The 72,089-nt window shown below is 36.9% G+C and overlaps 7 protein-coding genes across 8 annotated transcripts; 1 reads left to right on the plus strand and 6 right to left on the minus strand.

Annotated features, from left to right (window-relative positions):
- Positions 1 to 8,313: 8,313 nt before the first annotated feature.
- LOC114500353 (olfactory receptor 5M10-like) lies at positions 8,314 to 9,471 on the minus strand. The gene has a single exon (XM_028517025.2). It carries the CDS (start codon positions 9,357 to 9,359, stop codon positions 8,412 to 8,414), a length of 948 nt encoding a protein of 315 aa, XP_028372826.1. The 5' UTR covers positions 9,360 to 9,471; the 3' UTR covers positions 8,314 to 8,411.
- Positions 9,472 to 17,879: 8,408 nt separating this feature from the next.
- Positions 17,880 to 19,095, minus strand: LOC114500323 (olfactory receptor 5M11). The gene has a single exon (XM_028516990.2). It carries the CDS (start codon positions 18,944 to 18,946, stop codon positions 17,978 to 17,980), a length of 969 nt encoding a protein of 322 aa, XP_028372791.1. The 5' UTR covers positions 18,947 to 19,095; the 3' UTR covers positions 17,880 to 17,977.
- An 8,707-nt stretch (positions 19,096 to 27,802) lies between these two features.
- LOC114500365 (olfactory receptor 1030-like) lies at positions 27,803 to 29,177 on the minus strand. The gene has a single exon (XM_028517040.2). It carries the CDS (start codon positions 29,169 to 29,171, stop codon positions 28,233 to 28,235), a length of 939 nt encoding a protein of 312 aa, XP_028372841.1. The 5' UTR covers positions 29,172 to 29,177; the 3' UTR covers positions 27,803 to 28,232.
- Positions 29,178 to 34,501: 5,324 nt separating this feature from the next.
- LOC114499084 (olfactory receptor 1020-like) lies at positions 34,502 to 39,141 on the minus strand. Its single transcript, XM_036029441.1, has 2 exons — positions 38,899 to 39,141; positions 34,502 to 37,029 (listed from the first exon to the last, which is right to left on the minus strand). Exon 2 carries the CDS (start codon positions 36,997 to 36,999, stop codon positions 36,061 to 36,063), a length of 939 nt encoding a protein of 312 aa, XP_035885334.1. The 5' UTR covers positions 37,000 to 37,029; positions 38,899 to 39,141; the 3' UTR covers positions 34,502 to 36,060.
- Positions 39,142 to 46,853: 7,712 nt separating this feature from the next.
- Positions 46,854 to 49,233, minus strand: LOC114499085 (olfactory receptor 1020). The gene has a single exon (XM_028515040.2). It carries the CDS (start codon positions 48,726 to 48,728, stop codon positions 47,646 to 47,648), a length of 1,083 nt encoding a protein of 360 aa, XP_028370841.2. The 5' UTR covers positions 48,729 to 49,233; the 3' UTR covers positions 46,854 to 47,645.
- Positions 49,234 to 54,326: 5,093 nt separating this feature from the next.
- Positions 54,327 to 58,225, plus strand: LOC114500718 (olfactory receptor 1019). 2 transcript variants are annotated; one of them, XM_028517484.2, is made up of 2 exons: positions 54,327 to 55,236; positions 56,800 to 58,225. In XM_028517484.2, exon 2 carries the CDS (start codon positions 57,104 to 57,106, stop codon positions 58,037 to 58,039), a length of 936 nt encoding a protein of 311 aa, XP_028373285.1. In that variant the 5' UTR covers positions 54,327 to 55,236; positions 56,800 to 57,103; the 3' UTR covers positions 58,040 to 58,225. The 2 variants fall into 2 exon arrangements, with proteins under 2 accessions (XP_028373285.1, XP_035885335.1); XM_036029442.1 differs by having other exon boundaries at positions 54,327 to 55,213.
- Positions 58,226 to 65,953: 7,728 nt separating this feature from the next.
- Positions 65,954 to 69,665, minus strand: LOC114499086 (putative olfactory receptor 2B8). The gene has a single exon (XM_036029443.1). It carries the CDS (start codon positions 67,537 to 67,539, stop codon positions 66,604 to 66,606), a length of 936 nt encoding a protein of 311 aa, XP_035885336.1. The 5' UTR covers positions 67,540 to 69,665; the 3' UTR covers positions 65,954 to 66,603.
- Between the last annotated feature and the right edge of the window lie 2,424 nt (positions 69,666 to 72,089).

Here is a 72,089-nt window from a genome sequence, read left to right on the forward strand (position 1 = left end):
CACATAGCAAAATACACATAAAAAGATTTGTGTAAATAAGTAATAATTTCTGAAGTGATAAATGACATGGATAAAAGTAGATCATGGTTCATGATTCTAGAACCATTGGGAATAAAATCTAACTTAGAAAGATGGCCAGGCAGTGCCTTTCACAGGAGGTGTTATTGGTAGAGGGATCTAACTGAAGTGATGAAATGCATCACTCAGAAACATGGAGGAAGAACACTCTAAGCAGACTAAGCAGTATGCTCAAAGGTCCTGATGTGGGAATGACTCTGCATGTTTAAGAAACAGCTAGAAAGTCATTGTGGCAGGAAAAGAAACATTGGAGATGAAGTGGTTAAAGAGTTTGTGGAAAGGGATAGGAAGATATGACATAAGTTCTTATATGTTCTGTCAACAAGTTTAGATTTTGGCCCAAGTGTGATAGAAAATCCTGGACCATTTTACCAAGTCAGTTGCATGATGCCATTTGTGTTTACAAAAGACCACTGGCTTGTGTTGGAAGACAGAGGATTTCAGTTGTAGAAGATGGAAGTTTATCATGATGGCTTAGGCAAGAGATCATTTTGGCTTAGATCTGACTTAGACTTGACTGGTAGTCGAGGGTTTGAAATCAATATAATTCAAAAGTATTACTTGTTGATTTGGAGCAAAGAAATGGCATAAACAGAGCACCAAAGGACAAGAAGTTCATATCTGTGGAAGGGTAAGTACAAAATGAGGAAGAAACTGAACTGAGTGAATACATAACAGGCTTCCCAGAGGGATTTGTGCTACTCTAATCACAGAAGCTTTGCCTTCACTGACAATGGTAGAACCAATCTACATAGAGTCATGTATTCTCCCCATTCCCTGATCAAGCATTTTCGTCAGTAGCCATTTTAAACATCAAAGGTTCCGATTCCAGAGCCTAATTAGGGACACCCATCAGCTAGGTCCAATTCCATATGTACCAGCCCATTTATTGGGTGGGAGTTGCAAGGCAGCCAGCACAGTGTGCCCACGAACTTGAAATATGTTTCTCAACTATATTGTCCACTTGAATCAGCACCACCAATCAGCTGCAGGCTTCTGTTAAAATTCTTCCATCTCTGAGAGAAATAACCTATTTAAAACTCTCTTTCCAAAACCAATTTGTACTACTGCCCATTTTTTTCAGTCTCTTCTTGGTTTGCATACAATGTATTTCTTTTTTATATCTGAAAAAGTATTCTTCTCTTACTAGAGAATATGAAAATGAAGACACATTTCCAACACAATGGCACTGAGGCAACTGAGTTTATTCTGCTGGGATTGGCCAGCCAACTAGAACTGCAGCCCATGCTTTTTGTGAATTTTCTCCTGATTTATGTCATCACCGTGATTGGGAACATTGGACGGATTTTATCAATGAGATTCTCTCCTGGGCTGCAATCCACCATGTACTTTTTCCCTGCCCATTTAATATTGTGGATATTTTTATTCCCCCAATATCTCTCCTCAGATGTTTGTTAATTTCTTATCTGGGAAGAAAACCATTTCCTACTGAGGGTGTCTAGCCCAGTGTTTTGTTTTTGTGACTCTGTTCCTTACTGAGTGTTATGGGCTCAGTGTCATGGCCTATGACAGACACATGACCATCTGCAGTCTCCTGCATTACAACAGCACAATAACCAGGCCACTTTCCCCTACCTCTGAGATTCTATGATGGGCATGATGCATGTAATATCAACCTCTTGCTCATCCTTTAGTGAATCCAACATCATCAACCACTTCTACTGTGCTGACCCATCTCTCTTAATGTTGACATGTTCTGGCACTTACATAAAGGAAACTGCAAAGTTTGTGTGTGCAGAGATTAACCTCACAGGTTCCCTTCTCATCATCCTCATCTCCTGCCTTTTCCTTGTCATCATCGTTATGAGGATCCATTCTAGTGAAGGACAGTGCTAAGCCTTGTCCACCTGGGTCTCCCCCCTGACAACTGTCACTAGTTCTAGGGGTCCCTGTCCTGCATGCATCTCAGACCAGAAAATGAACAGCCTGTTGAGCAAGGGAATGTTATGGCAATGTCTTGTGTTTTTGTGAATCCCATGTTCAACCCATTTATCTACAGCCTGAGGAACAAGGATGGGAAACAGGCTTTAAGAAGAGTGTTTATGAAAAACCTTGGTACAATGGAGAAAAATTTTCTTTCAACACTATCAAAATGGAAAAGATAAGCCTGAAAAAACAATCAAAAGCACCTCTTATTTGTTGTCCCTAGGTGAAATTCTCTGGAATAACAGTAATATCTGTAAGTATTCATAATTTGGGATCAAGTGAGATTCTGATGGAAACAAAGAATGAGAAAATTGTTTGGAAATGAGAGTTGATAGCAAAGACATTAGGAGAAATGTGCTATTTATCATTAAACAGACCTATGTCTCATTGAATGTATCATTTCCACTTAATTTGTTAATCAACATGTTTTTTCTCTCACTCTTTTTTTTTAAGATTTTATTTATTTATTTCTAGAGAGGGAAGGGGGGAGAGAGAGAGAGAGAGAGAATCATCAATGTGCGGTTGCTGGGGGTTATGGCCTGCAACCCAGGAATGTACCCTGGCTGGGAATCGAACCTGGGACACTTTGGTTCCCAGCCCATGCTCAATCCACTGAGCTATGCCAGCCAGGGCCTCTCTCACTCTTTAGGTCATCAATATCGAGCATCTTATACCCATCCTATCAGTAAAAGATAGGATGAGTATACACTATATTTCCTCAATGAGAAAGTGACTTACTGCTCTGTGGTATATTATATAGATTCCTTTAATGAAAGCTTATTATCTTCTCAAAAAGGTCATATCTCTATTTTCAGATATTTTCTCTTTGCTCTCATTATACTTTTGGTACATTTTTTATCTACTTTTTAAAAATGTAAAACCATATGTTGTTATTATCTCAACAAATAACCTGATATTTTATATTTTAATAATGCAATAATATGTTTTGTTATATTCCTTTAATCACAATAAATACTTTTATTAATCAGAGATACCCATTCATGATTTAGAGTTTTTATTTCTTCTATAACAGGTTTATACCATTCTATTCCTTTAATATTAATTATAATTTGCTCTATAATTTTACATATTACCTTCTATTTCTTGTCTACCTGAAAAACATTTAAAATAAAAGCTGCTCAAATATGTATTAAAACTTTGTTTACTGTTTTACAACTACATTGTAGCATAAGCTTATTCCAGATTGTTTGATACTCTTTGAAACTTGTCTTTATTTGAGAGTACAATATAATTTAATATTGACATGGCACATTATAGTAGTATAAATTTCCTCTTAGCATTTAGGGAGTTTTTATTTTTATCTCTTTAGGAAAATCATTGACCGTATAAATTGTTATTTCTGATCTTTATTAGATTAAGAAAGGATTTCAGTTTTATTTTTATTTTTTTATTTTTTTATGTAGCGATGTGTGAAATCACCACTAGTAAAAGAGTATCCAAGTTTCCCTACACCCTCAAAAATACTGTGAACATTCATCTTATTGTATGTGTGAATATAACAGATATAAATTGAGCACAAAAAACATCACACATCAGATATCACCTATTAAAACTCACCTTAATTTGCTTTACTTTTTCTCCATTTCACAACATCCTAGCTATTATGCTGCTGATGTTTAAAGTTGAGATGAAGAAAAAAGAAACATTTATTTGGAAGAACTTTTCTTAAGAAGTAAACTTCCGAATGAAAGAAAAATTTTGTTTCTAGATTAAAACATCGTAGCTAGAGTTATTGATAATCCTTTGCCTCATCTCCCCCTCCCAAGAAACAAATAAGGTTAATGTTATTTACCCCTGGAGATCTCAACTTACTCAGAAGCACAATATTTTTAGGAGGAAAATACTAGAAGTTTGAATTAGAAGGAACCTGGATGACTCTATACTGTTATAGAACAGTACTGAGTAGAACGGTACTGAGCTAAGGAAGGTCATCAAGAAGACATGACTGCTGGTTTGCACGTGGGAACTGGACCTTGGTGATGGGAGGCTCCCCATTCCCTCCTCTGGGCTTGGAGGCCCACTCCTCTCACCTTCCTAGCACTACAAGCTGCTCAAGAACACAGCCTTCAGACAGTGATGTGGAAATGAGACTATGCGAACTGGGTACATAGCTAGACCCAGTTGAGGTCCTGTGTGTGCAGGACCTGGATATAAACTTAGAAGTTTTGTGGGGTGGATGCAGAAATCTACTCTTCTTGCCACTGCCCAACAAAAGCCTCGTAAGTCAGTTCCCTGGTTTCTTCAACCTGCCCCCCACCAAACTGGAGTGGTCTGCCTTTTTCTTAGGTCTCTTGTCCTCAGCATGCTGGGGACTGGTTTCAGATTACAGCTGGGAAGTTCCCAAGGAAGTTGTCACCCAGCATAAATTCCTGCTTTTTCCTACATTCATATTGCAATTCTAACGTTAATAAAGATCCTTTAATTGTATATCCTGGAATCTGGATGATACTGGAAGACAGCTATGCTCACCACTATACCACCAATGCCCACTTGGATGATACTAAAAATACACGCTTGTTTGTTTGTTTGTTTTCTTGATCACAGCCAACACACCCTTACAAGGGATCCAGTCATATATAACCAGCCTCTGTTCCATCTGCCACCTGCCCGAGTCCAGCCAGTTATTCATTACAGGCTGTGCGCCCTCTGCGCAGTGCAATGGGAACTGAGACCCATGCAAAACAAGGACACATTTCCAGACTGCCCAACTTTCAGCTAACATGGTACCCTTACCAAGTGAGGGCTGCCTCTATTTAGTGTACCACTTCTTCCTTTTCCTCAATTACTAAACAAACATTGCCATGAAAATCTTCTACCCCATGTGTTTTTATGCTCTCAGCACATTCTTACAATTTGAATAACTGAGTAAAAGTGTTCAAACGCTTTTAAGACTCCTTAAAACATAATGTTAAACTGATTTTCATAAAAACTCTGTATCATTATTTCAACACCATCAATGTAGAAATTGCCATACTTGTTAAACTCTCTTGAAAATAGATTCACAAAACAGTACCTTAATTCATAATTTTGATTGCTGACATTTATTTATTTTAATTCTGATTAACACAGAGTCTCTTTCCATATTTAAATGACTCATAATTGAGAGGTATGTGTGAACCTCTCAGTTCTTTTGAGGAGTAATTGTTGGCAAATATTAAATTCAGTTAAGGATAAGATTCTGTATTTAGGTATCTTTGCTGAAAAAAAAATATGTTGCATTATGGACACAGGTATGGTACAAAAATAAATATTTATATAAAAGCATTCATACATAAACAGCCTTAATGTGCCAGGTTATAGGCTTTTTTCATGACTAGGCCACCAGCACCTCTCTGCCTTTCTGAAAAAACAGTTTAACTGGATTGTAACCTTTCAAATCTGAGAAGCCCGCTCCCTGGCCTCCATTTCATACATCTCCCCTTCTGATCTGGGTAGAGCAATGACATTAATACTGAATGTTTTCCCACATTTGTCCAATAATCTACAGTGAATGCACATTGTTTATATCGTCATGTTTGATTTTTATGTATATGTATGCATATACCTCATGAACTAAATCATTATTGCAGAATTTCTGTATTAAAGTTTCTGCATGGGATATCTAGAAGCATCTGATTTGAGTTCTCCAAAAATAAATTTGAAAAGAATAATAGTTAAGATAAAAATTTCTTCGCAAAAATTCAAAACATATTTTAATCTGCATTAATTACAAGAATTTGGTTTCACATACATATTATATATTGGCCAAAGAACAAATAGAAAAGAAGTTATTTAGTGTGCAATAAACATAACATAAACATTAGTGGAAAAATAAATAGTTACTTAATAAATAGGAGAGAATAAGTTAGAATGTGAAGGAAAATGTGTACAATATTCTAACATATGATAAAATCATATCTCAAACAATTCAAGGTATTCTCATAAAATATGGCCATGAAAAATAATAACATAGTATAGATGCTTGCTTATTTAAATTTAAGTTTCAGAAAAAACACAAAACAAATAAGAAACATAAAATATTTTCAAATAAAAATATACTTCATGCGAGAAATCATCAGAGATCAAATGTACAATAATCACCACACTGATAGCTATCCCTTATTCTTTAAACATATATTTCAATTCTTCTGTTCAATGAAAACAGGTCTATTTCCTAAGAATTACAGCAAAGAAGCAAATACTCTTAAATGACATTTTCTAATAACAAATGTACAGTGAAATCATTATTCTCAAACATGGTTTATCATAAGTGTCAACTTTGATGACTAAGTTTGACTCCTTCTGAAGAAAAATTTACCCAAAGAAAAAGTTAGCAGAGCCTTTAAAAATGTTGAAATTATTTAATTCAGCAATTTCACATTTAAGAATTTATCCTAAAAGAACAATCAGTAAGATATGTACATAGAGTTATGAGTCAATTACAACAAAAATAGCAGAAATATCAATATGAAAGAATAATGGTTTGCAAAACAAACTAAGTGAACAAAAATGCCAAATGCAGAGAGCAGTTCTCTTTTAATAAGTAAAATTTAGACTTGTTTCAAAGTTGAAATTGAATTTTATTACAAAATTGAAAAATATTTTAGTAGTTTTCACAATAGGTGTGTAATATTTTTGTAATTATCTTCAAGTATGATTCAAATTTGTGTATTATATTACATTAAAAATGGTCTTCACTACATATATATAGTCCATAAGAAATACAAACACAATACTATCAACTGAAATTAATGTTCAAACTTGTCTATGGGAAATATTCCAATTTTTATACCTTATTAAACTATATATGAACATACATTTATTGAGGAAAATATAACAAAACACAAACAGAGGTTGTTCATTGGTTTAGGACATAAGACTGATAAACATTACTTCCTCACATCTGTCTGTATTTTAGTTTTACATAGTGAACGTGTTTGATAGAATCAGCCTATATTCAATCAATTGAAACTTAGTAGAGCCCAAATTTCTAGAACTGTTGGCCATGTAGATATTTCCTGGGAAACAATTCAGACACAGTACAATAAATTTAGCAGTTGATTTCATATGGACATTTGGTATTGTGGACTTATTGGAAATTAAAGTCTACCTGCCTAGTGTAGTTCAGTGAATTGAATTCAGACCTGTCAACCAAAGGGTTCCTGGTTCAATTCCCAGTCAGGGCACCTGCCTGGGTTGCAGGCCAGATCCCCAAGTAGGAGGCACATAAGAGGCAACCACACATTGATGCTTCTCTCCCTCTCTTCCTCACTTCCCCTCTGTCTAAAAATAAATAAAAATAATTTTGAAAATAAATAAATAAAATAAAATATGAGTCCACTATCTCAAAATACCAAGCATTTAAGGCAATTTAAAAAAAATTTAACACAATTTTCAGTATGTAACCATGTCATTGACTAATAATGCATGGATTAATTTGAATAAATTATGTATCTCCTTATATAGCTTTTCTTAACATCAATTTTTCTCCGTAGAAATTTTGAAAACTGTTACAGACTAATCTAAAAAATAGTGAGTCACACACAGTTTTATGCACCAAAGTAAGCATTGGATGTTTGCTTCCAGAAGGATTTCTACACACCTACTCATTTGCATATGCTCTCAAGGCTTTCCTGGGTCTGCAGAAGCCAGCTGGTAGACACTAATAACTCCTAATAAGTTAGACATAAGTCAGAACTACTATGTAAAAACTACATCTACATTGACATTGCACTTTACTGATGATTGAATTAGATCCATATTTCTGAACTCTCACAAGGAGGTGTTGACAGTGTATTTTCAAAATCAAGGAATGGAAATGGTATTTTAAAATGAAAAAAATGTTTCTTAGGATGTGTATAGTATGTGTGGTTAGGGGAATGTATACAGAGTTTAAACCTCTGGGTGATCCACGTATTGAAAATTTCTACACCATGATTCCAAGCGCCAGAGCCAATGTTGTACACCACACACTGAAGAATAAACTATTCATAATTTTTCAAATACAAGTGTTAAAGTAATCACCTTATTTATAACTCACTGTGGCTTTGAAGACTATATAACTCATAGCAAATGGGTTTCCAATGTTCCCATCAGAGTGAATTAGATTAACCACCAAGTCAGTAAAGATAGTGAAGTATTGGATGGAATTATTGAATATAACCCATTTATTATCAAAACTACTCTGCTAAATAAAACATTTTCAATGTCAACATTACAGTTCTATGAGAACAATATCCTTAAAGTTATAAACTTCTAGAAGAAATTAGCAAATATCACTGAGAATTCATGGCAATAAATAAAAATGACTACAGAGCAGGAGGTTTGTCCTTTGAAGAGAGTCCCTCTCTCATCACAGACACTTACTCAGTACAATGAACAGATGCCTAACCTGCATTTTTATGGAAGAGATTTCCCCTCACTGTCTGCTGCAGGGCGTGGATCACATGCTTGTTCCTTAGACTATAGATCAATGGGTTCAGCATTGGGCTCAAAAAAGTGTAAAAGACTGCAATTATTTTGGACTCCTCTACAGACCTCTCAGATGGGGTCCTTAAGTACATGCAGAAGAGAGTCCCATAAAATATAGTGACTGTTGTCAGGTGGGAACCACAGGTAGAGAAGGCTTTGTGCCTGCCTTCAGCAGAACGGATCCTCAAGATGGCTGCAAGAATGAAAAGGTAGGACAGGAGAATGATGAAGAGAGAGCTTGAGAGAGTAAATCCAGCCACTACCAGCATTGCCATCGTTTTGACATGGGTGTCAGAGCAGGCCAGCATTATAAGAGGAGGATCTGCACAGTAGAAATGATTGATTTCCAGGGAGCCACAGAAGGACAAGTGAAAGGTCAGCAGTGCCTGAGAGAGTCCATTGAGGAAGCCAAAAACATAACATACCATGACTAGAGAGGTACAAGTGTCCTTGGACATTCTGGTACTGTAATGTAAAGGGCTGCAGATGGCTACATAGCGATCCAATGCCATTGAGGCAAGGATGTAAAGCTCAGTGATCACCAGGGCAATGAAGAGAAGACACTGTGAGAAGCATCCAGCATAGGAGATGGTCTTCTGGTCTGAGAGGAAATTGTACAGCATACTTGGGGTGATGTTGGAAGAATAGCAAATGTCTACAAAGGAGAGGTGGCTAAGGAAGAAATACATGGGCGTTTGGAGGTGGGAATTGGTCCTGATCAGCACGATCATGCACAGATTCCCTGTCAGCGTGATTAGGTAGATCACCAGAAACAGCCCAAACAGGATCTTCTCTAGTACTGGGTCATCTGTGAGTCCCAAGAGAATGAATTCTGCCACTGTAGTGTGGTTTGGGGAAGACATTTTCTTATCCTTTGAAAACTAAAAGTCACAAAGAAAAGTGAAGGATTCAGCATTTATTTTATCCACGTCATATTTACTTATTAATTTAGTCATTATTGGGAAATTTGTCTTTTCAAAACTACACAAGTGTTGCCCTGGGTTGTGTGGCTCAGTGGATTGAGTGTAGGCCTGAGGGACAAAGGGTCACTGGTTTAATTCCCAGTCTAGGTCCCATGCCTGGGTTGCAGGCCAGGTCCCCTGCAGGGGGCTGTCCAGAGGCAATCACACATTGATGTTTTCTCCCTCTCTTTTTCCCTCCCTCCCCCTTTCTAACTAAAATAAATAAATACAATCTTTAAACAATACATGAGTGTCTACATAAATATATTCACCCTATATCTCTGTGTTGTCCCTCTCTTCCTCTCAATATATCAAATAGACATATACATTCTCTCTCTTAGAAGTATGTGACTGTATATGTATATATAATTCTATTATATATTAATATGTATAATGTAAAAATATTGCATATTATATGTCTTTTTACATTTATGTCTATCTTTTTGGAGAACTCCATATACGATATTTTTTCAAATATTGTGAAAAAATAAAGCCAAAGAAATGAAAATCGGTCATGAAAAACAGCATCTTAGCATCATTCAACTGAACAAATGAGGGAACTTAGTTTCCTAGGGTTCCTCCAACTCTGGTATCTTGTAGTTTCAGACACAAAATAAAATATAAATATTCAATCTAGTATTTTCATTTGAAAATCCAGTTGTCTGACCTCATGTTATGTAGAGGACATTGAGTTAGTAAAACTTATCTCTTTGTCAATGGCTAAGAAGTTACAGAATAAAGAGTTGTTTGTTTTGTAAATTAACCCACTCATTTATTCATGTACACTGAAAAGTTTTGATGTATTTCTGCTGTAGGTTCTGGGGTGATAGCGTGAAAACTATTCCTCATCTTCACACAGCATATATTATGGGAGAATTAAACACAGACACAACGATGTATAACATAATGTCATTTAGAAGCAAGTACTATGAAGGAAATGAAAGCAGGATGTTGTCAGATGTACTTTTTTTCCCACATGAGTGAGATACTAATTTCCACCCAAAATAGCAAAGCATGTTTTAGTGAACAAATGTAGAAAATTACCTACCTGTAATAGATGACTTACAATATTTTGTAAAAACAAAGTAGGAAGATTTATAGTGTATTTCTTAAGAAGACTGTCCAGGGCATTTTTAAAATAATTTTAAACACCAATTAAAATAACCTTTGCTCCTCAAGGGAAATTTTTTAATTTTATGCTTTGGGAGCTGGATTCTCCTTTGAGGCCATTTACCCCTTCCTAACACTTACACACTGCTGATATTGTGTATGGGCTTTTTAGCACATATAAAGAATTTAACTGTCACTTTTAATACTATGGAAGACTAAATATGGGAAAATAACTTTTGCAGTTTTAGTATAGTAAAGAAAAGGGAAATGCAATCAGAAAGCTTAATGGTTCTGTATGAGGAGTAACACGAGGTCATCTAAGGAGAGAAAGAAGGAGGAAGGTACAGTAGTGGAGAAATGGGAGGAGCAGAAAAACTTGGAAAGCCACAGACTGAAAAACAGTGCCCACATTAAATAATCCTGGCAAAGTCTTGTATTCAGAATACAGGATGGTTCTGCACAATAAAGTAATCAGCCCAATTTTTAAAAGTCTAAGAAGGAACTAAACAATTTATTAAAAAGGTATATGAACAGCCACCATACATGAAGAGAATTTCAACATCCTTCCATAATTGTCAAAGAAATGCCTCTTATAACTGCAGGGGGATACCACTTCAAGCCTACATCAATGGCAGGAATTTTTTAAATAGATAATAAAAACATAACAAGGTCAAGTACTTGAAACTCTCAGAATAAATCACTTGATGGAGTATAAAATGATTCAAATGCCTTAGAAAACTGGCTATTTCTTATAAAATTTCATAAAACACTATAATTCTTTATAAAATGATGGCCCAGTAAGTATTAAGTATTTACCCAACAGAAAAGAAGACATACCCACTAAAAAACTCAAATATATATTGGAAGATACATACATTTAAATACAGGGAAATATCCCTATAATTGAATAATATAACAGCAGCAAATGTTTTTGAAATATAAATAATACAACTAAAATGAATCTCAAAAACAAAACCTTGTACCAAGAGGAAGATAACTTCCAGGAGGGCAAAGTAGTGATCCCCAAAACCTGCTTCTCCACAACAGTAATGAGAACACTGACCAAAGTTGTAAAACCAACTTTTCAGAACTCTGGATATTACCCAAAGGCTTGCAACAATCCCAAGAGTGTTTCTTCAAGTAAAAATGTCTGAATCTTGTTAGGAAGAGTGAGCATTGGGGAGTTTTCAATGTGCCTTATTCTCACCCTCTCTCCCTACCTGCGTAGCAGCCATAAAAACAAACTATGATTAGATGGCTGTATACATCTGTCAAATTGCATTAAATAGTCTACATTTTACTGTAATCAATTTACCCTTGTAAATTCTGAAGTTAAGTTTTGCTTTTCTCAGAGTCCAGCAGATCAAATTATTCAATGACTGTTTAACAATAAAGTTCTAGTCAAAAATAAACACACACGCACAGGGGCACAATAGCATCAGTCTCTTTCCAAAGTTAATTGAAACAGGTCAACAGGCAAGCCTTGAAGGCTATAACTTGTTTCAAACAGACTCTTCAAGCCCTGGCTGGCGTAGCTCAGTGGATTGAGCGCAGACTGCGAACCGAAGCATCGCAGGCTCGGTACAGTCAGGGCACATGCCTGGGTTGCAGGTCACCGCCCGCAGCAACCACACGTTGATGTTTCTCTCTCTCTCTCTTTCTCCCTCCTTTCCCTCTCTAAAAATAAATAAATAAAATAAAATAAAAGCCAGCTCTCTGTTAAAAAAAAAGATTCTTCATCTCCCAAATTTTAATCATTACATGATGGATGAAATCTAAACTATACTATAAGGTCATAGTAATCAAAACAACCTGGTACTGGCATAAAAACAGACCCAAAGATCAACAGAACAGAATAGAGAGCTCAGAAATAAACCCACTCCTTTATACTCAGTTAATATTAGATGGAGGAAGCAAACACATACAATCGGTAAAAGACAGTTATTCACTAAATGGTATTGAGAAAATTGGACAGATACAAGTAGAAAAATGAAACTAGACCACCTTCTTACACCACACACAAGAATAAATTCTTAATGGAACAAAGACTTAAATGTTAAAACCAAAACCATAAAAATCCTAGACAAAAACATAGGCACCAAAATCTTGGATATTACTCATAAAATTTTTATCAGATATATCTCCCCAGACAGGGGAAACAAAACAAAAAATAAACAAATGGGACCACATCAACCTACAAACTTTTTGCACAGCAAAGGAAATCATCAACAAAATAAAAAGACAACTCACAATGTAGGAGAACATATTCACCAATATATTTGATAAGTTGTTTATATACAAAATTTATAAAGCATTTACAAAACCCAACACCAAAAAAGCTAAGCACCCAATTAAAAAATGGACAAAGAAGGGTATAAAGAAAGGGGAACTTTTTTGCAGTGTTGATGGGATTGCAAGTTGGTGCAGCCACTATGGAAAGCAGTATGGAGATGCCTCAAAAAGTTAAAAATGGCAAGAATAGTACGGGAAATGTAGAAGCTAAAGAACTCATAAGTATGACACATGGACATGAACTAAAGGGGGGGAACGTGGGTGGGAGAGGGGGTACAGGGTGGAGGGGAGAGAAGGGGGGAAATGGGACAACTGTAATAGCATAATCAATAAAATACATTTAAAAAAATGGATCTGCCTTTTGACCCACCAGTCCCACTTCTGGAAATTCTGAAGGAACCCAAAACACTAATTCAAAAGAACATAAGCACCCCTATGTTCATTGCAGCATTATTTACAATCACCAAGATAAGGAAGCAGCCCAAGTGTCCATCAGTACATGACTGGATAAAAAAACTATGGGACATTTACACAATGGAATACTGCTAGGCCATAAAAAATAAGAAGATTTTATCCTTTGTGACAATTTGGATGAACCTGGAGTACATTATGCTAAGTGAAATAAGCCAGTCAGAGAAAGACAAATACCATATGATTTCCCTCATATGTGGAATCTAATGAACAAACTGAACTAACAAGGAAAATGGGGACAGGCTCATAAAAGGAGAGCAGGATGAAAGCTAGTGCAAGGGGTTACATCTCCTACATTTTCATTTTCATTGACATTATGAGTATCCATTCCAGGGAGAACAATGTAAAGCTTTGTCCACCTGTGGCTCCCACCTGACAGCTGTCACTAAGTTCTATGGGTCCTTGTTAGAATGTATCTCAGACTAGCAAACAAGCATTCTGTTGAGCAAGGGAAAATTGTGGCAGTGGGGGTTTTTTTTGGTCTGTTTGTGTTTGTCTGTTTATTTGTTTGTGTTTGTGAGGTCATGCTGTATCCATTCATGTACACTCTAAGGAAGAAGGTTGTGGAACATCCTTTAAGAAGAGTGTTTATGAGAAACCTTGGTGCAAGGAAGAAAAGTTCGATTCAACAGTTTCCCTATGGAAAAAAAAAGTCTCAAAAAATAAAATTGTATTCCTTGTTGGTTGTTCCTGAATGCAATTCTCTGAAATGACAGTACCATTTGTTTTGATTTTTATTGAATTTATTGAGGTGACATTGATTAATAAAATTATCTAGGTGTCAAGTGTACAGTTTTATACTTTATCTCTATATCGTATTGTGTTTTTACCACCCAAAGGCAAGTCTCTGTCCATCACCATTTGTGAGAGGAAATCTGGCTCTCAGAATTCCTCCCGTCCATGCATGGGAAATAGTTTGTCCTGGACACAATCTTGCTGTTTCTGTGGAAAAGTGGATGGTGAATCCCTCTAGTAGAGAATGCACCAAGCCCTTCTCCCAAATGGCTTTTATTTGGAATGGCATGTGTAGTTGTACACAGCATATGTGCTTAGTTCATCAATCAAAGTCAAAAAGGCTATCATCATACAAAAACAGGTGTCATCTATAGATAATAATTGAAGGAACACAGAGATTTCTCATAGGCCAGGGTCTGTTAGTAATGCTGTCACCTGAGGGTCTTTAAGACGTGTTTCGTGAGACAAGGAGTTTACTTCTTATGGCTTGAATTTAAACATCCAGTTTATATCACCAGGGCTATACAAAACAGAACAAGCTTCAAAGGATATAATGTATTTATCAGGGCTGATTCCCATGGGAACCCTCAGTGTTAGAGTCAGGTCACGTCTGCCACCTGCACTACCTGGTTTTCCAGGGAGACTTAGTAGCCCCTTTCAGAGCCTGCACTCGCAGGTTCAGAAACCACAGAGTGGTCCCCAACAACCATTTATCCTCCTTTTACCTTCTATTTGGCCCAACCTTATATGATTTCCCTTCTGGAAATATACCTGAACACAAACGAAACACTTATTCAAAATAGCACATGCACCCCTACATTCATTGTGGCATTATTTCAAAGAGTCAAGATTAGCAAGCGACCCAATTGCCCAGTAGATGAGTGGATAAAAAAGCTGTGGTAGCCTTACATGATGGAATGCAACTCAGCCATAAAAAAGATGGAAATCTTGTCTTTTTTGACATTATGGATGGAACTAGAGAGTATTATTACTAAGTGAAATAAGAGAAGTAAAAGAAAGAAAAATACCATATGATTTCACTTATATGTGAAATGTAGTGAACAAAATAAACAAACAAAATAGAAAAACAGATTCATAGGGACAGAAAATAGACTGACAGGTGTTAAAGGGGAGGAGGGTTAATGGTCTGGATAAAAAAGGTGAAGTGATTAAGCCAAAACCCCTCATAAACATAGATAATAGCATGATGATAAACAGTAATTTTTTTAGGTATACATAGTTTGGGATCATGTGACAATCTTGAGGAAACAATGAATGAGAAAGTTCTTTACAAATGATGGTTGAAGGAAACAGCAGCCGAAGTCAGGCTCAGTCTCACTCAAGATATTATTTATAATTAATCAACTAGTGAATAACTTTTCCTTTCACTTTCTTGGCTAGCAATATTAAATATCACTGAGCTACTCTTACAAAGTTAAGTGCACTACAATATATTTCCTAAATATGAAAATGATTTATTTTCATACAATATATTATTATAAGGTTTCCTTTCATGAAAGCTGATTATGTCCTCAAAAGAAGTTCAAATCTCTAATTTTGATGGTTTTTAATCACTGTATATTTGGTACATTTTTAGTGTACTTATCTTAAATATAGAACAATGTCCTTTATTATTTCAACAAAGAACATAATATTGTATGTGTTTATAACTCCACTATTTTTAACATTAACTTCATTTACTCAAAACAGATTTTCTTCTTGAGTATACACATTTCTGATTTAGAATGTTCCTTTTCTATAAAAGAATTTAATAAAATTTGTTCCCACAACAGTATTAACAACTGTTGTTATACAATTTTACATATCACTTTTCCACTCTTGTGTACCCACAAACAATTTTCACAACATCTGCTCAAGTGTCCATGAATATTTCATTTTAGTGCTTTAAAACTAAATAATAACATAAGAATATTCCTTATTGCTTGATACTCTGAAATTGGTTTCTTAACTGTATAATAGAACTTAATGTTGATTTACATCATTAGAACTCAAGTCATTTTGAAAGCATAGGCAATGAGGTCCATGAGTAGGGAACCTATGTATTAATTCTTGCAGACACAAACATATTGTAGTGTGCCACTATCTTTTAATAATCAAGCGGTTTTATGTTCTACTTAAGGAAGAAACAGAAAGACAAATACTGTGTGATCTCACATTTATTTGAAATCTTCAAAAGTGAAACTCATAAAAACAGAATTGAATGGTGGTTGGCAGTGGCTGGGAGTTAGGGGAATGGGGAATATCAATCAAAGTGTACAAACTTCTACTTAGAAGATGGGTAAGTTCTGGAGATCTAATGTACGGCATGGTGACTATAATTAAGAATACTGAACCAGTGAATATATCTTTGGGTAAGAAATTTTTTTAAAAGAATACTGTTTCATATAATTAGAAGTGCTAAGACAGGGAATCTTAAATGTTTTCACCACTACAAAAATAATTACTGTTGTGTGAGATGATAGATGTGTTGACTAACATTATTTTGACATTTATTTCACAATATAATACATGGCTCAAATCACTTGTACATTTAAAATTACAGCCTGTTATATGTCAAGTATATTTCAGCAAACCTTGAAAAAGTACTAGTCAATAAATTTTCAATGATAAATAAGACTACTGTTCTCTGAAAAATAAATTAAATTATAAATACATAATAATGAAATATCTTTTAAATCCCAAGTATATGGTAAGTAAGCACTATTTTCTAAATAACATATAGGTTAAAAAGTCACTGGATAAATAAGAAACTATTGCAAACTAAATGATGAAAATATCAATATTAGTGACTTTCAGGTAAAGCAGTGTTTAACTGAAATGTATAAAACATATATGAGAAATAATGCAATACTCAAAACAATAATCCAAACATTCACTTTTAAAAAGTAGAAAAGAAGATAAAAGGTGACCACAAGCAAAATTTAAAATTTTTAAGAAAAACCTTTTCAATTACAGCTTACTTTCAATATTATTTTGTATTGGCTTCAGGTGCTCAGTATAGTGGTTAGACAATCACATACTTTACAAAGTGTTCCCCCTCATATCTTCACTACCAACCTGGCATCAGACATAGTAGTTGTAATATTATTGCCTATATTCCCTCTGATGTACTTTAAGAGTACAAATTAATAGTTACAAAATAGTCAGGGGGATGTAAAGCACAGTGAAATCTAAATTTTTCAATCCAAGTGTAACAGAAAGCATTCATTCATTTCCTAGACCTGAGTTTATGGATCCAGTGTTGCAATTCAGAGAAGAGAAGTAAAACCTTACAATTTAGAGGTCCCAAACTTGATCCACAAACTCATGTCTAGGAAAGAATGCTCATTCTAGCCCTCCCTCCACACATTCCCACACTGATCATTGCACAGGCACATTCACAAGGAACAGAAACCACTGTGATGACATGTCATTTTGATTTTGCTTAGCAAGTCAGGACAAAAGTAGGGAAAGGTGTATTTCTTAAAGACAGATGGCAATAAGAACAGAATAAATAAAAGGCACTAGACTGAAAGCAACTTTCCCCTTTCCACTACTATAAACAGCAAGAGCACACCAGTGTTCCACATCACGAAAGGAAGGAAGTTCCACTTAGAGCACTGCCCCTCAACTTTGACGTGTCTCCAATCTATCTAGGATATCATTAAAGCACAGACTTGGATGTGGTACAGCTGAACTACAGGATGTGATGTCATATTTTAAAAGAACATCAAGGTAATGCTGTTGCTGCTAGTCCAAGGACCACACATTGAGGGGCAAGGGAAGAGACTATCAAATGCAGCTCGTTTTTACCCCAGACCTGAAGCTAGTACATGAGCTACTTGAAATATACCCATAAAGAACACCAAACTCATCATCAAGATGCAGACATTTGAGCCAAAGGTTTAGAGTTACGGTTTATTGGAAAGTGGAGGCATTGCCATCTTAGTGACCATATTTTGTCTGAGGACACTCTTCAATGCCCGCTTTACATCTTTGTTCCGCAAACTGTAGATCAATGGATTAAGCACTGGACTTACAAAGGTGTAGAAGACGGCTATTATCTTGGATTCCTCAACAGTCTTGTCTGTTGGTGGTCTTACATACATACAGAAGAGTGTCCCATAAAATAGGGTAACAGCCATCATGTGGGAAGCACAGGTGGAGAATGCTTTGTGCCTTCCCTCTGCTGATTTGATCCTGAGGATGGCAGCAATGATGAAGGCGTAGGACACCAGGATGATGGTGAGGGAGCTGGAGAGATTGAAACCAGCTGATATGAGCATGGCGTGCTCTTTGATGTAAGTGTCAGAGCAGGAAAGCTGGATGAGTGGTGGGTCAGCACAGTAGAAGTGGTTGATGATGTTGGATCTACAGAAGGTCAAGCGGAAGGTCAGGATGGCCTGTAACAGGCCATCTGAGAAGCCATAGACATAAGGAAATGTGGCCAAGCAGATGCACACCTGCCTGGACATTTTCACACTGTAGCGCAGAGGGTTGCATATGGCCACATAGCGGTCATAGGCCATGGCCGCCAGCATGTAAAACTCAGTGAGGAGGAGCGCAATGAAAATGTAACACTGTGTAAAGCAGCCAGCAAAGCTGATGGTCTTCTTCTCTGAGAGGAAATTAGTCAGCATCTGTGGGGTAGCATTGGAGGTGTAGCACAAGTCAACAAAGGCTAGGTTAGTGAGGAAGAAGTACATGGGCGTGTGAAGGCGAGAGTCCAGTCTGATCAACACTATCATGCCCAGGTTGCCCAAGAGAGTGACCAGGTACACCACCAGAAATAGCACGAAAAGGAGAGACTGGAGTTCAGGGCGACCTGTGAGCCCCAGGAGAATGAATTCTGTTATTTCACTGTTATTTGTGATGGACATTTTCTGAGAGTCTGTGCCTGAGCTTGAAACAAATGGAAATAGGGCAGATAGAAAGGTACAAATCAATTTACTAATTACTGAAATGTTTTTACTCCAAAATCCATGTCCTTCCAAATGAATGCAACAATAAACAAATTTTGTACTTCTGCTAAACCATTTGCATTTTTGCCTTCAAATTTTATACTGTTATATTTCTCTTATCTACATTTATATCTATAGATATACCTATATATATATCTATAGTTAAATCCATATTTAAATCAATATATACAACTTATATCCACATATGCATACATATCCCTTATTTTCATTAACTAGTTTTTGCCTCTCAAACTTTTCTCCTCCTATAAAGCCCAATTTAAAGACCAGTTTTTCATGAAAAATTTCTCATACCACTTCTCTCATACTTGAGCTTGAACTCATCCCTTTGCCTTCCCCTTCCAGTCTACCCTACATATTGCCCATTTATTTTGCAGCACATCATGTGACCATAATACATCTACTTTCTACTCATATGTTAGTTCCTCAGGGGTATGGACAAAATTTAGTTCATTTCTGGCTTCTAAGCACATGTTTATATACTGGATTTTAAAAGAAAAGAAATAGTGTGAGCATGAAAGAATGAATTGCATGCAATGTTTTACTCATTTCTACATCCATCCCCATGCTCTCCATGATGTTGTGTTCTCAGGAGAATTAAGCCCTTTTTAAGCAATTGCTTGAAAAACTTGTTCATCAAGCAAATGAAAGAAAGTTTGTTTCAGAAACTCTGCTATGAGTTACTCGAACCTTTATGTTTAAGAATTATCCAGAAGATTCTAATGTACATGTTCCCAGAATCACAATTCACCAAGGCACCGTCACAGTGGTCCCATAAACAGATGGCAAATAAGTAAACAATGAAGAGTCAAATCAAAGGAATACTCACACAGTATTTTGAGGATGGTCTAGAGCAATGGTATAGTGTGCTGATAAAGTAAAAGAAATAAGTTTGGCTTAGTTAGTAATTAATCATAACTTATATTGACCTAAAGCATTACAATTTATATGGCTTTTTATATCTTTTGCATGTCATGACCAGTGCTAAATCTCCTCTTCCTTTCTCTCAAGTTGCTCTAATTGTTTTCTCTTTCTCTCATATTTACATGTTTTAAACCTGCCCCATGCTTGCCTGATTTTAACATGTCACTAAAACTTGCTTTAGTAAAAAATTTAGAAAGACAGTAACAAATATATATCCTTTATCCAGAATACTAAGTACTTAATAAATATTTGTAGAGTACACTATTAATAGTTACTCATAACACATAATTATTATTCACCACAAGTTACTTAATTTTTTCAATGCAAATAGGATTACAATATGTATTCTCCCTCCCTCTCAAGCCATTATGAACATCAAATTAAAAGTTCACAAAACAAGTCATTATGGATATTCAACATAGCTTGTGACTAGACACTGTAGATACAAAATGAACAAAAATTTCAAAAACCTCTGCCCTTCTGGCATTGTATTCTAGCGGACAGATACAGATATTATTGCAAGTAAGTACATAGTGTTTCAAATGGCACTGTTACAGAGAAAAATAAAGAAAATAAAGTTTGGGGAAAGGGGTGATCAAATTTCAGAAAGTAGCATCAGCAAAGAAACATCAGGAAAGGTGACTTTTATAGCAACAAACTGAAGGAGGGAGAGAACAAGTGTTAACATGATTTTAAGAAAGGTTTATCTAGGAAGGATAAAGAGCAAATGCTAAGATAACAAATGTGGTCTTTTTTGGACTGCTAGAGATGGATGTGTGCAGAGTTTATGCAGAAGAGGGCAGAAAATCCTAGCTTCCTAAAATACAAATCTTTCACTTCATTCATCTTTAACTATGTCTTCCACAAAAAAATGTCAATGACCTTCACTGGAGAATAGCAGCCATCAGTAGGCACAACTCTTCAAGAAGCATCTAGCAGGAAATACTCTGAAAACAGCATACTGATTTGTTGAGAGCAGCAGGGTGGCTTCGGAGATATTTTCATGTTCTCTTCAACCCAGGAAATCCCAGAGAGAGAATAGTTGGTGGTTACATGAACACAGAAAACTGGAGGACAAAAGATCAGGATATCAGAATTTTTAATCTCTAAAAACATGGCAAGAAATTGGACTAAGGGGTTCATTTGCAGAAGGACTGTTTGCTGCATGTCACTCACTGACTGACTATGGGATCTGGAATAGTTTTGACTCAACCTCAGTGATAGTGAGGGATTCAGAAACATACAGTTGAAGTAGAGCGGAAGTATTGATAAGTGGGGAAAAGGAAAAAAGTTTGTGAATAGTATGTTTTTACGGAGAAAGAAAATCACAGCTGTTCTGGCTCCCTGTGTTAGACCAAATGGAAATGGGAACATCTTCTGAACAAGGAACTTGGAGATTTCCTAGTTCATGGTCAAAGAGAGCCTCTACCTGAACACAGATGACCCAGCAGCTCAAGGACAGTAGAAAGCTATGAATTGTAAAACCTTCATCTCATGCCTGAAAATGTCCTTACATTTGTGTGCAGTGCACAGAATATTTGCCTTTCTTGGGTATTTTGCACCAGGGACATGTCTGTGAAATATTGTCCAGAAAGATCAACAGAAATTTCAATAAGCCTGTTGTCCCTGAAAGTAGTTGAGATTCAAACTCTTCTGCTGAAACAGAAAGGAATTCAGGTATGTATTTTGAGGCAACAGGGTGAACCAAAGTAAAATTTGTCATAGACATTCACAGGGGAAAATATGACTTTTCTACTTTTGCTTGTACAAGTGGAGATAAGGAATATGTGCAAGATGAACAACATAATCAGTCATTTTTAAGAAACAACTCTATTGTTAATTTAAAAGCTTGGTAAATACAGTTTCCTCATTTACCAGAAATGAGGAGATACAGGAAAAACACATGACTAAAGTAGATTTGTATTTTATTCTCAGGGACATATGTAAATTCTATGCCATTGGAAATTACAGAGGAAAAAAGTTCCCTACTCTTAATCTGTTTTCAAAATAACTTTTCTGTTCACAGGAAAACAAGAGTGAATGGGGTTGCCCCCAGCTCTTCCTCTTTCTCCTCTTCTCCTTCATCCTTCCATAGAACTGTTCTCACAAATAATTAAGAAGATAAAATGATTGAAATTCAAATTACAAAATGTTTAGAGGCAAGTTGTCAACAAATAACATCTGCTCAAGAGAGCATCTCTAAGGAAAGGAACAGTGCACAATAGGGTTCTGGAGTGAGGGGTGAACCTAAGGGCCAGCAGAATGTCATTAACCTGGCACAAGCAACCTGAGTAGATCCACCTCCATTACAGGTCTACACTAATGCCTGACTCATCAGCGAGCAGCCCTTATGACCAGATGCTCAACACAGGGGGACACTAAGCTACTCATTAAACTGTTGCTCAGTGTTTGCAGAATTCCTTCAAGCAAAGGTTCTGGATGACTCTGGAACCTACATCTGCCTCTGTCACCAAATTACTCTGTAAACTTGGGTAACATGTAGCTCAGTCACAGTTTTTTCAAAATAAATAAATCTAATTAGGTTATGCCAGGGCTGCTCTAACATGACATCTAACAAGTCAATACTTTTGTATTTACAAAGTCAGAATTTCATGAATCCAATTCCATTTAGTGATTATGATTCTGGCTTTATCCATTATGAATTCTGTGACAGTTGCAAGGTACTTACCCTGTCTTACCATGGTTTTCCAAGGTATACAATGGGAAACACAATGGTCAAAAGTAATAAAATAGGATTAAATCATTTAAAGTATTTGGAAAAATTACATAAAGTAAGCAAGTAATGTGTGTGGCAAGAAATAGAGTTAAGACTTTTCATAGCTGACCTCCCCTCACTGCTTCTTTGCCCACAACATGTCCTCATTCACAGCTAAAACTAAAAACTATTAGCACACTGACTTGCAAAGTCAGAAAAAAATCTGATTTTTAAAGGTGTAAAATGCATGTGATTTATGGGCCTGAGTTTCAGACTTGAATACAATTTCCTTCAAACTCAAAATAAGAACAGTAAAAACACCAAGACTTAACTTCTAATTCTGATAAGCACCTGCTTTCTCAACCTCCAATTTAGGAAGTTTCTTGCCTCTCTAAGCTATAAAACACAACTATATTTATACCAAAACGTGGAGAGACTTGCTCCTAAAGCAAATCTCAGATGGACTGAAAAGTATCAGCAATGAGTGTTGCATTGGGAATAGCTTCTCTAGGGCTTAATTGAAACACTCTGGGATCATATGCCTCAGTCATATTTTCTATCATTTTAAATTCACCATTTGTCCTAAGACCTCTGCTGAAGACACACACAAAGGGGCCATCTTATATTTTGATGATGGTCTGATTTTATCATTTTTTAAATCTATGTATCCTTCCAAATTCCAGAGCTCTTAGCAATGTCCTCTCATGAACACTGATGTCTTCAGTAGAGCCTGCCAGGAACAGGATGATGGAACAAACAGGGTCTTTGGCAAACACCTTGGTGAGCACTTACTATGAGACAACTTTCATGAAGGTAATTTAATAGGCTCCTCCAAAACACTGTAAGAAATAGGAACTCTATCCTGACCCTTGAGCTAAATAAACTGAGGCTCCATTAAAATAATACCCATGGCACTTACGCAGTGCCTCATAGCTAGTAAATGACAAGATTGGATTAAATGCCTGTCTTCACATACCAAGAACACTACTTCTTCAATTGTAGGTGGCTGTCATTCCTCACACTCTAGGCACAGTTTATCCTTCCTTCCTCCATCATGCCTGGGTTCAGGGCCAGGTCCCCAGTTGGGGGCCTGTGAGAGGCAGCCACACGTTGACATTTGTCTCCCTCTCTTTCTCCCTCCCTTCCCCTCTCTCTAAAAATAAGTAAAAATAAAAGTAAATATTAAAAAAATGTCTCTTAGATTCCCTTCAGTCAGTGCTTTCCTTATTCTCATCAGAATCAAGTTGGTGCTAGCAGTAGAAAAGTCTCAAATTGAGTTCTTCTCACAAGATGTGTTCGCTGCTTCCAGAGAGCTTGGTTTGACCACCATCCTCCATGCATTGTAACATTCTCCCCCTGTCCTATCTAGCACACTCTGTTTTAACTTCCTGCTAATGCTTCTCTTCCCACCATCAGACTGAAGCCCTTATGAAAAAGACCTATAATCTTCACACGTAGCACAGGTCCTGGGAGATAATAGTTAACACTTCCTGAATAACTTAAGCAGAGTGCAATGTGTAGTTAATTCTGTGAATAAAGAAACTGAAAGTTCTCCAGTTTGATTCCTGGTCAGCGCATATGCCTGGGTTGTGAACCAGGCCGCCAGCTGGGGTGTGTGAAAGGCAACCAGTCAGTCTTTCTCCACACACTGTTGTTTCTCTCCCTCTTTTTCTGTGTCTCTCAAAAAATAAATAAATAAAACCTAAAATCTTAAGAAAAAAAAGGTTTGGTTATCCCCTCACAGGTAACTTTGTATTTTATTGAGCTTATGTCCTTATCTCTCAAAAAATATAAGGAGATAAATGGGATGGGTGACTAATTTGTTTAAAGAACCACAAGACAGAAAATAGAATATTGGTCATTACTATGGGTAGTAAACACTTAGTATGTGCTAGGCACTAGGCTTAGTACTTTAAAGACATTGTCTCAGTTAATCCTCGCACTTATCTTTGTTTTCCAGGTGGGAATACTGTGTATCTTAGGAGGAAATGCCCAAGGTGACCAGGGGGATGCCATGATATGGATGGGTGTTCAGATTGCCCAGCAGGACATGTACCACGTGCAACAGCACCTCACTTCTGCTGCTGTTTCCCGTGTAAACTCTCATTCAGGACATGGCACTTCTGGCTTGGGGATTGGCCAGTTTGGATAGGAAAGAGACAATAATCAAGATATCCAGAACTGATGACACCTTCCAAAATAGGTGAAACCATAAGTAAGGAATAATTGTGAGAGTGGCTTCCACAATTCAGAGGGTAAATACAGGACTAAATAAAGATGATAAATATTTTAATTTCTCATTCACACAGACACCATACTACATCAGTTAAGATGGTTTCATGTGCCTTTTAAAGTAAATGATAAAAATAAACTCTGGAGAGGATATGGATACTTCTATTTTAAAGATATTGTTACCATAGGTAGCTAACTAGTTATTGATAAGGAAGGAAGCAATGGAATCAAATATTATTAAGCATAATCACCCAGGGGACATAAGCCTGTTTGATTCACCAGAAAGCTAGAGCTTTATGCACTCCAGGGGATCACAGCATTTTCCTGCCAGGTGTGAACACCTCTCCTTTTCCCCATCCAGTGCTGGATTGCTGTGGGAGCAGGGACAGGTAAGCACATGGGCAATAGAAGTCAAAATGGTACAGGGTGAGGTGCTTGACCATAGAAGACTATCAGTCTAGCCTGGGGATACTATGGATTGGTTGCAAGGTGAATCCATCAGAAACCCATGAAAACTTGGGCACTTTATTGTTTATTTTGAAAAAAATGCCAGGTCAGTCCCAATCCAAGATAACATAACTCATCTTATCAAAAATGCCCTCTCTTGCCCCTTCTCTGTGTCTGACCCACACTTGCCCCATTCATTCATGTGTTCTCTCCATACTAACTATGCAGGTCCAGCAGTCACACAGCTGGCAGCCGTGCAGACTCCAAATGCAGACTGAGGCAGGAGCCTGGGTACAGCAGCATAGTAGGGAACAGTGCAAAGCTTCCTGGATGGGGACTGAGACTGCTTAGACACTGCCTGCAGACTCCAAACAACTAAGCCTCAGTATGAAGCAGAAACTCTGGACACTGGCCTTTGTTTGAGTCTTGCTGAAGACACAGTTGGACTTTTTCCATGACATGACAGGTGGAGATGGGACACGGGCTGCTGGGACACAGGCTTCTATTTCCACCTGAATAAATCTTGTCACACCTCAGTCTCCCTTGTGGGTCTCCTGGCATGCTCTCTTTGTGACAGCACAAGGACCCCACTTCCCCAGGCAACAGTATCTTCTGTCACAGAGCTTTCAGGAAAATATTCAAATGTTTCAGCCTTCTACATAAGGGGTGGTAAAGCTATTCCTATCGAGTAGTTTGTATTGATGAAGGAGTTGATAAAGCACCCAGAAACAGACTGAAACACATATGAAGACTCAAAACATAACAGAGTTTGAGGTAAAAATTTAATGAGAAAGGTGTAAGTATTCAAACAATTGAAAATTAACTGGTTCTATTAAAAAGAGGATTAGAGTATATTTTGGAATATTTATGATAGCAGGAAAAATAAAGACATAAGTATGCAAAAGCAAAACTTTAAAAAATAAATAAGAGATAGGATATCTTCATAACAGAAAAGAATTGTTTAGACCAGATAATCAAAACACAACCATCAAAAGAAGATTAATACATTTAAATAGGTTGACTGAAATTAAAAACTTTATTTGTTTGCACCACCAAATATATCCTGCATAAAAATAAAATTCAAACTACAAACAGGTTGAAGATATGTGCATTGCATAGATCATTAAAAGATTAGTACCTAGCACAGAATACAGAAGGAGTGACTGCACATATAGAAAATAAATATGAAATAACACAGCTGAAACATGAACAAAGAATATGGACATACAACTAAAAAACAGAAAAAATCTTCACTTAGCATCACACATTTAAAAATACTTAACTTCTCCTGTAATTGTGATTCAAAAACATAATAAAAAATGAGAATACATTTTTTACCATCTAATTGGAAGATATTTTAAAAGTTTGACAATATATTGTGGTGACAAGAATGTGAAATAAAGGGCACTGTATTGTTACACATGTTATTTGCAGAAGTGTAAATTGATAAAGTAGTTTGGCTACATCTAGGAAATGCTCATGTCTCATGACTTAGAAATTATGTTAGATACATACATGAGAGGATCTCCTGAACAGGAATACATTCAGAATTTCACTTCAAATTTTATTGCTAGTTATTCATATCATGAACTGGAAAAATGTAACTGCCCTGAAATAGTACAATAGATAAATATATTGTGGCACATTTATATGTTGACATAAGCTATAAGCTGGGGCAAAAGTAGGTTTCCAGTTGTTCATATGGAAAAAGACATACAGGTTATGATTATTATAACAGCTTTATCAATACTGCTTCATGTACTCACCACTGTAAACCCACTTTTCCTTTATGCCATACATCTATGGAAATGCTAAGTCAACTGTACTTGAACAATAAAAAATAAATAAAATAATATGAAATAAAATAAAAACTAAAAAAGAAAAGGCTAAGTCAACATAAATAACTTTAATGCATGATTCACAAAGGATAAGTTTAACAATGTGTAGTGAAACTAAAATAAATTGCAGAAAATATAAATAATACATAAATAAAAAATATATGAAGCAATTTTATTTATATTGTTTTAAATCTAAAAAGTAACATAATTCTGTGGATTCAGAAATACTAACAAGTAACAAAACTTACTCTTACTCAACATAAGAGTAAGAAACACTAACTTCATATTAGAGTTTAATATAAGAAGTGGGGAGCAGAAGAGAATCAGGAAAAAAAAGACTCAATTTTAGAATATCTGAGACTGAAAAAATTGAAACAAAAGTGGCAGTGTATGTAGACTTAATAATGATTGGTTAGTCTTACATAGGAGGACTTTCTATTATTTTTATATGTTTGTATGTGGAAATAGTACATAATAAAAATGTTCAAATAAAAACATAAAACCTGTTTGAATATATATATATGCTGGTTTAAAACAAAAACCTTCTAAATAAAATGGGGCATTTTATGCTTAGCGTAAAAACTTTGACTTACCCAAAGATCTTCTTTCCAATATAATTAGTAAAAGGGAAGAAGAAAACAAATCTCATCTGTCATGGTTAAGAAGTTCCTGGAAAGTAGTTTCAAAATTCCTAACCACTATAATAATCTAACAAATGGTCATTGCCATAGCATCATTTGATAATTTTGCCTTTTATAACTGTGTACCAGTAAGAGATCATAGATGGTATTATCTGTTCTTTACTGACTTTACAGAGCAATAACAATGCCTTCTGGTGTTATCTTTGAATTTCTATGTACTATTATTTTGTTATTTACTAACATGGTTCTGTAATGCTAGCAAATAATTTGACACATCCTTCCAAGTTCCATATGCTAATTATATGAAAGAGCAATTAGTTAAATGAAAGTGCTCATTACTTGGTCAGACAATAAGGACATGTTGCACACCTATGACCAAAATGTTTACTTTACTTAGCAAACAATTTATTTTTGATAACTTTCCTAATTGCTTCTTTCACATCTTTGTTCCTCAGGCTATAGATCAAAGGATTTAACATGGGACTCACAAAGATATAAAACACAGCTACAATTTTACCCTGCTCCACAGATGTTTCTGAAGGGGGCCTCAGATACATGCAGAACAGTGTCCCATAAAAGACAGTGACAGCTGTCAGGTGGGACCCACAGGTGGAGAAGGCCTTGCGCCTTCCCTCAGCAGAGCGAATTCGCAAAATGGCTGTGAAAATGAAAATGTAAGAGATGAGAATCATGGTGAGAGAGCAGGTGAGGTTGGAACCAGCCACCACGAACATGGCCATTTCTTTGACATGAGTATCTGAGCAGGCAAGGACTAACAGAGGTGGGTCTGCACAGTAAAAGTGGTTGATTTCATTGGGTCCACAGAAGGAAAGACGAAGCATCAGGATGGTCTGGACCAGACCATTTGCAAAGCCATAAGTATAAGTAATCACAGTAAGAAGGATGCAGACCCTTCTGGACATTTTGCTACCATATAACAAGGGTTTGCAGATGGCCATGTAGCGGTCATAAGCCATCACTGTGAGCATATAATAATCTGTGATCACCAAGGCAATGAAAAAGTGGAATTGTATAAAGCAACCAATGACAGAAATGGTTTTCCTCTTGGATAAGAAATTAACCAGCATCTGAGGAGTGACATTGGTGGCATAGCAGAGATCTAGGAAGGAGAGGTGACTGAGGAAGAAGTACATTGGAGTGTGAAGTCTTGAGGCACTCCTGATTAGCAAGATCATGCTCACGTTGCCAATCACTGTGATCAGGTAGATGACCAGGAACACCACAAAAAGGACAGGCTGCAGCTCTGCTCTATCTGTCAGACCCAGGAGAATGAACTCAGTCACCTCTGTGGAGTTCTTCTTTGACATTGTGCTTGCTTGGTTTCAAAGGTCTAAATCAAGGAAACAGAGACTCATGCCTTTTGTCATTCATCCATTATCCCCATCATGTCCTCTGATTCTTCCTCCTCTCCTCTCAAACTTGAAAATGCATGTGGCATAAAGAAGTAGCCTAGTGACCATGCAATTGATATTTTAAATATCTAAAATAATTTAGTTTCTTTACATAAAGGCAGTCATATTGTTTAATGCTTTACTGCAAATCTATTCATAATTGAAAATGCTTTATCTTTTCTGCAACTATTTATCACATTTGTTAGTTACAATTTTTTACAATATCTTTAAGCACTGCTTTTCTTTACAATTGTACTCCCATTTTTTCAATATATTTTTTGTAGTATCTAATGCATCATTATTGAAACTCATCTGCTCTTCACTGCTGAATGGATTTATGCCTATGGAACTGATATATGGCACACATTTCTGTACAATCTGTCTACCTGCCCTCTAAACTCAAGTTTGTTTTCAAGTTGTTTCCTCACCCTGTAATGCATGTTCATTGTCCTCTAATTCCTAGTGAAACCTGGACAAATCATTCATTTCTCTTTGCCTACAATTTTTCACATATAAAGTCTGCTTACTAATAGCAACTTCCTTCATGTCAGGGAGTAAAAGTAAAAACTTTAGAAATATGTCTGACATGTAAGTACTTCCTAAGTTGTAGCTACTGTAATTTTTTATAAAAAATCCAGACAGTCTAAAAATGCATCCCATCAAAGTGTGAGTTCCTTAGGAAGAAGGAGTGTGTCTAATCTGTAGCTATAGCCTTAGTAGCACCCAGACCAGTGTTTTCCCAAGCAGAGGCAATCAATGGTTTTTGATGGGATGACTGTTCTCTTTGGTCTACTTCTCTTCTCATTGTAAATGCTATTCCATTGTACATTTTAAATACCTTTACTCTGAGAATACTATGATATAGTAGAATTTAATTCAAGACAATTACTAATTCATCAGAATATATTTCACTCATAATTTCATTTTATTGAATAAAATGTTTCTAAATTACAAAATGTATTTTACAATAGCTAATCTTACCTGAGAAAAAAGAATGAATTCCCAATGACAGCATGGATATAAAGAATCTGAAGTGTTTACAACAGAATTGTTATATAGAGACCAAATCCCTATGGTTCAATTATTTCTAACAGAAAGTCATTAAGAATATTAAAAATCACAATGGTCGTATTCTTTTGTACATCCTAAGCTCATTGAGGACATAATTTTTTCCCACTCTCCAATATCATTAGAGAAACATATCCCCCAAAATAAATGAAGTAATGGGACTCATTATTTATTTTAACTTATTCCTGAGTGTCTTAATATTCTTTGACTTGAGAGAAATATTAATTTCTCTTATTTACATCATGTGATATAAAATAGTGAATGGTATAATGGGAAAGTTTGGGAGTCTGGAAAACCAGTGGGAGAATAATTATCCTTAATATACCTTGTAATTTACTAATGCTGAGCCTTGTGATTTATATTTTTAATGAGAACAATAATAAATAGCTCCAGGAACATTGTGGATATATAGATAATATAGTTGTGCTGGTGATTCTCTCTTTGTCACCTTACATGTCTTTTCCTCTCTACCTTGCTTTGTCCACCTGGAATGTGACCCTTATAGACTGCATCAATAGAACTCTTTTGGTAACTACTATCCAGCTGAATTTGGACAATAAAAGAAATGAGCAGAATGTCAGAGGTAGAAGGAAGAGAATAATAGCTCAATTTCCTTCTTATTCACTATAGCTTCACAATAAAAGTGCTAGAGTGCCTGAGTCCTTCCAACAAACTTGTGCTGGTATTGTTTTGGGGAAGAAGATGACCGGGAACTAGCTCTAGCTCTCCCTAGTAACTAGTAACAATAGCCACTGCCCGGCCAATACAGAACTAGAAGTAGAAATATATTATAAATAGAAACACGTAAGTAAATAATAATTTTAAAATTAATAAAAGATATGAGAAAACTAGATTGTGGTTCATGATGCAAGGCTATTTGGGCTGAAGCTAACAGACAAGTGGTAAGGCAATGTCTTTCAAGGTAGGTGTTATTAGAAGAGAAACTCAATGAGGTGATGAAATGAGACACAGGTCTGAGGAAAGAGCATTCTCAACAGAGGAACAGTATGTGCAAAGGTCCTGAGGTAAGGACGTGCTCAGAATTTCAACAAACATCTACAAGGTCAACATGGCAGGAGAAGAAGGACTGAAAAATGGTTGAAGACTTTGGAATGGGGAGATAAGAACTGCCACAAAAGACCTTGTACCCTCTGGTAAAAAGTTTAAATTTTTGCACAAGTATGATGGAAATTCTCAGACTATTTTACCAAGGCAGTAACATGATGTGATCATGTTTATAAAAGATCATTGGTGCCCTGGCTGGCGTAGTTCAGTGGATTGAGCTCGGGCTGCGAACCAAAGCATTGCAGGTTCGATTTCCAGTCAGGGCATATGCCTGGGTTGCAGGCCACGTGAGAGGCAACCACACATTGATGTTTCTCTCTCTCTCTTTCTCCCTCCCTTCCCCTCTCTAAAAAATAAATAAATAAATCTAAAAAATATATATCATTTCAATTGTGGAAAAAGGAAATTCATTGTAGCAGCTCATATAAGATATAATTTTGCCTTAGATCTTACTGATAGCAAAGAAAATGCTGACAAGTTGTTTCAAGATTCAATATGTAATATTTGAAAGTAGAGTAGATAAGACTTTTAAATATAAAGTGTGACATCAAAGTATGACAAATTAAAATATGAATATGCAATATATATGAAAGATGAAATCAATTGGTATAAAAAGACATTTGTGAGATAAAAGAGTATATTAGGTGGAGAAATAACACTTTGTAATTCTGCAATGTATACTATAATTGTATGAGCTTTAAAAAGACAGTTGTTGCTTTGGATCAAAGGAGATGGAAGGGACAGAATGCCAAATGACAGGGAGAGGTTAACTGCTGTTGGAGACTTAGTAATCTATGTGGAAAAAAACAGAACCTGAGTAAATACAGTACAAGCCCTGCAGAAGTAAATGCTACTGAATGAAGATTTGCCTTCACTGACAATGGTAGAACCAGTCTACAGAGAGTCATCCATTCCTCCTATACCCTGATCAGGCATTTTTGTCATGATCAGACTGTGGCGGTACACATTTTGAAAATCAAGGATTCCAATTCCATGGCTTAATTAGGGACACCTATGAGCTAAGTCAAACTCCATGTATGCTACTCCAGTTAAAGTAGGAGTTGCTCCCACCGCAATTCCTAACAAACAAATAAGTCTAGCTTTAGGTAGCACTGAAGAATCTCAACTTATTCAGAAGCACAATGTTTTTAAAGGGAAAAATAATAGCAGTTAGAATACTGCTATAGAGCAGTTTTGAACCCCTGCTTCTTCCTACTTTTGTATTTAAGTTCTAACATTATTAAATAAAATCCTTTCACTTTAAATGGTGGGATCTGGATGATCTTAGAAATATGTAATTTTTTTTACCCTGGCTGTTGTAGCTCAGTGGATTGAGCACTGGCCTGCAAACTGAAAAGTCTCCTGTTCGATTCCCAGCCAGAGCATATGGCTTTGTTGTCCCCAACAACAAAGAGAGGTCCCTGGTTGGGGATGTGTGAGAGGCAACCAATAGATGTTTCTCTTCCTTGTCCTCTCTCTAAAAATAAATAAATAAAATATTCTCTAAAAAGAAATATGCAGTGTTTGTTTGTTTTCTTGCTCATAAAATTAATAATTTGTTATCATAGAAAATTAGTACACAGATATAAAGAACAAGTCTTACTTTTTGTTAATCCCACCATTTTGCAAAGTTATCATAATGTTGTAAACTTCTTTTTCCACAAAAACCTATATAAGGTGATTTGCCCTTGCCTTAATTGGGAACTTCCTCATTTTACTGTCTGGGTAAATTTAAATGCAAATGTCTATCATGTGACAGTCACTCTTCTTTATGATCCCACTGTTATAGGGGACCTAGTTATGTACAAGGAGCCTCTGTTCCATCAGCCAGTGCCCAGCCAGTTACTCAATTCAGGCTGGCCTCACTTTGCACAATGCTGTGGGAACTGAGACCCATGCTAAGCAAGGACATGTTTCTAGTCTGCACAACATGGTACCTTGCCAAGTGAGGGCTGCCTGTGTTTAATGTATCACTAGCTTCCTTTTCTTCGTTTTAAAATGAACATAACAATGAAAATCTCCTTCCAAGTATCTTTTTTTAATTGTTTTATTGTTGTTCAATTACAGTTGTCTGCATTTCCACCCCCACCCCAGTCATCCAAAGTATCTTATTATGCTTTCAGCACATTGTTAAAATTTGAATATCTGAGCAAAAGTATACAAACACTTGTAAGACTCCTTAAAACATAATGTTAAATTGATTCCCAGAAAAGCTGCATATTATGTCTTTGCCTTAAGCTCTGTCCATTGTTTTGTACAACTATGTTAACACACCTTTGAAATGCCAGAGTAAGCCTCTTTTTCATACCCCTGGGAAATGTAACCACCCTCCAAGGAGTGCAGAATCTTGAGTCAGTACATGGCTTTCTTCCACTTTCATGTAATCTTCCTTATGTCCCTTCCTTAATTCCAAAGGTATAAATAAATTGCAAAACTGCCATTCTTCAGAGCATTTGAGATCCTGCTCCCTGGAAATGTCATCAGTGTGGCTAAAACAAACTCTTACAAAAATTCTGTACAGGTTTGGATACTCTCAGTTGACAACCCGATAAACATTTGAGCCATTTCAGGCAACTGTACTTTCTAAAAAGATTCACCCTTGACTGCAATGTAACAGCTCTAAAAATATATAAACTTGAGGCTACGATGGGAAAAGTCTGTGAGAGAATAAGTGAACCCATGTATGAGAAAGAGAGAGAGACCTGGGGGGCCAGGTCCATGTTAGTTTGAATTAACTGTGTGTTCCTTCATGGAAAAAGTCCTGAATACTCTGTTATTATATGTTGACATCACATCTGTGTAAAATTACATACATAGGACACTAAGATAGCATCTGTTTATTAAAATATTTAGTTATAAAAAAGATAAAACAGCCTATTTTTTAAAGAATAAAACATTATCGCCCTGGCTGGTGTAGCTCAGTGGATTGAGCACGGGCTGCGAACCAAAGTGTCGCAGGTTCGATTCCCAGCCAGGGTACATGCCTGGGTTGCAGGCCATAACCCCCAGCAACCACACATTGATGTCTCTCTCTCTCGTTCTCTCTCTCTATGCCTATCTCCCTCCCTTCCCTCTCTAAAAGTAAATAAATAAAATCTGTTTTTTTAAAAAAAAAAAGAATAAAACATTATCAAACAGATCCAAAAGTTTTCTAACACTGACTTTTTAAAATTGTGGTTACTGGATAGTCTACATTTCAGATGCCAGAAGCAACAGTTTGTCTTCCAGCACCCTGCACCTTAAACTGCAATGACCCTTTCTTAATTTTAAAACTTTTATTGATGGTTTATTTCAGAGCCATGGAGATATGAAGGTAAATATAAAAACTTTTTTTTCTTAAAGAGCTTTATCTATGTCAGGAAACATTACAATGTATTTCATTATTTTTCTGTAAGAACTTGATTAAAGTTGCAATATCTCTAAAATCACAGAAATGGGCGTGGGTCTGCTTTGGGAGGGACAACAGAGGGTCAGGGGAATCATAGAGGAGATACTACATGTGTTGTGTCTTAAAATATGAGAAGGTCTCCTGAAAAAATAATGAGGTGAACAAGAACCATTTGATAACCAAAAATATGTTTTTAATATTCAATGTCTGAAAAGCAGAATAAGGGAAGGTTAAATGTTTAGATCTTATCAAAAATCATAGGCAGTATCTGAAAGCAAAATTATTACTTGGTCTTTTTTAAGTGGCTGCTTTTACACTAGGATACACTAGTCTTTCGATGACAAAGGGTTATGCTAGGATCACACCTAGCATATTAAACCCAATCCCGCACAGTTTAAAACATTTTCCGTTGACATGTCTGTGGTCATTTTCTGTAAGAAAATCTAGTCCTACTGGGGAGATAACCCAGTTATGAAAATACCAGTTAGACCAACTGAAAGCTTTAAATTTGTGCCAATTAAATTGAAAGTAGCGGTCAAATAAATATGTGTGTTGTTATTTGCTAAGGCATTAGGGAAAGAATGTCCAACTTGCCCTAGCTCTTTAAACTTAAACTGCTTACTCATTCAAAGATCAAACAACATGACACTGTGTCTTCAAGAATTACAAAGAATGTCTCTGCTAAGTCCCAGAAACTTCTGCTCCATCAACTTTATTTCTTGTTCTGTGATTCCCCCTTATATTTACACAGCAACTTGTTCCCATTATTCCCTCAGCAGTCTAGATTACTTGTCCAGGTTAAAAACGCTTGACTTTGGCACCTATATTGGGATTAAGTTCTGGTATTGTTCTCTGGTTTGTTAGGGATAAGAGGCAGTCACTAAGCCTGGTTTTAGTTCTCTGATCATATTCTGGCTTGGCCTACTCCTTATCACCTGTTCTCTTGAGTTACAAACACCACCATCTAATTATAGTCAACAAACAAAGACAAAAATGGAGTCATTCCTCCCACCACTCAATCTTTCTTTGTCCCACCTACATTTTTACTGGGCTTTACACCTCTGAGTAGGGACATTGGGTTATTTTCAAGCACATAGATTCAGTGAAATAAGTGGAATTTATACAGAATAATCACGTTCCCCATGATGCCTGGGACATTTGGTCCACTATCAGAAAAAAATAAAATAAACTTCATCGTAGAATGCAATGGAGCCAGGGTGAATGAAGGTAAACTTGGTTATTTTTGTGTTCTCTCAGTGTGCTAACATCCCATGCTTTGTGATTCTAAGTACAGAAGTGAAAAGAGGTTGTTTTAAAAATTTTTCCTAAAGAAGCTTTGACCTCCTTGTTTCTAAGACTATAGATGAGAGGATTTAACATGGGGATGACCACTGTATAAAACACAGACACCACTTTGTCTTGATCCATTGAGTAGCTGGAGCTGGGACGCAGATACATGAACAGGATTGTGCCAAAGAAGATGGTAACCACCATCAAGTGGGATGCACAGGTAGAGAAGGCTTTGTGCCTTCCCTCGGCAGAATGGATCCTCAAGATGGCAATGAGGATGTAGAGATAAGAAATGAGAATAGTCAGAAGGCAGCTCAACTCATTAAAACTGGCGAAAGCAAAAATGACAACCTCATTGATATGTGTGTCAGAGCAAGAGAGTTTCAGGAGGGGTGGAGTGTCACAGAAAAAGTGATTGATGACGTTTGAATGGCAGAAAGACAGTTGGAAGGTGAAGCCAGTGTGAATGGAAGCATTTATAAAGCCTGCAAGATACGTGGCCAACACCAGAAGGACATTAAGACGGGGAGACATAGTAACTGTGTAGAGAAGAGGCTTGCAGATGGCCACATACCGGTCATAGGCCATCACGGCCAACAGGAACCCTTCAATACCAGCAAAGGAACCAAAAAAGAAGAACTGTGTGGCACATTCATTAAATGAAATGACTGGATTCTCCACCCAGAAATTCACCAGCATATTAGGGGCAATAACAGAAGAATAACAGAAGTCAACAAGGGACAAGTTACTGAGAAAAAAGTACATTGGAGTGTGAAGACGTGAGTCAATCTTGATTAATAGGATCATGCCAAGATTTCCCAACACAGTGATAATATAGATGACTAGAAACATCATGAAAAGAAGAGATTGTAGCTCTGGATGATTGCTGAATCCCAGAAGAATAAACTCAGTCACTTTTGAATGGTTGCTCATACCTTTGCCTCAGAATGGATCATTCATATGCTGTGGTAAGAAAGAAATCAAAGAAATAAATTATAAAAAACAATACCAGGAAAACTGAATAGCTCATTCTTGGCTATAAGTAACATTGCTTCTAAGATGTCTTGGGAACATATGCATTAAACTTTTTTATTTTCTTATTGCAGTAAAAAAAATGTTTCCTTAAATAAACTCAGTAACCTATTTTGTTTAAAATGTAATGTGTGATACTCTGGTTTCTCTTCAGATCATATAAAGCTTTTGCCTTTTAAAATGCAATGTGTGTATGCACATGTGTATGTTAAGTCTTTAATCATTGACCCTGGTTTGTCCATATTCTACCTCCTGACTTTTCTCTCCTCCTCGCTTGATCCTTCTGTCTTCATCTGCTATTATCCAATTCCCTTCTTCTTTCATTGGCAATTAAAAATATCATACAGTGATACAGCTGAATATCCATTGCTGTATCCATTTCTGTTTCCCAATTTTCTGTTATTTAAGCCCACTCAAGTCAGGCTTTAACCACATTACTCCACAGAAACTGCTCTTGTCAGTCATCAGGAATCTTTGTTACCAAACCCAGTGGTCAATTCCCAGTCCTCACCTTCTTAATCTACCAGTAACATTTGACAGAGTTCATTGCTTACTACTTGAGTTTCTTCTCTCATCTTCCAGAACACCAGACTTTGACTTTTCTTCCTACCTGATTTTCTTCTTTTCAGCTTTCTTTGCTTATTTCACCTCTTCTCCATGACTCTTAAGGTTGGAGTAGCTCAGAGCTCAGTCCTGATTCTCCTCTTTTTATTTATACTCAACTTTTGTGTCTTTATTCAGTCTCATGGTTTTACATATCATCTGTATACTTACAACACCTGAATTTAAATATCCAGCCCTGACCTCTTTTCCACTCTCCATACCTATAATCAACTTCTTACTCACATATCTGCATTGATACTAAATAACAACTCAACATGACCCAGAATTGAAGTCTTTATGTTCTCCCTTAATTTGTTCCAAAAATTAAGTCAATGACAACTCAGTACTTCCATCTGCTCAAATGAAGACAAGTAAATATTGGAAAAATTGATCTCTTTTTCACACAATCCATCACTGTTCTAACAGATAATTTTGTCAGTTCTATTTTCAAAATATCTATATCAATAAGACAATTAGCTCCCACCACTTGAATTCCTACAACCAAGGCCCAAGCCAACAACATCTTCTTTCACTTAGATTATTGCAATAGTCTTTTAACTAATCTTTCTGTCTCTAAAATTAGCTAAATTCTTCCTTACAGTAAACTAATCACTTTTAAATTTTTGCAACCATTTCATAGAGCTCTGCTTTATGTGTATGTATACAAACACACATTACATGTATAAAAAATATAAATTGATATAAATAGAATTATATTCTCTATGATATATATGAGCCTATATGTGTATATACATATATAAATATGTATAATGAAGTTTGAAAGTTATAAGCATTTTCTCAGTTTATACATATAAAAGCATAAAATTATTTTATTTAATGCCCTTCAGAAGGCATTATGTATGCCAGGTGTTTTGGCACTCTTTCTACACAAAATTAATTAAACTTACCTGTTTTGCACACACATAAACATACTTATATACACATAGATATCCATGTATACATACATTCATGTGTGTATGTGTATGCATATATTCTCTGAAATTCTCTGAAATTCATTCTATGAAATTCTAAATTTCTTCTGAATAAAAGGTCACATTAGTGTAGTTGGTAACAAAAATTCAGTGTTTCAGACATATTACAATTGAGATATTTAGTCTTAACTTGAATTTTTTTGAGTCCTCTTGGAAACTTTCTATATCTGAACACTGAGATAAATTAAAAATTAAATCATCTTACCTTTTGTTCTTAAGAAATATTCACTGGAAATAGTGGTGGTTACTAGTTTACTTTTGTTTTATTTATTTGTTTTTGGGAGTATACAAGTTTTCTGTCTCTTAATGTGAAGTTTATAGCTTTGATGAAAATGGAAGTGGCATAAAGGAATCAGCTATGATAGAATTAAGTCATGATTTCAACAAAGAGTAGAAAATGTTGCTGCTGAATCTAAGCCAGAAAGTCAACCTTATTAAAGGCATGATCATTCTCATGAGATTTGTTCTCCGTGGAAGTCTAAGGCTAGAAATGTGCTGATGCAAAATGAAAACATGCATTTATTTTTCACTGACGTAATTGAACTACATTCTCCCCAGGGAATCAAGTATACCCTGGGAGGTAACTTAGGCATTTAGAGAAATACAAATATTGCTTCATGATCCTGAGACTCCATTGAACATAACAATGAATTAAATTGCACAGGATTGACCAGATCCTGCCTCCAAACTTCAGAATTCCATTCAAAATATGATCCCTACTCATCTCTACTAGAGTATGGCTCTCATCGCATTCATTAATTGATTCATTCAATAAATGTAGTGAATTTGTTTTATGGAGCAGACAATATCCTTGGTACTGGTAGAGTTGCCAACAAAATCATTCTTGTGACTTCCTCATGCAGCATGCAGTTGGAGTTGGGCAAGAACAGCTATTACAGGATCATATGAAAGAATGAAGTCCAAAACCTATTTATGTCCTACAAGGCTTATGTTACCTGCTGATCCTTCACAACTCTTCTGATTTCATTTTTCTCCTATCATTTGCTCACTCTGGTCCACATATATTTGCCTCCTTACTGTTCCTTTAGCAAACCAAGCAGAATCTTGCCCCAGGGTTTTTGTATTTACTGTAGCATACTTAGAATGCTTATTCACAGACATTCACATGATATTATCATTATTTAGATATAGATGAAATGTTATTCCACAGGGAGCTCTTCTCTGACTTCACCACTCCCTATTCTGTTTCCTGATTTATTTGTATTCAAAGTACCACTCACATCCATGTCAAACACATACACCACACACACCAGTACATATATGCACACACATTATTTAAATATATGTTTCATGAGATGAAGAAACTTGTGTTTTCTTGCCTGCTATATCTCCATTACATGTTGCATTTTAGATTTTTCATTAATAGATTTTTAAAATTACTTTATTATTGTTCAGTTACAGTTGTCTGCATTTTCTCTCCACCAGTCCCTCTGACCCCAGCCAAACCCACCTCCCTCCTTGCTTCCACCTTCCCCCTTGGTTTTGACCATGTGTTCTTTTTTTTATTTTTTTAACATATTTTATTGATTATGCTATTACAGTTGTCACATTTTCCCCCTTCACTCCCCTCCACCCTGCCCACCCCCTCCCACCCACATTCCCCCACTTTAGTTCATGTCCATGTGTCATAAGTTCTTTAGCTTCTACATTTCCCCTACTATTCTTGCCCTCCCCCTGTCTATTTTCTACCTATTGTCCATGCTACTTATTCTGTATATCTTTTCCCCCTCTCTCCTCCTCCCACTTCCCTGTTGCTAAGCCTCCATGTGATCTCCATTTCTGTGGTTCTGTTCCTGTTCTATTTGTTTGCTTAGTTTGCTTTTGTTTTAGGTATGGTTGTAGCTAACTGTGAGTTTAATGTCATTTTTTACTGTTCATATTTTTTATCTTCTTTTTCTTAGATAAGTCCCTTTAATATTTCATAAAATAAGGGCTTGGTGATAATGAACTCCTTTAACTTGGCCTTATCTGAGAAGCACTTTATCTCCCCTTCCATTCTAAATGAAAGCTTTGCTGGATAGAGCAATCTTGGATGTAGGTCCTTGCCTTTCATGACTTGGAATACTTCTTTCCAGCCCCTTCTTGCCTGCAAGATCTCTTTTGAGAAATCAGCTGACATTCTGATGGGAACTCCTTTTTAGGTAACTATCCCGTTATCTCTTGCTGCTTCTAGAATTCTCTCCTTCATTTTTACCTTGGGTAATGTAATTATGATGTGCCTTAGTGTTACAGAGCAAACAAGGGGGGGACCTGAGACGATATAAAGAAGCCCCCAGGTCCGTTATGTCCGCCACCAGAGGAAAGACATCTCTCAATGCCAGAGATTTGTGAAAAGGAAAGGAAATGTTTATTTAATGCTATGCAAACTTAAAGTAGGGTCCTAATGTCTTCACCAAAAATCCTAAAGTCCCTTAAAGCACCCACAAACAGACATAGTCCTTCCTTCCTTCCCCCTTTGCCCAGTCCAGAGTACCGTATCTCCTAAAGCTGCGGGGGTCCCCACTCTGCCAGAGCCGCGTGGTTCTCTCCCTCAGGGCCTCGAGAGTCTTCACTCTGCTAAAGCTGTGTGGTTCTCTCTTGCAGGGCTGTGCATGGTTCTCCTCCTTCAGGGCTGTGCATGGTTCTCCCCCTCAAATGGCTGCCACATCTCGGTTTAAATCCCAGCACCCATCTTCCTCTGAAGCCCCATTTCCGGCTCCTCTCACAATTGGCTACAGCTGCCAGATTCTGGGCAGGTGTGGCCCTGTGGTGTGGAGCCAATTATCTCCAGGATCTTCTGGATCTTATTACAGATCCCTATTTGAGGCTCCCCTCTTGGCTGCACCCTGTTACATTAGTGTGTTCCTCCTTGGGTCCAACCTCTTTGGGACTCTCTGAGCTTCCTGGACCTCCTGGAAGTCTATTTCCCTTGCCAGATGGGGAAGTTCTCCTTTATTATTTGTTCAAATAACTTTTCCACTTGTTGTTTTTCCTCTTCCCCTTCTGGTACCTCTATAATTTGGATGTTGGAACGTTTAAAGATGTCCTGGAGGTTCCTAAGCCTCTCCTCATTTTTTTGAATTCTTGTTTCTTCATTCTTTTCTGTTTGGTTGTTTCTTTCTTCCTGCTGGTCCCTTACATTGATTTGAAACCCAGTTTTTTTTCCATCACTATTGATTCCCTGTGCATTTTCTTCATTTCCCTTATTGTAGCCTGCATTTGTTCATCTAATTTATGACCAAAGTCAACCAGTTCTGTGAGCATCCTGATCACCAGTGCTTTGAACTGTGCATCTGATAGGTTGGCTATCTCTCAGTCACTTAAAAACACTGTCTCTGGGGCTTTTAATTCTGTTTGGGCCATCATTTTTATTTTATTTTTATTTTTTTTCTTTGGTCTGGTTGCTCCTGTCCTGTATGAGGGGCAGAGCCTTAAGCATTCACCAGTGCGGTGCACCTCAGTCTCTGGGTTGTGACGTTGTAGGTGGGGGCTGGGTCTGAGAGGGAACAATGGTGCCTACTCCACTCTCTGTAGGACTTCAGTCCCCTTTGCTGCTTCCCACAAGCAAATTGGGCCCTTCTGGTGCTGGCCCCCAAGCAGGTGGGCTTGTGTACTTTCTCGGACTCTGTGCATTTCCCCAAGAAGCTCTCCTGTGAGGCTGAGAGAATCTCCCAGCTTCAGCTCCCACAGGTGTTTTCAATCGGTGCCTTCAGGCTTTGTTTCCCAGTGCTGGGTCCCTGCGTTGCACGGTCTGTGTCACTGCCCATTTTCGCTTAGTTTGTCTGTGCGTGAATGTGCGGTTGTGGACAGCCAACTGCCTTGCATGCCTCACTGGGTCCACTCGTTGCCTCCCACGCCCAGGGTCTGCCACCGGTCCATCAGCTGCCCCCTCACTTCTGGGGTCCACCAACTGCCGTCTGGCCCTGTGCACCCGCATCTGCCAGCCACCACTTTTTCCTGCCAGGACCCCTTGACCCCTCGACCCCTCTCTGTAGGCCTCCAACTCTGTGCCTCCTTACCATTCTGGATGAATGGTAGTCAGACTTCCGTTCAGTTCATTTCTCTCAGTTCTGGTTGGTTGTTTTCTTTCTAAATTCTTGTTGTCCTTAGTTTTGGTTGTGCAAGGAGGCACAGTGCTACTACCTATGCCTCCATCTTGGCCGGAAGTCCCTGCATTTCATTTTAGATTACTTTTCTTTTTTAAGGTGAATTCTTGTGATGATGCCAGGCTTTGTTAAGTTTTCAAATTGGGTTGAGTGAGTCTTTGAATTTTTTAGTTTTATTTTTTTCCCAAGATTGCTTGGTTATTCTGGGTTCATTGAATTTCCATATGAACATTAGGATTAGCTTGACAATTTCTCTTAACGATGATTCCACAGAATTCCGCTGAGAATTCCCACCAGTGGTGGGGAGGTTCTTGCCACCTCCGCGTTCAAGGAAACTGCCTGGGCAACGTAAGAGGTTCAGCCAAAGTCACTTATCAGGTGCATAATAGGGCCAGAACTCCCTGCTCTCCTGATGCCCCTCGCAGCCTGCCCAAAAGTGGGGTCCATGGAGAGCGACAGTGACCATGTGTTCTTTATAGCAGTTTCTGAAAACCCTTCTCCCCTCTGTCCCCTCCCCCTCCCCTCTGGCTATTGTTAGATTATTCTTAATTTCAATGTCTCTGGTTATATTTTGTTTGCATTTTTATTTTGTTGATTATGTTCCAGTTAAAGGTGAGATCATATAGTATTTGTTCCTCACTGCCTGGCTCATTTCCCTTAGCATAATGCTTTCCAGTTCCATTCATGCTGTCACAAAGGATAGGAGCTCCTTCTTTCTCTCTGCTGCATAGAATTCCATTGTGTAAATGCACTATCATTTTTTGATTCATTCATTTACTGATGGGCATCTAGGTTGCTTCCAGCACTTGGCTATTGTAAATTGTGCTGCTATGAACATTGGGGTGCATAGGTTCTTTTGGATTGGTGTTTCAGGGCTGTCAGGGTATAATCCCAGCAGGGGAATTGCTGGGTCAAAAGGCAGTTCCATTTTTAGTTTTCTAAGGAAATTCCATACTGTTTTCCACAGTGGCTGAACCAGTCTGCATTCCCACCAATAGTGCACTAGGATTCCCTTTTCTCCACATCCTCTCCAATGCTTGTTTGTTAATTTGTTTATGATGGCCATTCTGGCTGATGTGAGGTGTTATATCATTGTGGTTTTAATTTGCATCTCTCTGTTGGCTAGTGATGCTGAGCATCTTTTCACATGTCACTAGGTCCTCTGTATGTTCTCTTTGGAAAAGTGTCTGTTAAAGTCTTTTGCCCATTTTTTAATTGGGTTTTTGGTCTTCCTGGAGTGGAGTCGTGTGAGTTCTTTATATATTTAGGAGATCAAACCCTTGTCCAAGGTACCATTGGCAAATATGTTTTCCCATATAGTTGATTCTCTTTTCATTTTAATGCTGTTTTCTTTAGCCATGCAGAAGCTTTTTAATTTGATGAGGTCCCATTTGTTATTCTTTCCTTTATGTCCCATCTTTATGGAACGTATCAGTGAAGATGTTGCTGCGTGGAATGTCTGAGATTTTCCTGCCTGTGTTTTCCTCTAGAACTTTTATGGTGTCACGACTTATATTTAAGTCTCTTATCTACCTTGAATTTATTTTTATGTATGGTGTAAGTTAGTGATTGAGTTTCATTTTTTTGCATGTAGCTGTCCAGATCTCCCAACACCATTTGTTGAAGAGGCTATTTTTACCCCATTTTATGCTTCTTCCCCCTTTGTCAAATATTTAATGACCATAGAGACTTGGGTTTATTTCTGGGCTCTCTGTTCTGTTCTATTATTCTATGTGCCTGTTTTTATGCCTCTGTAAAAACAGCAGGCTGTTTTGATTACAGTAGCCTTGTAATACAGTTTGATAACAAGTACTCTGATCCCTCCTGCTTTTTTCTTCTTTGTCAATCATTAATAGATTTTTAAACAGCTTTATTGATCTACACATATGTTCAAATTTATCAAACTGTATACAGTAAATGTGTGGGCTTTTTTGTATATGGATGAATGGTTTTTTAATGTATTATGAGTAAATAAAGATATAAAGGTTGTCTGCTTCCTTATTCCAAAAATAAGAACGCATAGGTATGACGCCAAGATGAAGTTCCTCCTCATAGTAGAAAAGGTATGATTATTTTATAGATGTCTGAGTACGATAACTAAAAAAGGAAAGCTAACTGCTTAATACTTCAATGTGTCTAAAGGCCCTAGATGCCAGGTTGTCAATTCAATATACAAATCTGGAACTCAGGTTAGAAGTCAGGGCTGGAGATGTAGATTTTGGAATCATGGCAGACTTCTTAAGTCACATAAGAAGTGGATACAAATGGAGAACCAATGTATCAGTGAAGCAATGGAAAGGATTAAGTCTTTGGTTCCAGCATGAAGAGGAGAAAAAGCCATCAAATTCCTGAGCAAAAGCAGCCATGAAGAGAGACAAAATCTAAAGACTGAAGTAATATAGAAACCCAGAACAGAGTATTTTGCAGATACCGAAAGGAATTAACTATGAAAAGTCCTCCTGAGATAGCCAGTAAAAAATGAGACAGAAGAGCTATCTTTAGATGCAGTGGTGTTAAAGGCTAATATGTTCTTGACAAGATTAGATTCAAGCATACCATTGGCATGTGTCATGGGATATGAGAAAGCAGGGATGATGACCAGAGCACAATTATAACGGGGTCAGAGAAATAAGCTGGTGACTGGATGGGACTTTCAGCCAAGGAAATTATTAAGAAAGGTTATACCAGAACATGTTTGTAAACAAATAAGGACATTTCAGTAGTGTTTGAGAAACTCATGCTTAGGAAAAATAAAAATGTAACTCTGAAGTAAAGTTTATGGAAATCTCCAAAGATGTGAAAGAACTAGTCTTAGCTAGAAGCAGGGACACATTGTTTATTATGACAGGTGGGAAGAAAAGTATATATATAAATATTTAGAGGTAGTAAAATTGGTATGATCTTATCCAAATGTTTATATTTTGGAGGATAAAGTATGAGGCAAGGTTAGCAACAGAGTTAAGTGCTGAGTGTTTTTCTCCAACTACTCTAAGCAACATAAGTGTAGGACAGAGGAAGAAATATTGAAATTTAATCAAATTAGGATTTAATCAGATGAGTATCAAGGAGAGAAAGTAGAACCATAGAACTGAGGGTAATTGAGAGTGAGTCATTAGACGATATGTCATGGGATCTCCATTGAAAATAATAAAATGTGGGTATGAGAGTAGTAAGGATGATCAAGTATCACTTTTCTAAGTTGATCAATAAGAAGCAGTTAAAGGATAGGTATTAAAGTAGATGAGTTAAAACGAAAAGAAACATGAAAGAAGCTGCCCACTGTGATATAGTTTGAATCTCTTTGAAAGAAACCTTAATTACAATAGCCAAGATCTGGAAATATCCCAAATGCCCATCATTAGAGGAGTGGATAATAAAGTTGTGGTACATTTACATAGAGGAGTACAATGCAGCTATGAAAAAGAAGAAACTCTTACCCTTTGCAACAGCATGGATGGACCTGGAGGTTATTATGCTAAGTGAAATAAGTCAGTCAGAGGAAGACAAATAGCATATGATCTCATTCATATATGGAATCTAATGAACAAAATAAAATGACGAACAAAATATAATCAGAGTCATGGATGCATGGAACAGATGGACAGATCTCAGAAGAGGATGTGGAGACTGGAAGAGGTTAGCCAAAGAACATTCATGCATGTATGCATAACCCATGAACAGAGACAACAATGTGGTGAAGGCTGGGGATACAGTGTCAGGGGCTGGGTGGAGTAAGGCAAAGGGTGGAGAAATTGAGGACATATGTAATAGTATCAACAATAAATATACTACAAAAATAGTTGAAAGGGGAAGTTATAGGGAGATGGGAGAACTGCTGAGAGTGAACAGAATGACATAACTCTTCCTCTGTGGCCTCTAACAAATTTTCCAGGGTGAGGAGATCTCACTTGGAGTATGTAGAGTACTGATGTTCTTCCTCCTCATCTGCAGTGGATGATGAAATGGGAAGAAATAGGAAACAAACATTTACCCAATTCCAATTCATTACTTAGGCCTTCTTCAACACATCGTCTCATAGAAAAAAATCTGCTTCCTCATTGCTCCAACATCAACAGTCCCTCACCCCCTACAGTGAATAATAAGATAGATAATTTAGTTTGATAAATGTTTACTGAAAACTGTGGAAAGATTTGGGAGGAATAGAGATAAAAAGTTAAAATATATCTATTACTACCCTCAAAATATCACAATTAATCACAAAGTTAGTATAATAATCCCCCATTGTGGCTGTTGCAGCCATATTACTATAAGCTTGGTAGACACTTTTTTGTATCTTATTTAGTATTCTTGACAGCCTTGTGAGTGGAATAGTGTTATTATTCACAGCAATGCTGAGATAAACTATCCAGATTTGCTTCTTAGAGTTGAAGTATTTATTTCTCCAGCTTCCAAGTTTAACTACACAGCTGAGTTCTGCTCTTGGAATTGTCCCTGTTTAAAGGATTTGGCATGCCCAAGATCATTCCCCTTCCCAGTGGGTGGCCCATATCCAAAACAGATCATTGTGGAAGTACAAATACCTGGGTTTCTTTCACAATTTTTACAACATATATACACAATAAAATTGATATTAAGAAAAGCTAAATATTAAAACTGGAACTTAAGTCAGACAACTCCAAAAGTTTTGCTAATTTGCCAGGCACTGCCCTCCCCCACTATGATGATTTATCATACAGGCCATGGATATACCTATAAGACACCAGATTAAGTATAATTTATTTTAAACAATCTACTTTAGCACAAAAGAAAAAGCTTAAGCAATCAGAAAAAAATAATGATATGGAAACATTTTCTTTTACATAACAGGATGAAGTGTCACATGGCTTTATGTTATGTATTTCTCTAATATCTTCTTTAGGGCCTCTTTCACATCCTTATTTTTCAAACTGTAGATGAGGGGATTTAGCATAGGGATCACTACAGTATAAAATACAGAAACAATCTTGTCCTGTTCCATTGAGTAGCTAGATGTTGGGCGCAAGTACATGAAGAGAATTGTCCCAAAGAATATGGTGACAGCCGTGATGTGGGAGGCACAGGTAGAAAAGGCTTTATGCCTGCCCTCTGATGAAGGCATTCTCAAGATGGCAATGAGGATACACAGGTAGGAAATGAGGACAATCAAAACACAGCTGATGACATTAAAACTGGAGAAAGCCATGATCACAATGCCATTAATGTGGGTGTCGGAGCAAGAGAGTTTGAGTAGGGGTGGGGTGTCACAGTAGAAATGATTGATCCTATTAGACCCACAAAAGGACAATCTAAAAGTCATTCCTGTGTGTATGGCTGCATTCCCAAAGCCTGCTAGGAATGAGGTAGCTACTAGGAAGAAGCAAATTCTCCCAGACATGAGAACTGGGTATAGCAGAGGGTTCCAAATGGCTGCATAGCGGTCATATGCCATCATGGCCAACAGAAAGCATTCGGTCCCCAGGAAGGAGCCAAAGAAGTAGAACTGGGCAGCACATCCATTAAAAGAAATACCCTTATTCTCAGCTACAAGGTTCACCAGCATCTTGGGTGTAACAGAAGAAGAGTAAGAGGCATCAACAAAGGAGAGGCTACCAAGAAAAAAATACATGGGAGTGTGGAGATGAGGATCAATCTTAATTAACATGATCATCCCTAAATTACCCACCATAGTTGCCATATAGATGAACAGAAACAATACAAAAAGGGCAGCTTGTAGATCTGAGTTGTCTGAGATTCCTAAGAGGATAAATTCTGTCACTTGGGTTTGATTTCTGCCTTGAATTTCTTTCATGTATCTGACCATTTGAGCTGCAAAAAGAGAAAAGAAGGAACATGGCATTTGGTCAGGTGAACACGTGACAGAGCTATAAACATCTTTTTGTTGACATATACACACGCAAATCCTATCAGAAGAGGGCAAAATGAAAAACATAGTAAACAGTATGTTGGACTTGATGTCAAGTCAAAAGGTGGTATCTGAGTTCTAGGTGTGCTATCTACTAGTGACCAAGAAGAGTGACTTAATATCCATTCACTAAGATCACTTCTGGCATTAACCAGAATAATTATAGGAAAATCTCCCCTACCCCTCATGGAGGGAGGGAAAAAGAGAGGGACAGAAACATCAGCGTGTGGTTACCTCTCTTGTGCCTCCTATTGAGGACCTGACCCACAACCCAGGCATGTGCCCTAGACTGGGAATTGAACCAATGACCCTTTGGTTCACAGGCCAGCACTCAATCCACTGAGTCACACCAGCTGGGGCAGAACATCTTTAAAATGTACCTCTCTTCATTGTTTATGATAAACAGATTAATTTATAGATTAATGTACTCTCTAGACACAACTTCTGGAGAAAGAGGGCAAAATTAATTCTCAGTTCCTACCAACTATTCCTCCACAGTATTAATGAAAAGAATAAAAAATACTGAAAGTTAGTAAAAATTAGTCAATGGTTCCAAACAAGAATAAAATAATTAAATCTTCTGGGCATGGAGAGAACCTTAAAAAGCAATGACCAAAGACAGAAACATAGGCTATTCCCATAGATAGCATTGTTTTAACTCAATCCTAATTTCCCAGGGAAGCATCAACAGGGAAAAAATGTCAAGTAAATATTGATAATTTTAAGTCATCCCTCCCATATTTAAAAAATCAGATTGTTAAAATGAGTAGGCATCTCAGATGAAAGTAATAGAACAAACCACTGCGGCGAAAACTTCTACCTAACGCTAAAGAAAACACCAGGAGTGGCATGAGGAATAGTCTGGCCACCATACTGAATCCAGAGAATAATTTAATAGCAGGTCATCTACATAGAAATAATATTCACCTTATGCAAGAAGAAATGAAGCCAAATACTTGGGGAGGGAGGAGAAAACTCAAAATAGATACCCATTCTAGATCTTCTGAGAGCTGATAAGATTATCTTTGCTAGAGGAGGTCAGTGGAGTATAGGGCTTTCTCCACCACTCACTGGTGAATCAGGGACTAGAGCATAGGTCCCTTGAAGCCAAATTATTTGTTGTTCTTAAGCACTACATTCCCTCTTCCTTTATTTCACTGGGCAGAGGTATAGACTAGATCCTCTTCTTTGGAATAGTCTGGCTGTATAAACTTCAAAGAACAGCATCTCCAGAAAGAATTAAAAAGAAAGAACAAATCTTTTCCTTTTATCCTCAATTAAAAAGTTTCCCCAAGAGTATTAATCTAACAAAAATAGTGAAAAAAATTAAACGTCACTGATGTTTGTGTACGTGCTAGACATATAAGGAAAGGTAATGATGAGCAAAGATGACAAGTACTAAAATGTGTTGATCATTTCCTGTACTCTACAAGCACTGTGTTGTATATTTTTTCCTACATTATTTTATTTAAATGCTATGAGACAGGCAATATTATAATTTAGTACCTGGGAAATGAGAAATACAAAGGATTAGTGACTCTTGCACAATTCATAGGGTTAACCTAATGGTGACTGATTTATACCCAACAGATGCACTAATACACACAGCAGTTCATATTGTAATTCTCAGAGTTGTGTTAATATATTAGAATACATTTAGTTACATTTTTAAAATCCATACATCTCATGAAGAGGAATATAATTACAGTAGCTGAAGTTTTTTAATTAGCATTATTAGCAAAATGCCCTTTGTTTTACAGCTGGTGTCATGAATTATATGTTCTGGCCTCCCCCCTACTTTGGTAAGTACATTTCCTGCTTCTCTGCAATATTCCTGGCCCCCGTGCTGAGATTTTGCAGTCTACCCTCTAGTCCAGATATTCTTGATCTGGGTTTTCAATTTCTAAGAGTTTGTGAAAATAATGGTGGGATTTCCTGAAAATTGCTAGTGTTTGTAAAGGCCTTAAAATCATATTATTTACTGCTGCATAAATTTCTCCTAATGACTTAACAAATCTTGTAATAGCAATACTTTCTTAGTCCCTCAGTGCTCTTGAAATTTGGGGGTCTATGGGTGATTGTGTAACAGAGTGAAATGCTCAGTCTCTCACACTCTATTTTTGTTCCCGTGGCCTTCAGGCTAATAGCTTCTGCTTAGTCTTAATGATTAGCAAGTAGACATGCTAATCATTAAAGGAAATCTGTTTGCAGCTTAAGTTTCACAAAAACAGCCCCTTACCAGAAGGTGCCTCACCTGAGGAAATAAGAGAAACATGTACAAAAATAATGGTTACTTAGCAAAGATTTGCAGAAATCTCATGACAGGACTCACATCAACTGGAGTCCACAGACTAAGCACCTCAGATCTCCGCTGGTGCCGGATATCTGTGGCCGTCGATCACCTCTTGGCCTTCCTCTTTCTCACTTTCTTTGACATAAAATAAGTCTGAATTTTGTACTTTATTTTTTATTTCTTGTTTCTTTAATGAATTTTTTGGGATGACATTGATTAATAAAATTATATAAGTTTCAAGTGTACAATTCTATGACACACTACAATGAACCCAAAATACAATGAACTCTGTACATTCTTAAGATCGTCTTGCCACCTTCTCAATCAACAAATATTTCCTTACTCCAAACTCTAGCATTTTGAGTTTCAAAGCATTGGACACATGGACTTTGGACCCATAATAATTGCAGAAATTAACAGAATTGTGAATTTTTCTTCAGTTCAGTGAGGTACATGAATGAAACATTTCATAGCTTTACCTTACCTTTTTTAACCACTGGACTTCTAGTTGACCCCTTTGCTTGTTCCTAGTCAATGTTTAAATTCACCAAAAAAGTTAGAGGCTGGGGGGGAGGGGGAAGCCTTCTTCTTAGAGATGGAACTCCTTCTAGGTTAAGCAGTAGGTACAGCTGGAATGGACTTTAGACACCATCCATTACAGAAATAGGAAAACTGAAACCCTTCACACCTTCCCTGTCATAAGAAAGTTACTCTGTGTTCAGCAGAGTTTGAGTCCTTCTTTCTCTTAGTTTTCCTTAAAGATAAGTATTCCAGTTTGTTATTTTATGGTAAAATGCATTTCAACATAGAAAATATACTTTTGCAGAACAACTTTAATATTATTTGAAATTATTTATAATCACAGAGTCTCCAGAGCAGACTGAGGAGTAGGCATCCTGACTTATTTTAAATAGGATATATGTCTTGTACTTTACTCTCTGGGGACTGAATCCCTCATGTTACCTCATTTTAATCTCTTTGTTTTCCTCTCTAAAACTAAAGAAATCAAACGTTCCTTTCACATTTCTCTCCTTTACCCTCAGGACACCTGGGCCCAGTAGAGAGTGAATTTTCAGTCCTATATTCTTAACCACTATTAAGCATCCTTTTTCTATCTCCCCTAATACTTGGTCATCTGGCCCCCTAAGAAGCATGGAAAGAATCCACAAAACAGCTGGTTCATTCTACCTCTTGTCTTGCCTCCTATAAGGACTCTGTGTAAATACCAGTTATACTACCTGGATCACAGTAAAGAGCTGATTATAGGAGGATCAGGGAGATAGGGGGAACAAGAGCTGTCTTGGCATTTGGTCCTGCCTCTGAGTCTTACTAATCCTGTGACTTCTGATATTGCACTGAATCTCTTTATGACTTAGCTTTACCATTTCTAATTGAGAATGATAATGCTTAGGATGACTCTGATAAAATAAGTGAACAAATGTGAGTTGCTATATCAAATGCATATGGATAGATGATTAATAAAATGAGTTTCCCCTACCTTGACACTATTCCCAACTGCCCAGAGTAAGCAATAGCTATCAGCTTATGTAGCCTAGATTGAGACTTACTAGGTTCTTCATTTGCCTTACTATATCATTCATATAAAAGACCCAGGGTCAATATCTGTTTATTTTCAGAGGACTCGGACAGACACCATTACCCCCCACTTTCATCCCATTCTTAGGTCTTTGGACTTAGACCAAATTACACTACAGGCTTCCATAGTTCTTCAGCTTGCAGATCTTTGGACTTCTTGGCCTTTGGAACCATTGAACGATTCCTATAATAAATCTCCTCATATCAGTTTATCTACCTATCTATCACCTTCTGTTGGTTCTGTTTCTCAGGGGAATCCTAACATAGCAGTCTTGTTGGCTGCTAAGAGAAAGAGTGAATCAGAAATATTAAGGGTGGGTAGGTAGAGTAACTAATGTCTAACTTGGAAAATTAAACCACCTCCTAGTTGGAAAAAGTTACTTAAAATCCAACACCTAGAATTTCAAGGACAAGTTCTCAATGGAGCTGGTGTTTTCTTCTGGGGATATTATGGAAATGTATGGTTGTCACAGTGATGGAGGCACATGTGGCACAGAATCTGGGGATGTAGGGGAAGATGCTGAAAGCCTTTAGGGTGCAGCACAGTCCATCACAATGAATAACCATCCACACCCCACACAATGTTCATGTATCATGTCAATTGATGTCCTTAATCAAATTATCAGAGTCTTGCATTAACCTCCATTGTACATATAAACACATTTTAAATATAAACATGGAGTATTGTTGAATAGATTTTATATATAACAAATTTGCCACAAATGCAGTTATTAAATAACTCAAGGAAGAAAATGAATAGTGTGGGACTTTACAAATTGCTGCTCATCATTCAGAAGTTTATGCCATAAGCTAGGAAGCTGAAAAATTGTTTGAGGTGCCTAGATAACAAACATGTATCAGCCCGCATCTTTAACTGTCACATTTACAGAGTTATTTTATTTCATTTTACTTTATTTATTTTCAAGAAGTTTATTTTTTATTTATTTATTTTTATTGTTTTTCGAGCATAGTTGTCTCCTCTTCCCCCATCACCCCTACCTCCCACCTTCAATCCTACCCCCCTTTAGCTTTGTCCATGGGTCCTTTATACACATTCCTTGACAACCCTTCCCATTCTTTCCTCCTTTACCCACCTCCCCTCTCTCCTCTGGTTACTGTCAGTTTGTTCTTTATTTTGATGTCTCAGGTTATATTTTGCTTGCTTGTTTGTTTTGTTGATTAGGTTCCACTTATAAGTAAAGTCATATGGTATTTGTCTTTCATCACCTAGCTTATTTCCCTTAACATAATGCTCTCCAGTTCCATCCATGCTGTCACAAAGGATAGGAGCTCCTTCTTTCTTTCTACTATATGGTATTCCATTGTGTAAATGTACCATAGTGTTTTTATCCACTCATTTAAAGATGGGCACCTAGGTTGCTTCCAACACTTGGCTATTGTAAATTGTACTGCTATGAACACTGGGGTACATAATTTCTTTTAAAACATTTAGCTTTTTCATACTGTAGTTATGCCTGACCAGTTAGTTCCTAACATATGTATTATTTTATCATAAATTATTTAAATTTTATTTCTTCTCTTTAAATTATGTGTGTGGGTAAATTAAATTATCTATGATCATGTCCAAAGCAGAGGGGACAATACAAATGACTTGTTCTAAAAGACATCATTGGGTCTGAAAGGATATAGATCTCCTATTCCAGGGAATACTTACATACTACCACTAGCCATAAATAACATTTTATTCAAAATCCAGAAGAGAGAGGGAGAAAAGTTTCAGTAAGTTAGCAAAATGTAAAATTAGCCTGATCACTTCATATACCATTCACATACCCTAGCATTGCCAGCTAGGGAATTTATGTAGAAGAGAAGATCTCATTTACAATTGCCAAACAAAACAGACCTAAGCATAACCAAATGGAAAAAAAAATGTGCAAAGCCTCTATAAAGGAAAAGAGTAAAATTGCAAAATGATACAAAAGTACAGTTGAAGAAATATAAAGACATATATGCTCTTTGATAGCAAGAGTTAATGACATAAAAGTGGCAATTCTACTAAGTTAATTTATACATTTAACATTGTCCCTGTAATATTTGGAGTGCTGGTCAACCTTTATAAAGGCAAAGTACCACTGGGTATCTCACAGTCTCCTGGCTCCCACATGTACATTTAAATATGACCACTCCATATAGCATGGTATTATCCTCTTTGAAAGACGTTTCAAGAATCAGCAAACAGATCTTTCTAAATTACCATCAAAATCATACCATGTAGGCTTAAGGCTGCTAAAGTAAAGAAGTCCAATGCAGTCCTTATGGTTGACTCAATAATTAAAACTGGAGTGGCTGATGAAATTCCCCTGTGTTACCTTCTTTTATTATTAGAGCTTAAGGAAGAGAGAGTGAAATCCTTAGGGGATGACAGTTCACCAAGTATTTGGGTCTCCTGTGAATGCAGAAAGTATTTCATCATACTTCTTCTGAGGATTATTTGTGATTGAGACTTAAATACCTCCCGCACCCAGAAACAAAGGTGGGGTGGGCAAGCAGCCCAGAGACAACTACTAGAATGACTCACTGTTTTTGGATACTTCTGAGAATATTTGTTCAGTGAAATCCAACAGGAGAAGAGAAGAGAAGACATTCAACCTCTTACCAACAGGTAGAAAGCAGGTCAAGTCACAAGTCAGTTTTGGGGACAGAGAGAGAAGCTGATGTGACCAATTGGGAACGGAGCACTACACTGCCGAGTGCTGGTTGAGCACAGGTTTGCTTGTCACTGGGTCCATGCCATTTTAAATTCAAAAGGAGACACAGGCTGGGGTTTGGCTTTTAGGTATCTCATAGTATTTGAATTTGAAGCATTCTAGATTTGGAAAGTTCCATAGAGTTTGCATTCTCTGCCCCATTCATTTCACAGTTAAGAAAGCTGCATCCAATACAACAATTCATGAAGTCCAAAAAATAATTAGTGGGGAACAACAGGAATATAACTAAGATTCCAAACTTTTACTTCAGTATTCTTTTCATTTAAACATGCAAAAGTATGTGGTGCATCAAAATCTAAAATATACTTGGTCTGTCTTTAAACATTTTGCTAGTTTTTAAAAAATATTTCAGTTTACTGTTAACTATGAAATATGTTATTTACTCATTATTCTACCATTTCTTGAAGTGTCAGATTGGTTGAACTTTAGTTATATATATAAAATCTTATATTATATACATAAGATGGGGAACGCTACTTTCATCCACCCTAGGATTTAAGACAACCTGTTACGAATATTCACACCCTCATAAAAGACACATTATACTATCTGCTTTCTTGTCTTTCCTGAGCAATAAACCAAGTAGATACCCTCTGAATTATGCCTTTGGGGTTAGGTAGAGGATGCTACTTATTTCTTAATTACTTCATTTGTTTCGCTTTGATTTTGCCCACTTCCTTTTCAGAATTTGTCAATAGATGAAATATTCATCCAATTAAAGAAAAAATAGTTTAACAAATGTATGTTCCTGTGTGAATGCAGACTTGGATAATACTTTCTCTATTCCCCCCTGAATGAGTGATTCTTGACTTTTAACTTTGAACTGAGCTATGCAACAACATGTTGACTAGGCAATAGAAATTGTCCAAAGACACAACTGTGTCTTCACTCTCATCACACCCTATGCCAAAGCCCTGGAAGCTTCTTAAGATCAGGAAAACCAAAAGACTAAGTCTGTGTCCATGCATAATAGGCAACACAGGTGAAAAAAGGCAGGCACAAAAATGAAGAGATTTCACCTTCATCAAATCACATATAAACAATGAACAATAAAATGAAGTCTATTCAAGATTCGAGACAGACAGAAGCAGCTCTGCTACTTGCTTTGGTTCACTTTCTTGAAGTTGATGTCCTGCCTCATTCTTTGCCTGTATAGGATGGAGATAATGATGATACCTACTTCACAGGGTTGTTGTGAGTATGAAATTAAGTAATATGTGTAAAGCATTCAAAGTTCTGGCTTATCATTAATACTCAGTAACTCCTTTTTATTCAAAATGGTCATTATCCACTGCTTTTTCTAATATTATTCACCCTCTGCTCCAAGTATTTCACTTTCTGTGAATGTGTTTATGTGTGTGATGTGATGTCATGCTTTGAGATCCTTGGTTATTTCATTTCTTTTGTGTGTGTGTGTGTGCTTATATGCAATGAAAGTTAATATTTATTCATATTTGTGTCCACATTTGCTTTGTTTTAGAAAAAGGAAGGAACTCTCAAAACGGCTTCTCTTTACTGATTAAGTGAGGTGGTTAAATGCATAGATCAGGTCATGCATTGGTACCATATGAAAAATGACCTCAGAGCATCAAGGTCATTGGAGAAGCAGAATTTGCCATCCCCAAGACACTAATAACATCTTCTATTTAGACTGGGCACCTAGTGAAGTTGCACAACCATCACCTATAAGTTGCCACATGAGTCCAAGAGCCTAATCACTGGGAAGATTTTTAAGGATCACTCCAAACAATAAACCAAATCAAGGCACACATAAAATTGAAAAGATGAATAAAGAAAACCATTCAGTGGTGACTGAGTTTATCTTCATGGGCATCACACAGGACCCTCAGCTTCAGATTATCTTCTTTGTGATCTTCCTCTTGGTCTATCTGGTCAATGTAGTGGGGAACATTGGTATGATCATCCTGATTATAACAGACACTCAGCTTCACACACCCATGTACTTTTTCCTCTGCAATCTTTCATTTGTTGACCTGGGCTACTCCTCAGCCATTGCTCCCAGGATGCTGGCTGATTTCCTAACAAAACACAAAGTTATCTCCTTCTCCAGCTGTGCCACCCAGTTTGCTTTCTTTGTAGGTTTTGTGGATGCTGAATGCTATGTCCTGGCTGCCATGGCCTATGACCGTTTTGTGGCCATCTGTCGACCCCTCCACTACAACACTCTCATGTCTAAGCGAGTCTGTTTGGTTCTCATGCTGGGCTCTTACCTGGCTGGTCTGGTGAGTTTAGTAGCTCACACTTCCCTCACCTTCAGTTTGAGTTATTGTGGTTCCAATATCATCAACCACTTTTTCTGTGAAATCCCACCACTCTTGGCCCTCTCTTGCTCAGACACCCGCATCAGTGAGATCTTGCTCTTTAGTCTGTGTGGCTTCATTGAATTCAGCACCATCCTCATCATCTTCATCTCCTATGCCTTCATCCTCATTGCAATCATCAGAATGCGCTCAGCTGAGGGCCGCCTTAAGGCTTTCTCCACCTGCGGGTCTCACCTCACTGGAGTCACACTTTTCTATGGCACAGTCATGTTTATGTACCTGAGGCCAACATCCAGCTACTCTCTGGACCAAGATAAGTGGGCCTCTGTATTCTACACTATAATCATACCCATGTTGAATCCCTTGATCTACAGTTTACGGAACAAGGATGTGAAAGCCGCTTTCAAAAAACTAATTGGGAAAAAAACTCAAAAATGAAAATGTGTTATCACAGATAAATGATGGTGATAGAAAATGGTGGCAGAAGATCAAAAATGCAAATAACTTCCAATAAACACTACCTAAGTTACCATCCATTTGTTGAGTGAATCTTAATTTTGAACGTTTTCTGTAACCCTTAACTTTATTTATCTGAAGGAAATAGAAATTAGTATTTTTGAAAAACATGCTAAGCAAAGTTCATTAGTTTTTTATTTAAAATTGACTCAAATATTGATTTGAAATGGAGACAGGATTTGATAGGGGAAATAAATTTCCAATCATTCTTTTTATGAGCAAGCTATAAAAGAAAACTCAGTTTCTTTTTCTTCATCTGAAAACGGGAGCAACCAAAGTATCTACCTTATAAATTTGTTGTGAGAAATAATAAGTTTAAAAGGCCCAGTAGAAAGCTCCCTCTCATGTGTGGCATATAATATTTTTATTGTTTATGCTATTACAGTTGTCCCTGCCTTTTCTCCCTTTCCCCACCACCCTGTCTCACCCTCTTTCCTCCTTAAGCCAATCCCCATATCATTGTCCATGTCCATGGGCTCTGCATAAATGTTCTTTGGTTAATCCCTTCACCATCTTTCATCCTGCTTCCCTCCTCCTTTTCAGCAGCTGTCAGTCTGTTTCATGGATCTAACCTTCTGTTACTATTTTGTTCATTAGTTTATCATGTTCATTAGATTCCACATATAAATGAGATCATATGGTATTTGTCTTTCACTGACTGGCTTAAATCACTTAGCATAATGTTCTCCAGGTCCATCCATGCTGTTACAAAATGTAAGAGTTTTTCTCTCTTACTGCTGCATATTATCCCATTGTGTGAACATACCACAGCTTTTTTATCCACTCATCTACTGATGGGCAATTTGGCTGTGTCCAAATCTTAGCTATTATAAATAGTGCTGCTATGAACATAAGGATGTTTATGTTCTTTTGAATTAGTGTTTCTATCCAATCACTCTTAAGCATATTTTTTCAGAGTCATGAGGCATGACAGGTCTAAATGTTGAACATTTTTCTACTCTGAAAGCAAGGCAGGGAAAATTTAGTTAAATACATCAGGAGTGGGGCTGGTGTGAGAAATGACTCAGCTCAGCCCAGGATCCATCCACTCATATTCAGCAGAGACTTGAAAGCTCTAGGTATATGCCAGTTTCTGGAGGGTACAAACGTAAGGCACACAACATGGCTGGTGTGATTCCAGTTACTATCTCTCTGAAATTGTTGCCACTGATAATCAAGACCCTTTTCTTTTCTGTCCTCAAGTCTTCCCTTCTGGCAAGGAGTTGGTTTTACCAAATAAATGCTGGCTCCCTTTGATCTCTTCTGCCTAATATTTTCAAGGGGTAGTCATGCAAGTTTTGTCTCCTTCACATATTGACATCCATTCAGGCCTCAGGGAAACCATACAATTCTGGGGCCCTGTGAAAGACAGTGAGAATCAACCACCAAGGCTAACATTAACAAGATCATAATGCCTATGGGATTTGTTTTCCTGCTTCCCTCTAAAATTTCCCCTGTGACTTTTTCTCCTTCTCTTCTGATAGGTGCCAAGGGTCTGCAATGCTTTCCACCATCATCCCCAGCCTCTTACTGGGGAACAGTTTCACTAACCCTAATGTATCAATAACTGGCAATAGAAAACAATATAACTCATTTTTTCATGTTCTCAAAGCTACACATTTTTAATTAAGAAACAAGAATCTCAGGTATCAATAGCAGGTAAAGGCAAAAGACTGAGATTTGGGGAAATCTAAGTTTTTCTCAGCTATGCTGAAACTCCATAATGCCATCAGTTTTTTTTGTTTTCTTTTCTTACAGTCGATAATCTTTCTACCCAATCCCGCTCCAGTGCAATGTAGTCTAAGATCAGGGAAACATGATGCTTATCCTAAAGTGTAGAGCAGCCCCATTCATTATGAAAGACACCAGAGAGTTTTAGGGATAAAAGACCCAAGATTTGTTAAGTTTTTTTCAGGGGAATCATTATATAGGAGTGGCAATTGCCTGGTTCACAATTACCCAATCATATCATGAATATCCAAAAACACATTCCTGATGTTACCTTATGGGGAAAATACAGTAGCTAATAATCAGATGCAGAGTTGGCAGTCCAGAGGTTGAATCTTTAGATTCTTTTACATAAATCAATATGCAAATCTAATATACTATGTGAAATACAAGAACAAAAGGTTATTTCAGTTCCGTTACTTGTGTTAAAGAGAAAGCCACAGGCCCAAATTGGCTGCTCTTGTGGTAAAGCCCATGATGCCAACCCTAGACCTAATGCCCAACCTGTTGCTATTTTAACCTCTCCCAGAAATATAATCTTGAGAAAACAGTCTGGAGTTTCCTGGTCGCTACCAGTGAGGTAATAATCTCACTTTGGCCCTCCCCATCTCCCAGAAAAAGAAGAGACATCTGCGCAATGAAAACCTTTGCAGTTCCCTTGACGCCCAAAGAAAGATAACCTGGTCTAAAAATAACCCTTTCTCTTCTTTTGTTGATATTTTCCTCACCCCCCCCACCCTTCTTCCTATAAAAACATTCTATTTGGTACAAACCCTGTGTTCATTCTACCAGTTGCTAGATGGGATATTGCCTGATTCATGAATCACTTAAGAAGCCAATTAGATCTTCAAACACACTCAGCTGAATTTTGTTCCTTAAAAACTGCAATGAACAAGTACAAGATGTACTTCAAAGAGGAGTTGCTTTAGAATCAGGGAGATCTTTGAAACTCACTTTTATATCTCTAATCAGAGATTTTGTTGAAGACTACTTTTATTTCTTAATTGATTGTTGTATGTAGTCTATGAACAGGGCACTTGAAATTTCACTAAGCTCTTACAACAATTATTAGAGATAAATATTCTCCTTATCTTAAAGATGATAAAAAATAAAGCTCAGATAGCTCAACAAACTTGTCAAAGTGGTTATATCAAAACTTGATCCAAAGGCCATACTTTCCATTCTGACTAAGGACAAACATTCAGTCTTTGGACTATTTAGAAAGGGGCCCTCATCTAGTCTGTGATCCTGAGCAAGTCACTTGATCTCTGTAAGATTTCTTCATCTACTAAATGAGAATAATCATGCTTACTTTTTGGCACCTTTAAAGGATATGTGGGAATATCTATAAATAATTTGTCATATAAAGGTACATAATAAACATTAGTTGCTTCTATTTTCCTTCATTTATAGTTTAACTATCTATACTTATGCTATAAATGTGATGCAATAAAGTGAGGAAATTAATTGTCTATACATGTAGTTGGTGGTAGAAGCATACATATCAACTTATAATACCAAGAGAAAAATGGATAGAAGTTTGATCATCTTAATCTTAGCCCAGTCCTACCAATAATTATTTCACATTAATACCTTAATATTTCTGTACTTTAGCTTCTTTATCAATAAAGTGGGGACTACTACTCAGCTCTTGTCTATCCTATTAGATCACTCAAATAAGAGATCAACAAATGCCTTATATTTGAAAAGGCCTGCATTCTCTTTCATGCATTAAAATTTTTGCCCAGTAATAAAATCATAAGAAAGGTAAATGTGTCAATTGTGTTCTGTGTTATAGACTGCAAAAATCATATAAAGTGGTGTTCTTTTTAAATCAGTGAAGAAGTGATAATGTGAAAGGCAAAACTGATGCATAAGTGGTTAAAAGGGGAGAAAGAGTAGGATAAAGCTTAGATTCAATCTTTTTAACAATCTGTGTTTATGATGTGGTAGACAATATGTACATATACATATTTCTTGACTTCACATAATTTACACCCATAGAAAAATAAGATAAATGCAAATATGCTATATCACAGAAAAAAATAATAAAGGCCAAAAGAGAATTGTAGACAATGTGCTTTGGAAGCTTGCACTAGAAAGACAGCATTCATCGGTCATCATTTCTTATATAAATCACTCCTGGACTCACCTTCCAGGTTTTTGTGTCTGTAAAGTGGTACAAATAATAGCTATCACATGAGGTTGTAGCAAGGAGTATTCAAGATCAAGTTATCACAGACAGTGCTTCTAGCTCAAAGCAGTTTGTTTTTGCCTATTGTTCTGGAGTAAGTATTAGTAATGCTACCTTTCATTCTCATAAGTACCCTGGTTCAAATATTAATATATGTGAAAAAACTACATAGTGTATCTAAGAACTTTGGGGCTTAATGGCATCCTTCTTCTGTGCTAAAGAAGTGCTGTGCATATAATTCTGTACTAACATTCAAACACTTATCACTGAAAATGAAGGTCTCCTTGGGAGACCATCAGACTTTAAGGTAGGCTCATTTTTTTTATCTTCAAGTTCTGGGACATAATAAATGAGCAAGAAACACATTGCACAAATTAATGCCACACCTCAATGGACTAGGGAAGAGCTATCAAAATCTAGTCCCAATTTTGGGTCGCAGGAAGCCTACTGAAAAAAAGTATGAGATCCTGAGATTCATAGCACAGCACTATTAATCCCATTTCTGAAGATGATGAAACCAGAGTAATAGAAGTTTGAATGGCATGCTAACGTGTTCTTAGTTTATGAGTAGTAGAGCCAGGGTTAGAACTAATTTTTCCTGATTCCTAATCCAGTGTTCTATAGAATAGAGAAATGTTCAGCATTGTAGAAAGTTATAGAGTGATCATAATTGAAAAAGAGGTTGGGGAAACCTCTACAAAGGGCTGGATTTGTGACTGTCTTCAGTCTGGTTATTTGATTATATTCATCAGTCAGGAGTTAGACAAGATCATATGGTGAAGTACTTGTTGAAAGATTCACATTTGCCTTTGATTTGGATGAGCTGAATCTTTGCAAGGTCAAATAGGCTAGAGAAGTAACCATAATATGAATAAGTGAGGAAAACACACAAAATAGATGATATCAAAGAAGCAGTTTAGCTTTTAGATTATGCTGATAGAATGATATTGATGAGGAATAATTCATTTCACCATGACTTTCTCCCCTTTTGGTATTTTACAACCCTCATACTTACTAACTTGGGTACTAAATTATTTTTTTTTTTAACTTTAAAAATAAAGACAGCCATTAGGAGAGCTGGTAACATGATTTATGATAGTTGTGGTCTTTACACCCACAGTGGTGACATTAAAATGTCTCAAAATTACATTATTTTTTTCTTAAAATTAACCAACCAAAACCCAAAAAGTAAAAATATAAAGCTGTTTCAGAAGAAATTTTGACATATTTTTGATGTATCAATTTAATAATAAATCTATTCCAGAGAGAACAGAGATAGCAAGATATTGCTAAAGAGAGGATACAATAGAAAGAAATGCATAGATAATAGGTAGATAGACAGTTACATACATACATACATACATACTTAAAGATTATCTAACCCAACAACTGTTTCACAATACACAATAATACTGATTAATCAAGCACTGAGAAAATGTAGTTCATAACAATAGTCTGTTCTCTAATTATTTTGTTTATTCTGGGCTTTAATTCTATTTTAAAAAGGTCAAAGTAGTATACTGTTAATATATTTCTTACCTATGTTATCTTCATGTTACCATAACCCCAAACAAATGTAGCAAGGAAATAATTCAATTGGACATTTGATGTTGTGTGTTGGGAACCGCCCTGACTGGTATCAGAAGCTGAAACCCCTGCCTAGGCTAAGGCTAAGGGAACGGCCTTGGAACCGTAAGCCAGCAAGGAGACAAAAGCTTATCTCCCTGGCAGGAATGCTGCTTCTGCTGCTGAACCCCAAAAAGCTCAGTCGGTTAGCCAAAGACAGGTAAGATTCCCCACGGGGGAAAGACCTAAGACAGGCATGATCACTTTGGGAGGCCCCCTCAAAAGAAGGACTTGGGGGGCTGCAGCAAAAGGGGGTGATGGACCCTCGCTCCTCAGCTTTGACATAGCCTGAGTTCTCATCATCTGGGAGAAAATCTCCTTATTGCCTTAGTTCCCTTGTTCCAGCTAAGCCTAAAACAATGACAGGGTGGTATAGCTCTGTGCTGAAAAGGGCGGATTCCCCGGGTGATCAGGCCTAAGAAAGAAGATGTAAATTACTGTGAAACCTTCTTTGTTTAGAATGCTCTCAGTTGAATGAGAGGGGTCCAAGGAGGAAGTTAGTTTGTTCCTCAAAGTCTTACAGCTCTTTGACCCAGACTCAATAGGCCCGCAGAGTTCCTTGTTTTCTATAGTTCCTTACTTCCCCCTAATGAGTACTGTACTTTACCTGAATTATTATGCAAAACGAGCCCAATAAAAGCAGGTATGGACGGTAAATCAGGGCGCTCCCCACTGGGGGGGTGGCCATTTCATCCCTACTTCCCCACAGAAACTAGTTTGTCTCTGTGCATGTGTTTGTTTCTCACGTGTTTTTCGGCGAGCCATCTGCAGCATTCCATGGTCACTGCTGGCCGGTGACCCACGCATCAGCTAAGGACCAATAATTGTCAAGTTCAGCATTATTTGTGTTAACCTTAATTATAGTTTGTTCTCCCAATGATTGTAACATATAGTGTACAGAATTATCCATTGAATGTCTTTAAGTGTCATATTTTCCCTTTATATCAATAAAAGCAAACATAGAAAAGGAGGAAAACTTGCTTGAAGAGCACGAGAACAAGGACCAGGCATGGACCGTTGGATGGCATTATTTTTCCTAGTTCACCCAACCCCAAGTTACTGATCTAAACAAACTAGTCAAAAATGAATTGTTTAGTTCAAACAATTGGTCTAAATAATAAATTGTTAGAAAAACAGATATTCAATTCTCCTTGTTTTACATATTTTTCTTATATGTGACCTAAACAAGAAAAGTTTTGCTGTGTTTTTTGTTTCTAATTTATAAATAGCCAAGTATTTGCATTCTTATTTGATGATGTTTGGGAGAATTTTAAATGCCACCATTCACCTTAAATCAATTGTTTGGAGAAAGTTTGTTAGAAGTATGTTTCTAATTCTTGTACATGTATTTAAAAATATAAAATATATTATCATTTGTATATCAAGACAAACATTAAAAATACTCTGTGTAATATATTTGATTATTTTATTAATGATTTTTATTTTAACTTTTTAAATCAGTTTTAAATAACTGGCATGTACTTGACCTGTTCCATTAGAAATGCTTTATTTACCAATCTAGATGACCTTATATTTAGATAAAACAAATGCTTGCGTTTTAGTTGTTGGTTGACTCTGAACAGTGAATTACTTTTTTTTTACTCTACATTGTGAAATAAAGGAAAAACAATTTTAAAAAGTTTATCTCTAATTCAACAGCATGTTAATCACAGTCCATATTTATGCTTATTAAGCATACTAATGCTAAATTCAATTTTGCTATTCTCTTAATTCAAAGAATACTTTTTTGTAAAAGTCACACTGTATGTCTGTCTGCATAAAGAAAAACCTTTTAAAAACATAAGTTATGTCACACCACCCTTCTTCATGATACTCACATTTTACTGAGAATAAATCCCCAAACCTCACCACAGTTAACTCAGCCATTCAGGGTCTGCCTGCCTCCCCAGCCATACCTGCTGCTCAGCTCCCCACTAGTCTTCTTTAGCCCTCATCTAGAGTAAACTCCCCACATCTCCACAGTGTGTTTACAACCATCTTCTGGCTAGAAAGCTCTTCTCAATCTCACTCCATCTCTCTTTCTTGTCTTTGTAGGCAGCCTCCTTGAGGTCACTCCACCTATTACTGTTTCTCACTGCCCCTCGAGGATTATTTCCTTTATTGCATTTATCGCAGTTTATCAGTGTAAGTATATATAAGTATATGTATACTATAAATATTTATGAATATTTGAAGGAAAGCATTTTATTGTATTTAACATTATGTCATGTAGTCATTCAATGTTAAGTAATGAATGAATGAATTAGCCCATTAACATTTGTTCAAAACTTCTGCTTCTGATCACTCTTGTCTCCCATCCACACAATGAACCTAAGACCACCAAGAACAAAACTGTAGTTAAACAAAGTCGAGTTTATTTACCCATTTCAAAAGGGATACCATACACCAGGATGTACAGGAAGGGTAGAGTTCAGTTGAAATTTAAATGAAGCAATATTTTAATAAAAGTCTAAAGCACAAAGTAGATTCAGGGTCTTGTTTCCTTGAAAACTATGCAATTAGGACAAAAATGAAATGCTGCACCCAAATCCCTTTCCTTAAAGTTCTGTATGAGTTGGAAATTAAGAATGCCTCTCTATATCAATGTGCTTTTGATGTTCCAGGCAGATCTCTCACCTTACTGATGTAATTTTTAGCAATAAATATCAGATAGCTTATGGTTTTAAGGAATCAAGATTTTTTTCAAGGAGTGAGGAAATAGTCATCACACAATGGAGGGAATTGCTCTGACACATTAAACTGTGGTTTGTCCTTGGAGAAGACATGATTCCTCTAGAGTCTGCAGCTGGATTTATGTGGCTTTTATGTAGAGCAGAAAAGATGTTAAGTATCCAAGCTATGTTTTACTCCTTCACTTCCTATTCAGAAGCCAATTATCTTAGGTAAACAGTTAACCCTAGTGTCTCACTCAGAGCTCTCACGGTTTTTGTTTTGCCATAGCTCTCCTTAAAGCACCTTTCACATCCTGGTTCCGGAGGCTATAGATCAAGGGGTTGAGCATGGGTGTGACCACAGTGTAGAACACTGCAATGATCTTACCCCCAGCCCTGGAGGACTTCGACTGAGGTCTCATGTACATGAAGATGGCAGTCCCGTAGAATAAGGCCACCACTGTCAGGTGGGAGGCACAGGTGGACAGTGCCTTGTGCCTCCCAGAGGCTGACCGCATCCTGAGAACTGACAGAAGAATCTGGGCATAGGAAACAACAATGAGGAGAAAAGGAATGAAGACGATGATGATACTGAAGATGAAAACGACCATCTCAGTGAATGAGGTGTCAGTGCAAGCCAACCTCAGGACAGAGGGTACCTCACAAAAAAAGTGATTCAAGACATTGGGCCCACAGTAGGGCAAACTCAAAGTGAGGACATTGATAATCATGGAGCTCAGAAAGCTACTGGACCAAGAAATGGCGGCCAGTTGGACACAGGTGTTTTGATTCATAATGATAGTATAATGAAGAGGGTGACAAATGGCTACATATCTGTCATAAGCCATGACACCAAGGAGAACACACTCAATCATTCCAAAGGACAAGGAGAAGTACATTTGAGCAGCACACCTGGAGAAAGAGATGGTCTTCTCTTTTCCCACCATGTTGGACAGCATTTGTGGGACATTGGTGGATGTGTAGCAGATATCCAGAAAGGATAAATTAGTGAGAAAAAAGTACATGGGAGTTTGGAGATGAGGTTCTATCTGGATAATAGTGATAATGATAATATTCCCAGCCACTGTTAATAAATAGAAGAACAAGAAGATAATAAAAAGAATGAGCTGCACCTTTGGCTGTGATGACAGCCCCAGGAACACAAATTCAGTCACGGTGAAGTTTGTTTTTATCACACTCATTTTTCAGGTCACCTACTTCTCATGAAACCATCTACTCCCCTGAAGACACAATCATATACTATATATTCCACAGGGTTGGAAACTGAAGGCACAAGTAAGAGCAAGAAGAAGGCTTGTTTTGAGACTATATCTTTAGCATCTAAATCATACTACAAAAGGAAAGCTTTCCTTCTGCTTTTAGATGGAGTATTCTCTTGATGCGATTAAGAATTTTAAACTCATACTGATTAGAGTTAAGCAGATATTCTTGCCTTTTCTTTAATGGGATGTTCCTTTGTCTGTTCATAATCTTCCAAACCCTATTCACTCTTCAAAGTCTTACTCAGGCCTTAGTGTTTTGAAAAGATCCAATTACATACCAAGCAATGAAACAGCAGGATGCAGCACTCATGTAAAAAGCAGTGATGGGCATTGCTTCAGATGCTGCTCACTAACCTATACGTAAGTGTGGGAACAGCAGCCTGTGCTTCCTCTGATCACCCTGATGCAACCTTTGAGTGTCTGGTCACCCTGACAGCCGAAAGAACAAAGACTGTGCACACCACCAACAGAACCAGCCTTGGAGCACACTAATCGTCAGTTCTTCCCTCATCACCATGTCTGTACTTTGGGTGCTTGGATCATTTCACTCTGTACAAAAGGAGAATAATGACGGCACCAATTTTGTGAGGATTTTGAGAGTTATATTCAATAATTTGTATAAAGAATTAAGATAATGTTTACAAGCAGAAAGCAATCTTCCAAGAAAAACCATCAATTATTAATAGCCCTAATAACATAGAGTGATGCAACATTTATCTGGAATTCGTGTCACTAATAATAACCATTTCAGAGATTAATGTATGATAGCATTATACATTAATTAAATTGTATTATATAATATTAACATATTGTATATTAATAAAATTTAATTAATAAATTGAATCCAGACTAGTTACTAGGTCTATTCACTGAGAGTTCCTTAGTCCCACCCTGTACTTTTTTTACTCTTAGTTGATGTACAGAGTTAATATGTTTGGTCACCAACTTCCAGATCGGAGCAAATTAAAATCAGTGATTTAGGAAGATATGGGACAATAAAAAAGTCCTAGAGGGTGGCACATACAATAGCAAGTAGAAGTTGCCAATCATTCCTCCACTCATTCATTCATTCTTTTCTTTCTCCCTTTCTTTTTACTTTTTCCTTCCTTTCTTCGTCTTAAAAATATCTCTTTAATAATATAGTATGTAGCGGGTGCTCAGCATACATTAGCAAACACAACAGACATTTCCAATACTCCCGTAGAATTTATGCTCCAGTGAAAAGTTGTGGTGAAGAACAAATTGATACCTGAGGGACTGAAGAATCTTATCAAGAATACATTTAAGAACCAAGTAGTTGCATGTCATGAAAAAGTTTGCTTTATGCAAAACATCCTTTTTCAAATAATATTGATTCAAATGTAATGCATTTTAGAGGGCTTTCTTATATTTTGATTTAAATGTCGACTTTTCAAATCTAGTAATTCAGTTAACTGGAAAACTAAATTATGTAAAATATGAAGTCCAGGAATGAAGAAGAAGAGCCTGGACTTCTTCAGGGCCTGGAAAAGAAGAGAGAAATTATGTCACAGTCTTGCTTTCATCCAATTAGAAGGCAAGGAGTGAACAGAAGAGGTTACAGAGTTCCCTTCCATGTCCTTCAAACAGTACTTAAAAAGTTTTGTTGCAAATCATAAATGCTTTGGTGATTTTTTAGGAGTGATTATAATGACAAATGACACCCACCCCCAGTGAGTTTCTTAGATGACACAATCAGATCACACAACCACTGGTGAAATGCATGGGATCTATGATTGGATGGCACCCATACATGCCTGGCTCCACCACTCACAGATGAGAGTGCTTGCACAATGCACACCACCTAACTGTCCTCATCTGTAGGATAGAGACAAGGGCAGCATCTTCACAGAGATGATGGACAAGGTAAATGAGATAACGCATGTAAAGCACTCAGACAGAGTTAGGCACATGTAATAAGGGCTCAAAATATATTACCTGTGAGCATTATGATCCATGTGACTCCCATAAAAAGACTTTTGTTAAGTGTAGAACAGGAATTATTGGCACTCCTCACCCCCACAAATGGCAGAGAGGCTAAGTCTTTAAGGCAGCAAACAACTTGTCCAAAATCACAAGTAATTACTGAATATATATATAATCACCTATAACACACATGTATATATTTATATCTATACCATAAAAATAAAATATAAGCACACCAAAAATAATATTCTTGCTTCTATAGGCATGCATGTGTATGTAGAATTTTGTTCACATAAGTAAATATAAAATTTTGATTCAGCATCTAAATGCTGTCGGTATTTTGAAGACTCAATAAAATATGATAAGCCCTTAGTCCCTCTTAATGCAGTTGCCTCAAAGAGCATTTTTTAGCCTCTCAATGGCTGTAACTGCTGAAAAACAGCTAGAACCCATTCACTGCCAGTTTTTCAGGATATAAGACACTCTTTTTCTGGCAGAACACACAGAGCTGCATTTCTGTCACAAGGATAAGAGGAATAAAGGCAATTTATTTTAAGATTTTATTTATTTATTTTGTTAGAAGGAAGGGAGGGAGAGAGAGAGAGAGGGAGAGAGAGAGAGAGACATCAATGTGCAGTTGCTGGGGGTCATGGCCTGCAACCCAGGAATGTACCCTGACTGGAAATCGAACCTGGGCCACTTTGGTTCGCAGCCCGCGCTCAATCCACTGAGCTATGCCAGCCAGGGACTAAAGGCAATTTTATAAATAAATGTAATACCCTTAGTATAAAGTAGGATCACCAAATTAAATATGGGGCTGCCAAAGCTCTGAATGTTTTATAATTATCTATAGATTCTATACTGGCCCCTCAATCAAGTTAGCAATCGCCTAGCTAACTGTACATCCTCCATTTCGCCTCACAGACAAAGGCTACTACTGTTAGCAAATGCCTTTTCCTAATTCATCTGCCTGGAAAACTCCTCTTCAACCTTTTAAATACTAGGCATGCATGACATCCCCTTCAAAACTCCCCCTGATTTCATTCACTCTGACAGACAGTTAACTAGTCTTCTCTACTGAAACATTTCATTCTTTGAACATATTCTATTGCTTTATATTCAGTCTATTTCTTCCATTGACTTTGGGTTTCTAGTGATCCTGCATGTCTGTGTTTTTCTTTTCCCCAGCACATAATAAACACTAATCAATGCTGATAAAATTCAAATCAATCCTTCCGATTTCTACATTTCTTAAGCCTTGGACTCCAATTAAAAATAAATTCATCCTCATGGTAGCTATAACTTTAGTCAAAGTACATAATCAAACAAATTCATTTACTGCATAGTAGTTTCTTTTTTATGAACAACATTGCCTAACATTCCAAAAAAATCCACCTAATTCAAGAAAAAGAATAAAACTGTTGGTGTGAGTTGATGTCAATAAGATACAGTGTATTGTAACCTACACTTTAGTCAAGGTCAGGTTATTTTAGGTTACTCTGGCATTATATAGACAGAGCATATTAGGCAACATATGTCTTCCATGGATGAGTGGCTCATCTTTCTGCTCTGCAAATTAGGGGAAGAAATCTAAAATGTAATTTACACCAACTAAAAAAGGCTGATGCTTTTCATAAATTCAGAATGTTCAATAGAAAACTCTTTAATCTTTATAATTTAAACGACCTGCATAACTGACTATCTTTTTCCAATGCATAATTAAATTGCCTCTTAAGTTGGTGTTGACCAATAGCAATAATATTGTTGGCCTTTGGTAATATCTCATTTTCCTGGGGTAACTTTGCAAGGTACTGTAGGGTAGGTTAAAATCATGAACTCTGAACAAGGGCAGCCTGAATTTGAATTCTGACCCCACCATTTCTCTGCTAGATGACTTAGGAAAGTTTCTAAACTGCACTAAAACTCATATTTCTCCTATGTTAAGTGGTAACTATATTAGTACTTAATTCATAAGGTTATCTTGGGGGGCTGCCCAGGGATGCTTCACCATAAGGTTATCTTGATGATTGCATTAGAAAACACATCTAGAAGTTTTAGCACAGTATCTGACACATAGTATAGCTACCAATATGATATAAACCCCAGGTTTACTCAATTTGCTTGTGTTCTAAGAGTAGAAGGATTACTAGACATAGCCTTATTGGAATTCCAAGACATATCATTACAAACATATTTAGAGTCTACACAAACTTATACAATTCTTATATGTGTTAACTACTATGAAAATTCGCTATGTTTTTTAGTTGGTTATCATTTCATCAATTAACAAGATATATTACTAAAAATCAACTTATGGACTAAGTTCAAGGATTAAGAAAAATAAAAATAGCACCATCATTTTGTTCCTTACCTAGTTAAGGAAGAATATTAAGAAGGGCTGCCAAAAAGTCTGTAAATATTTTTCTGATGAATTCATCACTGAGTTATGGGAATTTGCTAGAAAAGAGATGATCATTTCTTTAAATACAAATGCTGTATACAGTTCTTACAAAGTACACTAAGTG

The sequence above is a fragment of the Phyllostomus discolor genome, chromosome 6 (genome assembly GCF_004126475.2).
Source record: "Phyllostomus discolor isolate MPI-MPIP mPhyDis1 chromosome 6, mPhyDis1.pri.v3, whole genome shotgun sequence".
In the NCBI taxonomy this organism is placed as follows: domain Eukaryota; kingdom Metazoa; phylum Chordata; class Mammalia; order Chiroptera; family Phyllostomidae; genus Phyllostomus; species Phyllostomus discolor.

What these genes read in the sequence shown, in the direction of transcription:
- LOC114500353 (XM_028517025.2), bottom strand. Translation starts at nt 9,359, where the DNA reads ATGTCTTCCCCAAACCACACTACAGTGGCAGAATTCATTCTCTTGGGA.
- LOC114500323 (XM_028516990.2), bottom strand. Translation starts at nt 18,946, where the DNA reads ATGTCCATCACAAATAACAGTGAAATAACAGAATTCATTCTCCTGGGG.
- LOC114500365 (XM_028517040.2), bottom strand. Translation starts at nt 29,171, where the DNA reads ATGTCAAAGAAGAACTCCACAGAGGTGACTGAGTTCATTCTCCTGGGT.
- LOC114499084 (XM_036029441.1), bottom strand. Translation starts at nt 36,999, where the DNA reads ATGAGCAACCATTCAAAAGTGACTGAGTTTATTCTTCTGGGATTCAGC.
- LOC114499085 (XM_028515040.2), bottom strand. Translation starts at nt 48,728, where the DNA reads ATGTTTTTCATTTTGCCCTCTTCTGATAGGATTTGCGTGTGTATATGT.
- LOC114500718 (XM_028517484.2), top strand. Translation starts at nt 57,104, where the DNA reads ATGAATAAAGAAAACCATTCAGTGGTGACTGAGTTTATCTTCATGGGC.
- LOC114499086 (XM_036029443.1), bottom strand. Translation starts at nt 67,539, where the DNA reads ATGAGTGTGATAAAAACAAACTTCACCGTGACTGAATTTGTGTTCCTG.